Source organism: Camellia sinensis, chromosome 1 (genome assembly GCF_055761805.1).
Source record: "Camellia sinensis isolate YWXY chromosome 1, ASM5576180v1, whole genome shotgun sequence".
Taxonomy (NCBI): Eukaryota; Viridiplantae; Streptophyta; class Magnoliopsida; order Ericales; family Theaceae; genus Camellia; species Camellia sinensis.
Genome location: NC_138961.1, coordinates 24,147,357 through 24,219,445, shown reverse-complemented (window position 1 = coordinate 24,219,445; position 72,089 = coordinate 24,147,357). Strand labels below are relative to the sequence as shown.

Genomic DNA, 72,089 nt, shown 5'->3' with positions numbered 1-72,089 from the left:
TGCAAATTTCTATTTTGCACTTATTCTCAAAGGATTATGCCTGAGTTTGCCCCCTCTTGCCAAGGCTCTTGCTTTAGGGAAGAAGATAGCCTTAGCTCCATATGTTTTAGGCCATGTATATAGAGCTTGTTCTCGGTTTTGTGAGAAACCTTTGGATGCCAACCAAGGAAGGCCACTCTAGATATTGCAACTTTGGCTTTTCGCTTATTTCACTGCTTTACACTCCAGGTGTTTGAAATTTTTAATACCAGACCCTACTATTTATGGAGTAAAATATGCTAAAGTTTCACTTTACTCTTCCAGCTTTGCTTATTACTTCAATTTCTTCCACCAACTCCCAGTTTCTCCCCTTGCCTCTTTCTTCTGCCCCTTTGTGTTTGCGGCCAACATAAGGCCAGCATCGTTGAGGACCTTTTTAGCTGACAGAACCTACTTCTAACCTTAACATAGGGATATGTGGGCCTCTATCTCAACTCCAAGGGAGCTATTTGTTGGCACCTTGCACCCTTGAGCTTATAAGTGCGTAGCTGAAGCCTACTGTCCCGCTTAATTTGCTAGACAGTTTGGGCTTACTCATGGGATTCCTATCCTTCTCTGCAGCCAAACTAACCCAAATCTTGCAAGCAAAGAGTTGAAAGTTCCAAGAACTAGGTTAGAGAAGGCAACCTGCAAGTTCATACAGGACCTAATCAAATTTCAATTCACCCCATTTATTTCACAAAGTACTGCATTGAAGAGGTACTAGAACTGGTGGACAATCAATATGCAAGTACTCCTAGCCATCTCTCCCCAAGATCTATTGGTAGGGCTGGATGTACCCTCTCAAACGAAGCCCAAGGATACTGGGATTACCATCACTTCTTCCACTGCTCCTACTATCTCAACTTCTACTCATGCTGTCATAGAGAATGCTTCTGCAGCCTCAGCCCCTCCTTCTAGGGTTACTAGGGTTACTTCGAAAAAAGGTATGCATTCCTGATTTCCCTTTCTATTTCCTTCTATAATGCATTCCTAGGAGCAAGCAACAGCAACAGCAACAAAAGAAGAGAAGACTTTTGCTTGCCCTTGAAGAGGAGGAACTTGAAACTCACATTGAAGAAGAGGAAGCAAAAAAGACAAAAGAAATACCATTAAAAATGAGGAAGAAAATGACAGTCTCCCATTCCGACCTTACCGAGGACCCTGCTCATGAAGCAGCTGCTAAGGCAGTAGAGAAGGAACAATCTAAAGAACTTATTGTGTTCCAGAGGTCTGAAAAAAAGAGGCAACAACAAATATTAAGGGATGAAGCTGCTGCTACTGCTGTTGATGCATTATAGAGCAGCCTCTCCGATCTCTGGAAACGGGTTAGTGTTAATTCTCATAGCTTTCTCAAACTTGGCTGGAAACTTTAGCCTTCATTTCCGAATTTGTTCTTGGATCCTATCTTGGAAAACGATACAGTTTTTAGTTGAATATGACCAAGAATTGTGCCATTTACAATGCAGTTTTCCTTTAAGTTCTTCAAAGGTAGGGATCTTGACTCCCTTTGGTAACTTTAAGAAATTTGCTGTAAGCAAATGATCAAAAATATCATCTGCTTTTGTTAAGTTAAAAGAATACTTCCTATGCAGGTCTTTCTTTTTAAACTATTGATCTATCGTACTGTCTTTCTGAATTAATGCCTCACAGGTCATAGGTTCTTTTCCTACGATCTTTATTGCATCAATTTCATAATTAGGGTCCTTATAGTAGGTCCTATATGATGTATTATTTCGATCTTGTTCTTCCTCGAGTAAAGTTTCATATTTAGACACCTTATAGGTTAACTCTACTAAGTCTCGAAACTCAGTTGAATCAAACTTCTTTTGAAGCCTAAACTCCAAGCCATTTTGAGTCAATCTTACAAATTCAGGCTCTAGTAGTATGACCTTGCACTTGTTTCGTGCCCTTTTAAATCTGAAAATAAACTGAGCAGCCTTCTCATTAGGCCTTTGACTCAATCTTGCCAAGTCTGCCATGGAAACTTCAGGTTTTCTTTGGAAAAATCGGGCATGAAAAACTTCCTCTATTTGTTGCCTAGTTTGGATAGAGCCAGGTGTAAGATTTATGCACCATACAAAGGTTGCTCCAGTAAAAGAGTTTTGAAAGAGTCTCAATTTCATATAATCATTATTGGTGAACTCATCACACTGGCCTGTAAACCTAGCGATGTGTTCTACTGTTGACTGATTTTCATTCTCATAAAAAAGAGCAAAATCAGGTATTCTAAACCCCCCTTGGATATTTATGTACCCTATCCACCCACTCTGGGTAAGGTTTTTTGTACACTGGAGTTTGGATCCCCCGAGCCATAGGTCCACACATTTTTCTAACAATATCAGCAATTTGATCCCTTAGAATCATATTTTGTGTTGGTTGAACCACTACTGGAGGAACAAACACAGGGTTCGAAGGAACTCCATGTGCCTAAGGGCCTCTTGGTCCATATACAGGTACATTCAGGACAGACTGTCCTTGTTGTATTGGCTGTTGTTGAAGGTATGGCTGACCTCTTAGAATCTGTCATGGGAAAGGCCCTACAAAAGGTGCTACAGGAGAAGGAACAGGTGTTGTTTCTCTCCCAACCGCCAGAAATCCTTCCAACCCTTCGGGTGCAAATTCCAACATAGGATTATTGAAATCTCGTGTGCCAGGTATGGCTTCGAACATAGGATTTGGAAACATTCTCATACCATTCCCTTGTGCTGGTTCAGCTCCACCAATTTGTATGGTTTCGCTGGTGGGCAATAGTACATTTAGGTTTGCTGGTGGTCTCGAAGGAGCTTTGTACCATGACTGAGGCACAAATGATGACCTCTCATGACTCTGATTGCTAGTCTGACAATTGGTTTGTCCATTATTTTGCATAAGCTGTTTATCTCGACCCAATCTATGCTAAAGGAAATTCATGTTTTCTTCAACCTATCGTATGATCATTGGTTGATGAGAGTTTACTCGATCCAAAAAGGATGTTGTCCATCTTTCTATTGTATATATTAATTGTTGCCTCATAGCATCTACTAAACCTCCCCATGGATTTATTGGTTGGGTAGAAGGGACATTCGAAGGTCTAATTTCATGGCCCTGTCTAATGTGTTAGACATATGTTGTATATTCTGAAGCGCTGGTCTGTTCGACTATTTGTGGAGGATCTGATGGGATAGGTGCATTCATCACATTGTCCTGTAGGTTAGGTATTTCTGCCACTCTTTCCACACCCTCTTCTAAGCATTCATTTTCTCCTCTTGCTCTATGTCTAGCCATTTTTAATAATCCCACTGGGCGTGCCAAAAAATATATGTTGGCTTTTTTAACTTTTGAAGGTTAATTGTGTAATTTTAAGCATGCCAATAAAGATTAATAAGTCCTTACAGAATTTATAATTGCCAACCAATTATCAGACGATTGTGTTGAAGTTCTTTCAGCCTCAATAAAAAGAACTTTTATTGGTGGCTTGTTTTAGGAGAATATTTATAAGAAATAACAAAGTACAAAACAGTTTAGAAACCGAATTTCATTGAGTAAATAGGAACTTACAATGAAATGACACAGCCTTAAGAACGTTTACAGCAATGACTACTTGAAACTACTCATTGGAAATGAAGTGCAGTACAGGAATTAAAGTGCTGAAAATGTAAAGAACTGGAAATGTAAAAACTTGAAGGAAATACGAAGTAAATAAACTGGTTTCTAAATCTGAGTCTGGGTCCTCAATTTGGCGCATTCTATGCTATTTATACTCTCTAAGGGTAACCGTCAAAGTAGGCTTCCAACTGTCGAAATGTTCTCCCATGATTGTTAATCATGCTCTCTCACAGTCAGTCACACTACGCCATTCTTGCAGTTAGGCTTCTCTCCTGATTTTGAATTCAAATTTATGAGTAACTGTTAGGCCATGTCATATTGCGCCTTCTAGCTATTCCAATACTGCGCAGATCTATTATAACCAATATAACCTGCCACGTGTCTGTCTTTGGCTAGAGACTTATATTAACTCCCCAAATTGCCCTTTATGTACCACGTTTCAAGCTGCAATTAACTTTTACAAAATATGTAGCCAACACAAATATGGTTAAATATCATAAAGTCTTAATTACACTAAGATCACATCAATTATTACTGAATATTATTTTATTTTTTTATTTATAAATTTATACATTTTGACTCAAAAACTATAAAAATGAAGGGAAAATTACTTGGACCTCCCTTGAAAATATTCAAAATATACATAGACCCAGTAATATGAAAATATAACATCGGCCTTCCTTTACACTAAGACCCACAACGTTGATTAACTGTCAAGTAATAAAAGTGGATAAAATTTGCTGAAATCATCAAATATTTTTGTAAGATCTTAAAAAAAAAAAAAAAAACTCATTCTTTCCTAATTTGTCTCCTACCAATACACTTGCTCCCCATCGCTATCGCTACTCATCTTCCATTACTCTTTCTCCCAAGAATACAATCACAACCACTACAACGACAAATACAATCAATAAAAACAATTTTAAATTCTAACAATAATTCAAAATCCTAACAAATTTACCACGGCCATTATTGTTGGAAAAATGGTTTAAATATAGGCATATTTTTTAGCCCAAAATTGAGTGGGCCCCGAACGCATTTTGGGGCGGGTCCGAAGAAGTGGAGTGTTCCTTGCCACGTGGCAAGTCACACGGTGAAGACGGAACGTCAAAACAATTTATGAGTGAATGGGAAGTTGACGTCATTTTCGAATCTAACATTATTTTTTTTTAGATAAAATTTATTTGAATTTTTTCAATAAAAAATATTGTGAGAATTTAATTTGATTCTAAATTTATTTTTTGGTTTCCTTAAGTGGTTTTCTAAAAATGATTAAACTATTTAAATAGTTTAATATATATATATATTTCAATAGTTTAAATAAATTAAAGTTCCTTCATGTTGACTTAGTCCACTACGGTTCAAAGTTTGAATAATTGGTGTTGGTTGTGCAAACGGTCCAGAATTGTTTGTATGTTAACAGGTTGTAATTTTGTTTAAAAAAAAAAATTGAACTAAACCTGTTCAATTTTGTTATGCACCTGTTCACTTCAAGGAAACACCTTTTCGGGTCTAACGTTTTGCCTATATATATACTAACTTTTCAGCAGTGGTTAAGCATCGAAAAAATCAGTCAGAAATTCTCCCATTTTGCTGTCTAATTTTTTTTTTCCTATTTGCATTATTTCTTCATATTAGTTTTAGAGATAATTTCAGAGAGTATTAGAATATAGGTTTGGTTCGCCGAACAAATTGTTTGGAGTGCTACTATAATTTGTGAAGATCATTGTATCCTGGGAGATAGACGCCACTCAACCGTAAGTACCGTAGCGGGGCGAATCTGTCTTAAGGACAGAGTGTCACACACTCGATTTGATCTTAATTATTATTCGGTTCGATAAATAAATCCGGTATGTTATTTATTTATTTTGTTTGAATTTATTTCAAGTTATTATATTTACACAGAAGATTGTTCCAACAATCTTAAGACAGATTCGAATTATTCTGTTTACAAAATTTTTCGTTTGTTTTTCTTTTTTCATTCTTCGTAAATAATTTCGGAAGAAAATTATTTTCTGTGGATTTACAAAATAATATTCTGGTTGGAAAAATAAATAGTGATTATATGCTATTTGACAGATAGTGGTAATATACTGTCTCTTTTCTTTGACAACAACTAGTAGTACGATACTGGTGTCATTAACAATTCAGAATATATTTTTGTGGAATTTTTTCAGAAATTAATTTTGGGTTTTAGAAATTATTTTCTGAGTTTTCATTAATTAAAATTCTGTTTTCAGTATTTTAATTATTGAAGTGCTATAGAAATTAATTTTCTGTGTGGAATTAATTTGGTTGAATAAAATTTTATTTTATTTCCAAATTAATTGAAAAATAAAAGTTATTTTCTTATTTCTTTTATTTTACAGAATTTAATTTCGTGTGTGGAATTATTTTGGTTAAATAAAATTTTATTTTATTTCCAAATTAATTGAAAAATAAAAGTTATAGTTTTATTTCTTTTATTTTACATAATTTAATTTTCTGTGTGGAATTAATTTGTTTAAATAAAATTTTATTTTATTTTCAAATTAATTGAAAAATAAAAGTGACATTCTTGTTTCTTTTATTTTTACAGAATTTAATTCTGTAAATTTGGTTTAATTTTCTGTGTAGTGTAAACTCTAATTATAATTTTGTTTTATATATTAGAATTGATGGCTGCTGAAACTAATGCCCAAACAAGTACTACTGTGGTGGCTGCAATGACGCCAACCCCCTCTCCTGTGGTGACAGTGCCAATAAATCATGGAGAAAAGCCAGAGAAATTCTTAGAAACTGACTTTAAAAGATAGCAATAGAAAATGTTGTTCTATCTTACAACTCTGAACCTGGCTCGTTTCCTCCGTGAAGATGCTCCTATCCTGAAAGAGGATGAAACCAACCGGCAAGTGGTTGCTGCGGTTGATGCTTGGAAACATGCCGATTTCCTTTGCCGAAATTACGTCTTGAACGGATTTGACAAAACATTATACAACGTCTACAGTCCAATCAAGACAGCAAAGGAACTTTGGGAATCGTTGGAGAAAAAGTACAAAACGGAAGATGCCGGCTCAAAGAAATTTATGGTTGGCAAATTCCTGGATTTTGTAATGGTTGATTCAAAAACTATGATCAGCCAAGCTCAAGATTTCTAACTCATTCTGCATGACATTCACGCAGAAGGTATGTCTCTCAGTGAATCCTTCCAAGTTGCAGCCTTAATTGAAAAATTACCAAAAGGTTGGAAGGAATTCAAGAACTACCTCAAACACAAGCGCAAAGAAATTTCTATGGACGAATTAATTGTGCGTTTGAGAATTGAGGAGGACAATCGCAATTCTGAAAAGCGGGCTGGTAAGCATCCTATGGAGTCTAAGGCAAATGTGGTGGAACATGTTTCAAAAACCAAGAAACGAAAGTCTTCTAGAGAAAGTTCATCACAAGGCTCTAAACGGGGGGATAATAAAAAGTACAAGTTTAATGGCAAATGTTACATCTATGACAAAGACGGACATCGGGCCAAAGATTGTCGTAGCAAAGGCAAAAGCAAAAGAAGAACAAGCAAAAAGCCTGCTCAAGCCCACATGACTGAAGTGGACAATATTTCCAATAGTATAGATGATATCAATCTTTCTGCAGTTGTTTTCGAGGCAAATCTTGTCGGAAATCCTAAAGAATGGTGGGTGCACACTGGCGCTACTCGCCATATTTGTGCTGACAAAAAGATGTTCACATCTTATTCTATAGTGGACAATGGTGAACAACTCTTTATGGGCAACTCCTCAACTTCCAAAGTTGTAGGACAAGGAAAGATTGTACTCAAGATGACATCTCGAAAGGAACTCACTCTCAACAATGTGCTGCATGTACCGGACATTCGCAAGAATTTAGTTTCCGAATCTTTATTGAGTAAGAATGGGTTTAGGCTAGTTTTTGAAAATGACAAGTTTGTACTTACCAAAAACGGGATGTATGTAGGAAAAGGTTACATGTCTGATGGCCTTTTCAAGTTAAATGTAATGACCGTTGTACCCTCAGTTATTAATAATACTACATCTTCTTCTTACTTGCTTGAGTCTTCAAATTTATGGCATGGTAAACTAGGACATGTTAATTATGGATCTTTGCGTAGATTAATTAATAAATTTAACATTGGTTCAAATCATAAATGTGAAGTTTGCGTTGAGGCAAAATTATCTAAAACTCCTTTTCATTCAATTGAAAGAAGTACGGAACCACTTGAATTAATTCATAGTGACATTTGTGATTTTAAATCGATTCAAACTAGAGGTGGGAAAAAGTATTTTATCACTTTTATAGATAACTATACTAGATATAGTTATGTTTATTTAATTCGAACCAAGGATGAAACTTTGGAAACTTTCATTCAATATAAGAATGAAGTTGAAAATCAACTTGGTAAGAAAATCAAGAAACTTAGAAGTGATAGATGTGGTGAATATGAATCACCTTTTGGTGAGTTTTGTAAAGAACATGGAATAATTCATTAAACCACCGTTCCTTACTCACCTCAGCAAAATGGAATTACTGAAAGGAAAAATAGGACTTTAAAAGAAATAATGAATGCCATGTTAATAAGTTCTGGATTACCTCAGAACTTGTGGGGGGAAGCAATACTTTCTGCTAATTATATACTTAATAAAGTATCCCGAAAGAAAGTGAATCAAACACCTTATGAATTGTGACATGGAAGAGTACCATCCTACAAATACTTAAAAGTGTGGGAGTGTTTGGCTAAAGTGGCTATTCCTAGTCCTAAAAAGACTAAGATAGGTCCTAAGACCATTGATTGTATTTTCATTGGTTATGCTAAGAATAGTAGTGCATATCGGTTTTTGATTCATAAATCAGAACATACCGAAATGTATGTAAATACTATTATTGAGTCTCAAAATGCATCATTCTTTGAACATGTATTTCCAAAGAAGACTGGACAAGAGACTAGTACTAATAAAAGATCTTTTGATGCTATTACTAGTCAGGATCAAGAACATGATCAAGAACAAGAGTTAGATCAAAATGAGGAAGAGGAACTTAGGCGTAGTAAACGTGCTAGAACCTCAAAATCTTTTGGTCCAGATTTTCTAACATATTTGTTAGAAAATGAGCCTTTAACTTTTAAGGAGGCTATGTCCAGTCCTGAAGTTCCTTTATGGAAAGAAGCTGTCAACAGTGAAGTTGAATCCATATTGCAAAATCACACTTGGGAATTAGTGGACTTGCCACCAGGTCGTAAACCTCTTGGGTACAAGTGGATTTTCAAAAGAAAATTGAAAGCGGATGGATCAATAGACAAATACAAGGCAAGACTTGTGGTCAAAGGTTTTAGACAAAAAGAAGGTCTAGATTACTTTGACACATACTCACCGGTTACTAGAACAACATCCATTAGAATGCTAATTGTCATTGCATCTCTATACAATTTAGAAATTCATCAAATGGATGTTAAAATCGTTTTCTTAAATGGTGAGTTAAATGAAGAAATTTACATGGAACAACCAGAAGGGTTTTCTGTTCCAGGGAAAGAAAAGAAAGTGCGTAAATTGGTTAAATCATTATATGGTTTAAAACAAGCGCCAAAGCAATGGCATGAGAAATTTGACAAGGCAATGATGTCAAATGGATTTAAAATTAATGAGTGTGACAAATGTGTTTATATTAAAAACATATATAAAGGTTATGTCATTATATGTCTTTATGTAGATGATATGTTCATCATAGGTAGTAATAATGACATGATTAAAACTACCAAGAAAATATTGAATAAACATTTTAACATGAAGGACATGGGCATTGCTGATGTAATTCTTGGTATGAAAATTACCAAAACATCAGAAGGATATGCTTTGTCACAATCTCATTACATTGAGAAAATACTTGACAAATTCAGCAAAGATGATGATCATCTTGCTAGAACACCTGTAGATGTTAATTTGTATCTTTCTAAGAATGTACAGGAAAGTATTTCTCAATTAGAGTATGCCCAAATTATTGGAAGTTTAATGTACTTGATGAACTGCACTCGCCCAGATATAGCTTATGCAGTAAGTAAATTAAGTAGATATACGAGTAATCCGGGAGTAGAACACTGGAAAGCAATTATAAGGGTTCTAAGGTATCTCCGATTTACTCGTAATATTGGGTTGAATTATACTAGATATCCAGCAGTACTTGAAGGATACTGTGATGCAAAATGGATATCGGATACTAGAGACTCGAAGTCCACCAATGGATATGTCTTTACTCTTGGTGGGGCGGTTGTATCTTGGAAATCTTCCAAACAGACTTGTATTGCTAGGTTTACTATGGAATCTGAATTCATAGCTTTAGACAAAGCAGGGGACGAGGCAGAATGGCTTCGCCACTTCCTTGAAGATATTTCAATTTGGCCAAAACCGGTGCCTGCTATATGCATACATTGCGATAGTCAATCAGCTATAGGTAGAGCACAGAGTCATATGTATAACGGTAAGTCACGACACATTCGTCGTTGACATAACACCGTGAGACAACTACTCTCTAATGGAATTATTTCCATAGAATATGTTAAGTCTAAAGACAACATAGCAGATCCACTAACCAAAGGGTTAGCAAGAGAGTTAGTTGAGAATTCATCGAGGGGAATGGGACTTAAGCCTATTAAATAAGAGTTACCACAACGGCAACCCAACCTAGTTGACTGGAGATCCCAAGATCTAGGTTCAAAAGGACAACCGAGTTGTGATTGACTCAGAAGGATCACTGGGGAGTCTAACTCCTACCCATTTCTTTGATGAAATAGTGATGTCTGCAGCGTTTGAGGTTAAGTAAAATTTTAATGATTCTTATATCTAGGTAAACCTAATGGAGTATGGCATGATACTCTTTATAAGAATCACCTATGCGAGTGTGAACTGGGCCGGTTCTATAAGATTTGTGAAGGGCTACAAGTCTTTAGAGCACTTATGAAAAATCAGGTTGTTCAGGGCCAAAATGAACACAATAGTGAGAACTAAACTGTGTCTGGGATATACTGTGTGAGTTCTATTGTCTTGGTTTACACAAACGGCTGAACAGTTCAAGACATCGTGTTCACTGATTAGCTAGTAAATCCGATAGTGTCTCACAAAGGAAGGTTCAAAGTCAAAAGCTACCTATCCTTTGTAGAATATTTCCAATTTCTGTACTCTCTGTAATTAGATCATGTTGTTACATTTTCTCTCCGTCAAATCCCATTCATGTGGGGGATTGTTGGAAAAATAGTTTAAATATAGGCATATTTTTTAGCCCAAAATTGAGTGGGCCCCGAACGTATTTTGGGGCAGGTCCGAAGAGGTGGAGCGTTACTTGCCACGTGGCAAGTTACACGGTGAAGACGGAACGTCAAAACTATTTATGAGTGAATGGAAAGTTAACGTCGTTTTCGAGTCTAACATTATTTTTTTTTAAATATTGTGGGAATTTAATTTGATTCTAAATTTATTTTTTGGTTTCCTTAAGTGGTTTTCTAAAAATGATTAAACTATTTAAATAGTTTAATATATATATATATATATATATATTTCAATAGTTTAAATAAATTAAAGTTCCTTCGTGTTGACTTAGTCCACTACGGTTCAAAGTTTGAATAATTGGTGTTGGTTGTGCAAACGGTCCGGAATTGTTTGTATTTTAACAGGTTGCAATTTTGTTTTAAAAAAAAAAAAAATTGAACTAAACTTGTTCAATTTTGTTATGCACCTGTTCACTTCAAGGAAGCACCTTTTCGGGTCTAACTTTTTGCCTATATATATACTAACTTTCCAGTAGTGGTTAAGCATCGAAAAAATCAGAAATTCTCCCATTTTGCTGTCTAATTTTTTTTTTCCTATTTGCATTATTTCTTCATATTAGTTTTAGAGATAATTTCAGAGAGTATTAGAACATAGGTTTGGTTCGCCGAACAAATTGTTTGGAGTACTACTACAATTTGTGAAGATCATTGTATCCTGGGAGATAGACACCACTCAACCGTAAGTACCGTAGCGGGGCGAATCTGTCTTAAGGACAGAGTGTCACATACTCGACTTGGTCTTAATTATTATTCGGTTCGATAAATAAATCCGGTATGTTATTTATTTATTTTGTTTGAATTTATTTCAAATTATTTTATTTACACAGAAAATTGTTCCAACAATTATTACAATCATACCTTACAATTCCAAAAAAAAAAAAAAAAATTAGAAGGAAAGTAGATGGGTCAGGGCACTAGCGAAGGTGACATCATGTGGTTCTAACAGTGTGTGGAGGTAACATGTGGTAGTGGCTTGCAACTTTTACTCTGTCTATTCTCCTTACTACAAATTTGGAAGCAATTTGATGGGTAAGATTTTGACAGTGCAATTTGTAATCAACTTTTGGAGCTTGCAGGATGGGTGGTGATGGGTTTGTAAGGTGTGATTATGGTAAAATAGAAAGGCAATTGTGGAGGCTATTCGCTGTAATGACATTTACAGAATAAAAAAATGTATGAAGATGGGTTTGTGGAGTTTGATGGATGGTACTAATAGTAACAAATTATTTAAATTTATTTATTCATTTCAATTAAAAAAGAGATTAATATCCTACAATTGTTTTTAGAAATAATACATTCTATTATTATTATTATTAATCTATAAAAACATATACCTCTTTTAGTGTGAATGCAATTTTTTTCTCTTTTTTTCAAAATGCCTTCGACTTTCAATAATTACTAGTAGCACGGGTTAAAATAAATAATTAAAAATTATTTTTTAAATTAAATTATAACAAAAATTTTATTTATAATATAAATTAAAATTTATTTAACATTAATTAGCTCCCATATAATAATTATATTTACGATAAAATATAAATATATTTCGTTTGGATGAATTTCGTAATTTTAGTTTTTTAATTTACCAATTATCTCATATCTATTATGTAAAATCAATTACCTTATCAATAAATCAAAATTGAAGAATAAATAAAAAAAAATTGAGTATTAGTGACCCCAATCTTCAACCCACTCCTCAAATAAGATTTCGATAATTTCGATCCTGCTAGGCTGCTAGTTATAACTTCTAAAACAGTCTCATTAAATATTAGTTAATTATATTTACTAATATTTTAGAGGTTAGACCAATTGAACATTTTGCAAAACCCATAGCTATTTTCTTATTTGAACTCCATATAGATCATTTTTAATTTTTGATTTTTTATATTTTTTAATTGTTTTATATTAAAAAAATTTAGAACTAATATACTAAACAAATAAATTAAACTGAATATTTATTTAAAACAATTTAACTCTAGTCTAAGGCCCCGTTTGTTTTGGGAGATAGAATGGAAGGGATTGATAGTGAGGGGATTAATAGTGAGGGGATTATTAGTGAGGGGATTGATAGTGAGGGGATTAGTAGTGAGGGGATTGATAGTGAGGGGATTAGTAGTGAGGAATTGTTAAATTATTTTTATATAAAATAATAAAACAAATAAAAAAATATAAAAAATTAAAAATTATATTTTAAAAAAAATTTTCCATATATAAAAAATAAAAAAAATAAAAAAATTTCTAATTCCCTCACTATTTTTCTAATACCATCTCTACCTCCTCCTTACCAATCCCCTCTCCAAGGGTATTAGTAATACCAAGGGACTAATAGTCCCAAGGCTTTCTCCCAAAACAAACAAGGCTATTACTAATACCTTGGTATTAGCAATCCCAATACCCTCTCTTTCACCCAAAACAAACGGGGCCTAAGGGTCTAAGTTTTTTTATTGTGTATTTGATTGAAGATGCGTTAGACCATTTTAATGGCTAGTACTTAAATCTCAATATTTATTCAGTAAGCAACTTGAGCTAGAATGACCACTTGGTTTATAGTTAGCATGGTTAAAATAAAAGGTAATGCATATACTATATGTGAATTTATAAAAAAAAATTCTCATGTTTTAATAAATTTATGCATAATCCACATTGCGAATAAGAATTTTATTAAATTTTAAGAGTTAATCACAAATTTTAAAAAATATATATATATAGACATGATACATTATAAATATGAATGAAATAACTTTATTAATAAATCATTTTTATTAAAAAATTCTATACTTAATCAAATATTTCTTCTAACATTTGAAAATTTAATATTTATGAATAAATTTAATATTTTCAAATACACCAAGCATTTTTCATATTTAAAATTTATGAATAAATTTATGTAATTTAAAAATTTTATACTTTGTTAAAACTTTTAGCACTACAAGATCAATAATTAAGTTTTATCAAATATGTTTTAAATCTAATCATCAACCTATTTTTTAAACAAAATTTTCTCATTCAAAATTTTAGCAAATATTTATTTAAGAAAACTATCTACATGTTAGTGCACCATGTTCATGGTCATTATTAAACTTATGTAACTTAGGCCCTAATCTAAATGCACCTTGTATATTTTAAATTTTGTTTAATGTTTGGCATGACTCATAAAAGGGTTATAAATTAAAAGTAAAATTTTAAATTATTAACTTAAAATAAGTTGTAAATTTATTTGGTGCAATGTAACTTCTGATAATCTATATAACATTTTTATTGTGTAAATATGCATAACACCTCAAAAATTATTACTAAGACGAAAGATATAAGACTCTTATATTCAAATGTATTTAAGAATTTCAAATAAGTTTAAAAAAAAAAAAGAAGTAACAAATTGTAGTTTAAAAAACCTCTATTTTTTAGCCAAATAAGCTATAAAAATATCAAATAAATTACAATTTAAAATTACAACCAAATAAACTTAGTTACAGAATAAAATGTAATATAATATAATATAAAAATATAATAAGTATAACATTATTTAAGAAAAAGTGCACCAACTATGAAATCTGAAAATTAAAAGCAAACCTTATAAAGATTTTGAAATATGAAATCATGGAAATTACAAAACATAAATGCATAAGTAATATTATAATCATATGCATCATCTAAAAGAAGAAGAAACTTATAATGAAAATTTGTTAATAGATATGCATATTTCCTTAATGGCCTCTGTTATCCATATTTATGTACTTGATAAATATAGATTTTAAATCGTTGAACCTCGACCAAAGAAATTGGAGATTTATTTTATAAAATACACTTAGATTAAATAATCATGCAATAAATTTTTAAAAATTAACATAATTGTTATATGCATAATAGAAATAAGGATGTGGGAGGCTAAAGGTTAGAAATTGATCTTTATAAAAAAAGTATAAACTTACAATGAAAAAATCTATCAATTGAATTCTTCACAATTGCTCTATCACTAATAGTTACAACACTTGATGAATACCAACTCTAATTTAACTCGAATCCAATAAATGCAAGAGAGAAGATTTATGAGAGATGTAAATTACTTTTCATAATTTGTGATACATAATTTTAAATTTTTAAAATTGATTTAGTCTTCTTTCTTTTTACAAGTCATAAATTAAGAGAAAAATAGATTTTTTTTCCCTTAAATAGTTAAATGGCACACTTTTAAATTTTAAAATAGGTTAGTATACATTCCTTTTAAATTTCATAAATCATTAGATAGTTATGTTTTTATTGTTGAGAAAGTGTTACCCAATAGATTTTTTTTTTAATAATAAGTAAAAATTAATTAAGAAACTTAGTATGTGAGTTTGAAAATAAAAATAAAAAATAAAATGTAATTTTAAAAGCTTACTATATTGAATTTTGAAAGGAGCATTATTATAAATTTTGAAAAAGATTTCTATATTAGGTATAGCATAAATAATGTGACCATTTGAAATGTTTTTATAAATTTTAGATTCTGTTGAATTGCTTATCATATTTACTGACAAATAATTTTAAATCTTGAAATAGAAAATTATATATATATATTTTTAAAAATCATAAATTATGAAATAATTAAAGTTTTTTTATGATTATAATCAGACTTTAGTGATTGTTTCTATATTAATGGCACGCAAATTTAAATTTAAAAATAATTGAGCATACTTTCTTTGTTAGAAGTCGTAATTTATGGAATAATTAGAGTTTAATTGTTATGGTTAAATTAGAGTTAACCAATAGACTTTTTTTTAAAATAAAAAATGATTAAATTTTAGTGAATTGCTTCCATATATAGTAGCACACAAATTTAAATTTTGAAATAATTTAGCATACTTATCTTTTAAAAACCGTAATATATGAAATAATTAGAGTTTTATTATTATAATTAAATAACAGTTTAACCAATATAATGTTTTTTATTATTTAAAAATCATAAAATATAATTTGAGTGTTTAGAAATCCCAGAAGCCTTCTCATGAGAAAGGTCATTTTCCTTATATATATAGATTACATTCAATAATTACTAAACAACTTGTTTCATTCATCAAATCATTCAAAACTATTAAACTATTTAAACTATTTATTTCATTCACAAATTATTAAACGATTTTTTTCATTAATCAAATTATCTAAATAAAAAATTAAATGTAAAATTACATTATATCTTTGGAGGGTTTTGGGAATATGGTTAAAAATTATTTTTTGACGTTTTTGTGAGAGAGTGAAATGGATTAAAAACTGAGAAGTGGCTTTTAACCCACTTCCCAAAACACCTTTCGTTTGGAAAGTAAGTTGGGATTAATTTAACATACTAAAAGATAAAATAGGTAAGAAAATCAATATGATAAAATATCACATCTAAATTATAATTATTTTATTTTTACTCCTACAAAATTATAAAAAAATTAAAAATTCTTTCGAAACAAATTTTTTATAATCAAATTAAAGTAGCCAAAAAAAACTAAAAAGACATGCCGAAAAAATTCCCCCCAAATGAATCCTACATGCCAAAAATAGACTAAGGTACAACATGACGAGCATGGGTACCACCCCTTAAGCACACAATATATAAGCTCCATTTGAAGTCGAACTTTACAAACAGTTGTGGATTGTCAGGTCAGGAGGACCAAATCAGATCTCTCTGTGTCTGTAGCGAATTGATCATCGAAGGTGATGTTGCGAGAGAGAGTCAGAAGAAGTTTGTTGCCTCCCGCTAAAGAGGTAAACCCATTAACGTTAATCAGTTCCGTCTTAATCTGGCATATGAATCTTTTAACTTCATTTGTTTTCAGATCAATTGATGTCAAAATTGCAAAGCTGAATTTTGTTTTTTAATCATCCATTTGTTTCAATAAATTAGACCCTTTATTTAGTTTTGTGGGTGGGTTATGAAACCCTACCTTATCATTACCTTTTTTAAGTTTTCTGAGATTGATTGGGTTGGTGTTCTATGATTTTGATGGTGGGGAGGGGGTCAGCTGGTTGAGGAGTACCCTATGGGAAGATGGCATTCATTGATATGGCTAAGGAGGGAGAGAGAGAGAAAGAGGGAGGCAAAAAGGAGGGAAAATGAATGTAACCCCTGTTGCAGACCTTGGATGTATCATATGTGGACATTGCGGAGAAATTATTCAATGCTCCTAGAGCAAGTCTAGGTGGTGCTCTAAATCAATAGTTACTGGTCTAAATCTAAGAAGCATGGGCACGGACACGTGACGTGACATGGATATGTGGGCACACAAATTTTTGAAAAAATGCAGAACACAACATGTTGGGCATATGTGCAAAACATATAATTTTATATATTTATCATATGTTATATTTTTAAATATTTTATATAAAATATTTAATTTTATCAAATTTATCAATCTTAAGTGTGTTATTTCAATAAAAAAATTAAAAATTTTAGCGTGTCCTTAATGTGTCTCCAGCATGTCCCAAATTGTCCACAATGTGTCCCAAGTGTCCTAGCGTGTCTGGAGCGTGTTCGGTGCATGTCCTTGTCCGACATGTGTAGGACAAACCGTACGTCACCTCCAGAGAGGTGGCCGTGCTTCGTAGGTCTAAACTATGAGACTTTTAACAGACGATGTACAAAGTTTCAATGAGTAAATGGAACAGAGCATTGCTTCAAGAGTACTGAATAATTTCTCTGACAAAGAGTAGGTATGATACACTCCTTCTTGGGCATGTCACAGGACTCAAAGGTAGGTATGATACGACCATCGACGTTTTGTGTCTTGGTCAAGGCCCTTCTCTCTTTAAGACTTGTCTGCTCGTGCTCCTCCCCAAAGGGTGTAGGGTGGGCTGACGAGGTGCTAGGGTGATCCCTTGCACTCTAGTCTCCAATTCACAAGCGCTCTGGTGATCCTGAACTAGGAACCTGAGCCCTGCTCTTTGCCCATATAATGTGGTCTGATGTCTTGGTCTCTAGTGATTGAGAGAGACCTTGTTTGGTGGGGCTATGCTCAAGCCAGGCAACTAAGTGAGCTAGACTTGACCGTGGTGTATTTGGTGAGGCGGAGTGCAGGTGATGGCACTGGGCTTGCTGGTTGGCCCACACCACATGTCTGCCAGCTAGAGATGATATGTGGCATGCAAACTTGCGGGGAAGCCATTGGAGGGTGACATGGCAGCAGTGTGGTGATTCCAGTCGCAGGGCCAGACCCATGTACCTACACTGATTATATTTAAGTGCATTATTGTTGAGTTGTTGATTAGAATTATGAGACTAACAATTTAGAATACATTGTTTTTGCTGTCAACTGCAGAATGTTGAGAAGTTAGCAAAAGTTGTAGAGGATGGTAACTGCTATGGAGCTCAACAGATGTATAAATCTATTAGTGCAAGGTATAATATTTTATTGTAAAGTACAGTTACACACATGCACTCTATAAATATGTGTTACATACTTAGATTTATATTATTTATTTCTTCACTGTTTTGTTTCATCTCCTCTGTGCAATATGTGTTGATTGCTATGATTGGCATGGAATTACTTTGTGCAATTTTGTGGTTAGAGCCAGTGTGTTCTTCAGCCTTCTGTTCGTAGTATTTGGAAGTATGAAAATGATGCAGGAAACATAGGTGGCCTTTGTGTTTTGTTTTGTTTTCTTGTTTATTATTTTATTTTCTTACTTTAAGAAATATTTTTTGGGTAACAGTTTGTTTCCTGGAATTGTTTAAGCTACTAGTCTTTAATTTTTTAGACATATGTTCAGTTAAAATGGCTTTTATAATCATTGATTGTTTCCATTATGAATTTATGATAATTTAAAGTTGAGAACTGGATATGAAAGCCCTCGCATGCATGTGCACAACCCACTCACCCACACCCCAAATTATATTTGCATGAGGGTGCAATGTGGTAGCTAATAATTTTAAAAACATTCCTTTATTTAAATTACTTTTTTTTTTTTTTGGATTTTGGATAGATGATCAGATGTCTGCTTTATTCTCTCTCTTGGTTAACACCTCTTTCTTATATAAAATTTATTTACAAAGTAAAAAAACATGCATGCTTAATTGTAGATACATATCTGCTGAGAGGTACTCTGAGGCCCTAGATCTTCTTCACTCAGGTGCTTGCCTTCAGTTGGAACATGGACAGGTGATACTCTCTTGTAGTCTGGTGTTCCTATATCTGTACAGTTTTATTGAAGTTAGTTAAAAAGTTGAGCTAAAACTTTATAGCAGACATGTGTCCACTTTTTGTGTATCAATGGGTGTCAAAGTAAAGATTTATAATAATACTTGGTAATGAACTTACAGGATGACTACGCATGGTTGTAATGATTATTCCTCCCAAAGTTGATTGGGTTTGTTCTCTCTAAAGTTGGAATATCAGATAGTATTTAGATATCGCATAGCAAAATAAACAACAATGTAGCCTTTTTGGATTGATTTAATGTGTTAAACCACTGACAATCCATATTTGCATCATCATTTAAAAAGTGTTCACATTAATCTTACCATCTGAATTTTCTACTTTTTAAATGATGAATTTCCCATCATTTAAGAAGTATTAAACCATTTACAATCCATATTTGCATCATCCTCGTTGAATTCTTTACATTGATTTATTCTATAACATTTTCAGGTTACTTGTGGTGCTGAGCTTTCTGTTCTGTTTGTGGAAACACTTGTTAAAGGGAAATTTCCTTATGATGACGGTACTCTTGGTCAGTTCCACGACTACACTAGTGATGTAAATTTTTATCTTCTAGATTTTATGTCTTTCTATATACATAGACATACATTTCTGTTCATGTTTGTATGCCGCGTGGATGCATATGACATAATTCATTTTGACACAACACATGCATGCGACATGACACAGATGCACTGACATGGCAATTTAAAAAAAAAAAAAATGTAAGACATGACAAGTTGGGGGACGCACACAAAGTAGATAGTTTATATAATTTTTACATGTCATATTTCATTCAAAGATAATAAAAAAATACAACATAACACTAATTTATAAAATTTAAAGGAGAATGGATTAATTTTTATTTATTTTTCATCATTGGGTCCTAAATTTTTTTGTTTGAACTTGTAATGTGTTCATATGTGTCTAAATGATGGACGTGTGTCCCCTAAGTGTTCGTACTGTGTTATTATTTTTAAATTATAATAATAATAATAACACTCGTTTCGACATGAGTCCGACATGTGTTAGGAAGTGTCGATGTCCAACACGGACACACCACCTTCTTAGAAGTGTCCGCGCTTCTTTAACAGAATCTGACGCCAACTCACTAAATTGTAGAAGGAAAAGTTCATGGACACAATGAGGATACATGAATGATAAATATGTAAATTATGCATGAATTTTACAAGCGAAGAAGAAGACCCCAAAGATTTTCTCCATGGAAGTATGGAACTGAAAATGGACATTTAACCAATATCGTTCAACTCTGTGCTTTTGTTTTTTGATATCAGCTTCTAGAATCTGGTCCTGTCTATATCTTCTAGAATCAGCATTTAACCAAATCAATGGCTGCATAGATACTCTCTCCCTTAAGTTGACTGGATTTATAGAACTTACAGTTTCTTATTAGTCATTTTTTTTGTATTTAATATTTATCCAACTTTTTCAATATTTTCTTTCTTTGTAATTGTGACAAAGATTGTTGTTAGACCGTGTCAGGAAAATCCTTAAGAAGTTTCCCCAAATTCCCGTGCCACAACACTTGGACTTGACGGATGATGATGACATGCAGAAGCTTTCGGAAGCTCTTGGGGAAGCAAAAATACGTGTGGAGGGTTGCTCATCATTTTTAAAAGCTGCTATTAAGTGAGACTTTCTGCATATCTTGTTTTTGTTGTTAAGTAAAAACATGGTTACTAATCCATAGCTGTGCTACTTGTATTGCAAGGACTTGGTGATGTTGAGAAAATCACTCATCCCAAGGATCTCTTTGGTGTTGCAATCATTTTGTGCAATTTAATAATCGCGTTCTCAATTATATTCTGTCCATTTGACTAAGTTGCTGTGCTGTATATGTCTTGGATTTTGATGTATCTGCTAGTTGCTTTTGTATCTAGGTTGTCGCATTGTCCCAATGGAGCTTATTGTGTAGTGCAAAGTTAGACAACTTTTGTTGTTGTACAATATCTAGCTGATTAAAAGGTTTTTTTGGTGCTGTAAATTGAAAATTGCTAAAATAACACTCCAAACATGCAAAAGTAGTATAAATGGGTCACAATTTGTCTGCTTATGGCAATTGCTAGATTGTAACACAATGATATTTGAGTGATTCTGGTGGCTGCCTGGGGTCAATTTAGGTATGAGATTATTGCATCTCAAAGCTTGGCGCATGTGTAATTGTAGAAGTTAAACATTCTTCGAGAAAACTAGTGCCAAGTAATGTATTCTATGGAAGTTGTTTGGGCTTCCTGGCATGGGTTATCTGACATGTGGCATTGATTGAATTTAGTAGCCAATGGAGGTTTGACTAGATCATTTTTACACAGTTGGGGTGTGCCTAGAATGTGTTGGCAAGTATTAGGAAAATGGTAATCTCAGAGTGGAGATACTGTAACAGACTAGTAGTCTTGCTGCTTCCAATAATTCACTACACTGGGTTTCTTATGTCATGAAATCCTGAAAGGAAGATACATGTATCTTGAATCTTTGTTAATTTATAATGCCTTAATAGTTGCTATTTCCTCACTGTTAGCGTGTCTCTACTGCACATAAGATTATAATCATACTTACCCAAAAACAGAAAAGAAAAGACTAACATCTTTTTCAAAAAAATCTTCTTCTATTTTTTTATGTATTAGTAATATATATTTTTTTGACATCAATTTTTTTTTTTTTTTTTTGGGTATATATGTAAATGTATATCTGCACTTTCCCTGAGCTGATATTAATAGTGTTATTTGGTACTGCAAATGCACGGTAACTGAATTCTTTTGTCTGTAGGTGGTCTGCAGAATTTGGGGCTCATAGGAATGGATCTCTTGAACTACATGATATGCTAGCTGAATACATATATTCTGAATCCCCAGAGGTGGTAGGTGTGCCAACAGAATTCTATGCTCCTTGTACTCAGTTATCTCATTTTAATTTCTCTATATTTTGTTATGTAAATGGAGAACATTAGAAATTTTCGTATTATTGCCAACTTTTCCCTGGTATTTAATATACTTGCCAAAAGTGTTATGTTTTTTCCTTTCATAGTTTTTTTAATAGTTATTATAGCTAAATTAAAGGTGATAAATTTGTGCCTTGAAAATGCTCTGGTAGATAGATTTAGCAATTTTGTCCCCAGCCTTCCAAACATTCCAAACATGAACTTGACATTATTAAATTTTACTACATTGCAATTTACTACGACTATTAAACAGATTAATGGTGAACCAAGTTTCAATGTTTTTCATGTTGCTTTTTGTTCATTCCCTTAGTTTTATGATCTGTGAACACCAATATGCTGCTGCTTTTCAGGACATGACAAGAGTATCTTATCATTTTGTTAGAGGGAAACACCCTAAAACGTTTGCATCAACTCTTGTTAATTTTATGGGCAAGGTTAGGCTTCTTATTTACAATAATATCGTCTATTTCTTAAATTCGATCATGAAGATGCTAGAGGTACATGACCTTTTATCCTCCAACCTTTCTTTGTGGAAACAAAGTGCAACTTCATCGTAAGTTTATTCAGTTTTGTTTAGATGAATTTCTAGCATACATTCAGATGTACTCTCACTTTGTGGATACTTTAGATTTGTAAAATGTATACACTTTTGTGGCGTCCTTAGACTTTAGGATTTTTGTCTGATGTGTATGGGTGGCACCCACTTGATGCTCTTTTAATGCAATTATTTTTCTTATAAAAAAATGTACTCTCCGCTGCTAATTTTGTTGGGAGGACAAATTTTGAAAATCTAAAACTATTTAGTCAGTCTACTGTTTAATTATGCAATTTTTTATTTGGCCCTGCAAATGGGTAGGAGCAGTTGGTGTGAACCCTCCTTGAGTGTGACCATAATAGCCCTTACCCGTTGGGGAGTGAGACAAGAGAGGCCTAGATGGGCCCACAAAATGACCACAGGTGAGACTCGAATCGATGTCTTCCTGCCCGCCGAACCATATGGGAGTGGGACTTTACCACCAGGCCACCACCCTTTAGTGATGATTAGGTAATGCTGCTTGGTTTCATTCTGTTTATTCTCAAAGACGATGTATGGTGTAACCCATGTTATATTCTAGATGCACATAATATACTGCAATTTTATTTACTAGTTCGGTTGTTTTACCAAGTCCATCACAATCAGTTTCAATATAATGGTTGCTTTTTATTTGATTATTGTTAAATGCATTTAACTCATACGCTTTTCAATCATGCAGTGTTATCCAGGTGAGGACGATTTAGCCATTGCGCGGGCCATTTTGATGTAAGTACAATTGGAAACTGGATCCTTGCTTCTAGGTTTGAGATTATGATAGTATTTAAACACCATATCCAGATCGTAACCCTGTGATTCTCAATGAACTGATGGAAACCAAGGATTATAAAAACATACATACCTCTCACTACCTCCCCTCCTTTTTGCGGGATGGAGACATAGGATTGTCAAAATAGTGGCAAATAATTGGCATCTGTGTGTTGCATTACTCGAAAAAATTATGAATATGTGCTTTGCGTTTCCAAGAAATTAACCCAACAAATAAAAGATGACACTTTGATTTTGGGAAGCATTGGACCATAAACATGCAGGCACTGCATTATCATATCTAACATGCTTGATATTATTATATTAGAATTACCCATTCAGCTTTTCCACTGTTTCTTGTTATTTTCGCTCTGACATTAGAAGTGAAGTAGTGATGGCATTTTTTCCCTAATAGGTATTTATCTCTTGGCAATCTGAGAGATGCTAATTATCTTATGGATGAACTAAAAAATCAAGTGAGAGACAAGGAGCTTAACCTCCCCAGATCAGATTTGATGCAGTTCATCAATTATCTTTTGCTGACGTAAGTTTTATTTACATTTCTCATTTGACATCTATTCAGTATGAATTTTATTGGCTTGTTCTTCAGATTATAAGCGATGTTGATCATAATGTTATTTCCAATGCAGGTTGCAGAGAGATGCTCTGCCTCTGTTTAATGTGTTGACACAGACTTACAAATCTGCCATTGACCGAGAACCTGTATTCTATGAGGTGTGTGGTTATAGCTCCAATGTAGATGTTTTACAATGGATTATAATTCTTTTATGTTGCATATGGTGCAATCTTTTACCCTTCTTGATATATAAACAAAGAGTTCTCCACAACAGTATTTTAATAAATAAAAAATGCTTGAACTTGTGCGGGTGATGTCTATAATTCATTTCCTTTGTTTTATCAAATCTGATTGGTTTTTTTAGTTGCTAGAGGAAATTGCGGGGATTTTTTATGGAGTACAGCGTAGAAATCCCATGCAAGGGATGTTTGGAGATTTCTTTAAGGTATTAATTATTTTGTATTCCTTCATTACTAGTGCTGATTCAATTCTTTTTGCTACCCGTTAGTATAGTCATCAAATAACATGAATAAATTTTAAAAAAAATTTCTCCCAAACAATCGGAAAAGAAATAATTATTGCTACTGAAATTCTTGAAATATCTATCCACCCTATTTTGCAGATGATGGGAGGTGATGGAATGTGACAGACCAGTTCAATCGTTTAGTACTTTGAATGATATGCAACGATGCTTCCAATGTCCTGTAAGATCAGCGCTTCCATACAAACTTCAGAAAGTGTTTTCCGAAAGCTCTAATTTGATCTGTCGACTGGGGAGAGTGGTGCAATAGTTGAAGAGAACTGTAACAGTAATAAAGCCTTCAATTTGTGCTTGTATTATAAGAAAATCTGCAGTTTATTAGTTTATTTTTGTTGCTAATGTTCCTTCGATGCGAACTGAAACCTTATCCGACAGTTTTTGTCTGAACGAAGGACCAGTGCATCAATTTTTCTTCGCTTTGAGAACATCTAATTGTTGAAAAAATTTCATTATATTTATTATGCAATTATATATAATCTCTTAAATGTGTTTGTGCCCTAGATGATGTGAATACTTGGACAAAAGACGTGAAATTGGTCATCTTATGTAATATTTTGTGCTTTAAATTTATAATTTATTATTATTATTATATTTTACTCAGATGGCATGATGGAACATGGAGCCTAAAATGAGATCCATAAAAATAATATGATAAGGAAAACTAATGCGAGTTTTTTTTTTTTTTTTTTTTTTTTTAAAAAAAAAAAAAAGCAGGTAAAATTTATTCGTTTATATAACCTTATCAAAGGTTATAGATAGGTATCTGATTTATGTACAATGTATATCTCGTGTTTTCTTGTACAATTCTAGGAATCAAGCATTTTACAACCTAATCTAACATCCCTTAAAAAAAATTAAATTCTACTTGGACCAAGTTATTTGCTGAGGTGGCTTAAATCTTTATAATTGTCGGGAAAGCTCGATCAAAGAATCATTCCAAAATATATATAATGAAAAGGAGTATAAGAATGTGGGGAACAAGGAGTCCTCCAAGAAAGGATCAAAAGAAAAGAGGAAAAGAAATAAATGAACATATCAAAGTCACCACCTACAAATCACACACCGGACTCCAATTCCTAGTGTTTAAAAGACAAGGCGTGATGTACTGGTTGCTCATTTTGGGCTCACCTTAATCCAAGTTGTTCATTTTGCAAGGTCCATCAAATACATTAGAAAAAATCTAGTTGATCGAATATCAATAACTAAATGAATGAATTATATTCGCCTTAAAAAAATAGATGGTTTGTTTTCAATATCATACCTATCATCAATTTTTTTGAAGACATGCAATCTGATTATGTGGCTGTTGATATTCAATCCACTTGAATTTTTGCATGGACAATCAGCTCGGCAAGTCTTATAAAATGAATGGGGCAGATCACTTAGGTGGGCCTGGACTAGGCCCTATCAAGAGGGGCAGCAACCCCAAGTGTATGCGTCTCCAAAAGCAACAATGAAAATTAGTTCAGCAATAATTTAACCACAGCATTGTTGAACATTGGTATTGAGATTTATACATCACAGGCTGCTCAAATCAGCAAATGATCATGAACAGTAATCGTTCACATGATGTAGTTAACAATCATTTATTGGAGGATATAACACACACACCCCCCCCCCCAAAAAAAAAAAACAAAACAAAACATAATTATAGAAAATAAACTAGTCATCGATCAGAAAGACCAACTTATCTTTCTTGACGAAATTATGCGTTGTGTGATCCACAACCTACACAAAAACGCAAGCCATATCACAAAGTATACTTGAGATAATACTAATGATAAGTACTTTCAAAATGCTACCTGTATATAAGATTAGCAGTGGAAAAAAGTTCAAGCAAATTGCACAAAGAGAACAAATTCAGAAAATTTTTACGATTAAGGCCCTCTGAATCATCACGCTTCAAGCTTTTCGTTTAGCTTGCTCTTCTATTTTTTCAATGTCATGGAGGTGCCGAAATGAATTGTGTGCGCCTCTCACAACCCAAATGGGAAATAACTATTTCCCTCAAATAATTCAAAACCAAATATCATTTTACTTGTAGCTTTGAATTATTTGAGGGAAATGACCTCCTCTCCGTATGTGTCATGGTTTCTGTGGCTAGACTGCCACTAAATCATAATTCCCTGTAGGTTAAAACAACCTAGATACTTATCCAGTGTGTTCCACATCTATATGTATTATTCTAAAAAAGGAGCACTTTTGTCCTACAGAGAGAGAGAAAGATGGATGAGTTATTTAAATCAAGAGTCTTCTTTCTTTAATAATGCCCTACTTAACAAAAAAAGAAAAAGAAAAAGAAAAAGAAAAAGAAATCACAAGAAGTAAGAACTAATAAGAGAGAAAAGGGGAAAACAACATGGTAGAACCAAGAACTAATAATCCAAGCACCATCTCCAAAACGGCAAATTTTGAAGAGTAACATAAAATACGGAAGACATTAGGTAACAACCCTAATCCATGATGGCATGTGTTGAGTCCTACATTGGAAAGGTCATATGGCTATTTGTCATTTGGGTTGCGTGAGGCATGCTCAATAATCCGCTTCCATTGCAACTAGATATATAAAGGGTGTAGAATGAACATCTTCTACCTTTAATAAAAAAAACGAAAAACCTTGAAAATCTTCAAGGTGGAGTAGAAATCCACGCATGTCAAGTCAATAGATAAAATGAACGAATATAAAAATAACACGAATGTACCAAAGGAATATAAGGTTTAAAACTTCAGTGAAGAGTTAGGGATGGAAGAGCTCACATTAGTATTGCTGAGTTCTAAATTATAGAAGTCCATCACATCTGCTTTAAACAAAGGCCCAGCATGCCACGTACCACGATTCAACTTCAAAAACTTTGGACCTGCAATTCTGAAAACACGCACATCATCAACAGCAGGTGGCACATAGAAATGACCGCAGTGTGATTGCACAATATTCAAGCCCTTATCGGCCTTAATTTCACTTGAATCAACGATGGAGGGCTTAGCAACCCCAATATACCAAACATTGCCACCAATTGAACCAAGGCACTGAGTGACACTTGCATGATGTGTAATTGTAGAAAACTTGAGTGGTCGTTCTTCGAGATGCATAATGTAGAACCTAATAATATGACGAATTCATTAACATGAGCTCCTTAAACAAATCGAACAAAAATAATTTGACTGCATTAGGTGCAACTTATAAGTGACAAGATGATGAAATTGCATCTATGATAAGAAGACCTACTAGCATGGATGCCTACACAGCATAACAACGAATGTTTATGTGGACGTTCATCATGAATCGAAACCCTAATTTTGCGAATCGTGGATCCAATCAAATCGAGAATTGTAAGATTTAGTATAACTATAACTCAGGATACCCTGCTTGAAAAATCAATGAAATAATCATTATGGGACATACCAATTAATAACACAAATTTTGCAAAAATTAGGTCATCCAGAGCAAGTGAATTCAGAAATTACCCCTAGAACCAATCCACTATGGTTATTATTACAACACGGCTATGAGAGCTTGTGATAACTTCAAATCGAACAAAAGCCCTAGGAGAGAGAAAGTTACAGAGAGAGAGAGAGAGAGAGATAACGAAGACCTTGGGATTCCTCGACTGAGGTCCAATTGAGCGTCCTGAGGACCGAACTCTTCACCGTCCGGCGACGCCTCGATCACCTGACCGAACTCTTTGAACGTCTCCGGTGTTGCTTCGATTGGTTTCAACTTCACCATCGCCGGCGGCGGCGGCGTTGATTGGCCGGGATTTTCCATCTTTGATGAGAGAGAAAATAGAATTTTTGTGAATAAAATTACTGTTCACTCCAATATGGTATAGAGATATTTGTGTGTGTATATATAATTGAAACGATTCCCTCCCGCGCAAATTGTATAAGATTGGACTGTTGGAGGATTTCTGGCCGTAGGTTTTGTGTGACTGGATAAGAAAGTGGACGGTTGTGATTTAGGAATGGTTTGGAATGTTTTAAATAAGTGTATTTTTTAATTTTTTATTAAAAAAAATATATAAAAAAGTAAAGAAGAGATGCTAATAAATATTGATTAATGTGACCCAAATAAATGTACTATTTTAATACATATCAAACACCTACTTGTTGGCTTTTTTGGCTTTCGAAGGTTATTTTTGTAATTGTGAGTGTGCCAGAAAGGATCAATCAGTCCTTACAGAATATTAATTGCCAACCAATTATCAGACTATTATGTTTTAATTCTTTTAACTTCAATGAAGAGGACTTTTACTGGTGACTTTACTTAGGAGAATTAACTGACAATGATTAAATAAAGAACAATTGCAGCATTTCATTAAGTAAAAATGAAAGACTTACAATGATCCAATTCAGCCTCGCAGAGGTTTACAGCAACAACTTGAAACTACTCCTATGAACGAAGTGCAGTGTAGGAATTTTAAAGTACAGCAATGTAAATAACAGGCAATGTAAAAACTAGAAAAGAAATAATAAAGTTGATAAAACTGGTTTTTCTAGATCTGAATCTGCGCTTTTTATGGGGCCTTCTTTGCTATTTATACTTCTCAAGGATAACCATCGAACTGCACTTCTAACCGTCGAATCGATCCTCCATGATCGCTAATTATGTTGCCTTATAGTTAGCTCCACTATGCCATTACCTGCAGTTAGGCTTCCCTCCTGATTTTGAATTTGAATGTGAGTAACCGTTGAAGTCACATCACTTTGCATCTCTTTACTGATCTAGTGCTACGCATATCTTGTAAGAATCAATACTAACTGCCACGTGTACGATGACAATCGAAGACTTGAATAGTCTTCCCATATTGCCCTTATTCTGCTACGCGTTGAATTGGAATTCGCTTATACAAAATATGTAGCCAACATTACCCTCCGCACTAATATACCCAATACTTGGTGATATTAGTGGATCAAGGTCTTTTATCCACGTCTTAGAACGTGCATGGGCTTTTCATTTTTCCATAAATACAACCGTTATTCATCATTTGCATTAAATTCTCTTTTAATCCTTTGAGCAACCCCACCATCTTAGTATTCAAACAGACTGATACATCTTTTATGGCAAAACCAATTTTCTCTTCTATTGATCGAGTATACGAAGAGTTATCTGATGATGTTGTTCTTTTTCGAAAGAAGCTTCATGCATTGATTAGCCACCTTTACCCACCTCCCTGTATTCAAGTTATGGAAGTTTTTGCAAACTATCAACCTTTGGATTACGCACTCGCTACTCATAATTCTCTAACCCAAAATTTTGCAAAAATGGACATTGGAAGCTCTTTTTCTAATTCACAATCTTCTGCATGGGAATAGGCTGTGGCTTCTTCTTTCTCTGGGGTTTCTGGTTGGAGAAGCTGGTCAGAACCTGAGGCATGAGAGTTAAAGGAGCGAGTTAATCATCACTTTGTCGAGTTCACTGATCCTCTAGAATTCCCTACTGATACTCGGAGTTCGGTGGTTTATCCTTACGTACCCATTGACTGCCGACGCAGTTTAGAGGACAATCTGCTTGGAGTATGGTACATATCCTCCATGCCTACAAAGATAGTACAAGCTACCCGACACCCAGAAGAGGCACAAGGGTATAACCCATCGTTCTTAGCCCAGAAAGCGAGGCTTTGCTCTTCTGACTGGCTTGATTGTGTTAATGCCCCTCAGTTTCCTCCTTCTTTCAAAATGGAAGCTTCTATACCTCCTCCTCCGCAAAATCCCTACTGGATAGAGAGACTGAGGCTTATCCTTTCTGCAGACAAGGTTTTTCTCCCCTATAAGCCTCCACCTTCCCCTACTCCAACTCAGCGAAAGCAAGCCCAACTTCTACTTGCGGCTTTTTCTCACTTGCCTTTCAATGTTCTTGAAGACGATGTTCCTCTTAAGACTTTCGATGGGCTTGTGATGTTATGACTCGGGGTCACGTCCTCAACCCCATCGCCCAAGCAGAACTCCAAATTTTTTTGGACCAACTCCCATTGCTTCTTCATTGGCACCGGACTTCTATGGTTACCACCCAATCTTTGAACCAACTTTCATCCCTTCAAGTTCATACCTAGTACGAAGCAGAGAACCTCATCGAAGAATATGATGACTTCAAGAATAAAGACTCTGTGTACTGGGATGACTTGGATATGGATGAGCTGGAACAAAGGTTAAAAGAAACAGCGTTTGAAATAAAGGCTGAAGAACTCTTTTATCAAGTAAGAGCCCATCAACTTCAGTAGCCAAGCTTGGAGAAAATAGAAGACAGAATAAAAAAAGAACAGAAATTTATTGACCATAACTGGACCAAATTCCATGATCTTGTTATTTATTCTATTCTTTACTTTTATGAACTCGAATTTGTACCTAAAGAGGGCCTTTTGATGTAATTGCTTTTGTTTCAATACAGCTAAGACTTTTCTCTTTGTTTGGTATGGTTTGACTTTATCTCCGTTTGTCTTTACAAGCAAATTTAGGGCTTCGAACTCAACAATCTCATCCTTCGAATTTAGATTCAATTATCTTAAATAAAACACTGAAAAACTAACATGAACTTTTCCAATTCATGGAATACAGTTGACAACTTTTAATGGTTTCCATTTAGAATCGGTGCTTCAAATTTAACAGCCTTGCCCCTTAAATCTTGTTTTAATCAAATCCAACATATGGTCATGGTTAATACGATCAATCAGTTTTAAATTGACCATTTTTGCTTCGAACTACAGTCCATACTTTAAGAAATATGGAAGCCTCCTTTCAGGATTGCATTGTTTTATTCTAAAAGAGCAATCTCTTCTATATATTATCAAACCAACTATTGGTTTGGAACTTAGAACAAACCATTCCTAACTTTGAGGGATTTCAAGTTTTGCTTCGAAGGATTTACTCTCACTAAGAAACCATAAAACAGGTTTTTAATCCTTTTGAAGTAAACAAATACTTGAGCATTCTTGCATTCTTAGGTGTGGAATGTGCTTCGAAGCCGACTTTCTAGTTTCGAAGCCGTTGTTATTTGACTTTGGCGCCAAAATCTGGTTTCGAAGCCAAATATTTTGTTTCGAAACTGACATCAGCATCTTGAGATGTGTTTCCCTCCAAAAGTATCAATATTGAAGGAAACTCTTCGTATCTGTACTTTTAATACTTCTTTATGAATTACACGATATGTTTTCCAGACACCAAGGTTTTTAAAACCCTTTTTACTTCGTGCTCTGAACTCATTCGTTTGTTCAATACACAAACCCTTCCCTTCTATTAAATCTCTCTTCCTTGCTACTCGTCACCAATGGATTCTTCTTCACTGAAAGTACCAATTAGTGAACGTATAAGTCCAACCATGGCTTTGAAAAGATGTATTGAGGAAGAGATCGCCAAATTTACAGTTGATGGGTCAAGTGCCATAAATGGACGCCTCTTTGTTCCTCACTATAGCAACAAACAAGAATATGTCCTAGGTCCCATCTTTTGAGAAGCTCCCGCTCAACTTCCAACTTTATGCCCTCGTTTGGAGGACCACTTTCTTCTCTATAAAAGGGGGCTTCACTGGGGAAATTGGAGAATGAACCGACCTCACCGTTGCTGGCCGACATTGAGGGCAGAGTGGGAGGAATGGTATGACAGAGTTATGCCTGCAAGAGAATGTGACCTGCAAGAGCTCTGTATTCTCGACGCCCTTTGTCTTTCCAGGTTTATCATTCTTGAAGACCCTTTTTTAATTCTCACTGCTCTTTGTTTTTGGAACATGGCTTTTAATTTTTTTCAGTTTCCGTGTGGCATGATGGCCCCCACCATTCTTGATATCTGCCATCTCTTAGGGCTTTCACCACTTAGTACTCCTTTTACACCCAACTACGTAGACCTTTCTGTTAAGTTTTCCCTTCCACCCTTAAATTCCTCCTATAGTGATTTTGTAAAGGCTGAAAATAAAAGGGAAGGCCCCGTGAGAGATCAAGAACTCTTTTCCTTTATTTTATACTGGTTGTATAAATTTCTCTTTTGTACATCATCTCAGCGGATCATGCCTGAGTTCACCTCACTTGCGAAGGCCCTTGTTTTGAAGAAACGAATAGCCTTGGCCCCTTACCTTTTAGGCCATGTCTCTAGAGCTTGCTTGCAATTTTGTGAAAGACCTCTTGACATCAATCAGGGAGGCCCCCTCTGGGTGCTTCAACTGTGGCTCTTTGCATACTTTACTGACCTGCATCCTAAGTGCTTAAAGTTTTTAGTTCAAGACCCTAGTACTTACGGAGAAAAGTATACTAGAGTTGCTCTTTATCCTGCTTCCTTTGCCTACTACCTCACCTTTTTTCATCAACTTCCCATTTCCCCAACTGCCACCTTTTTTTGTCCCTTTGATGCCAACAAAGGACCAACTTGGCTGCAAACATTCTTGGCTGATAAAGAGTGTTCCATCCCATCACACAAAGATATGTAGGCTTCCATTTTGTTGCCGAGGGAACTATTCATTGGTACTTTAAACCCTCGAGCCTACAAGTGCATATCTGAGGTATATTGCCCTTCTCAGTTTGCCAGACAATTTGGGCTTACTCAAGGAATTCCCATTCCACTCTGCAGTCTCTCGAATGTCCATCTCACAGCCAAAGATCTAAGAGTACCCAAAATCAAACTAGAGGAGGCAACATTTAAGATGTTAAAAGACTTGAGTGAGTTCAAATTTACACCCTTCATCCCATCTGGTTTAGCTTAAAGAGATTTCAAAATTGGTGGACAGCCAATATGGAAGTGCATCTAGCCATACATCCTCATGATTTACTGATAGGACTAGGTGTGCCTTCTAAGGCTAAACCAACAACAGTCGAGAACATTCCCTCTCTTTCCACAGCTGCCAAGACTGTTCCTACAGCCTCACCCCCTCCTGCTAGAGTTACCAGGGCTACTTCGAAAAAAGGTATGTATTTTTAGGTTTCTTTTCTTTTAGACTCTTTTGTTTGTTTCCTTTACACTTATACCTCTTGGTGTAGGGTCTCTACAAGAAGAATCTCCTAAGAGAGCTGAAGCTCTAGCTACTCTCAAAGACAAACATCAGCAGAAAAAGAAAATGAAGCTAATACTCATTCCTGAAGAGTCTGAATCTCAAATGGAAGAGAGAAAGATTGAGAAAGAGCAGGAAATACCATTACAGAGAAAAAGGAGAAAAAAAAATGACTGTCTCTCCTTATGATTTGGTCGAAGACCCCACTCATGAGGCAGCTGCCAAAGTAGTAGAGGAAGAACTCACTCTTGAAAAGTCTGAATCTCAGATTGAAGAAAGAGAAAGATTGAGAAAGAGTAGAAAATACCATCACAGAGAAAAAAGAGAAAGAAGATCTCGTCTCTCCTTCTGATTTGGTCGAAGACCCCACTCATGAGGCAGCTGCCAAAGTAGTAGAGGAGGAACATTCCAAAGAAATAATTATTTTTCAAAGAGCTGAGAAAAGGCGACAGCAACAATTATTAAGGGATGAAGTAGCTGCCACTGATGCAATCCAAAGGGAAACAATGAGAAGACAACACACTGCCGAGCATTATTCCCTCCGTAATTCTCCCGTCACTACCACCACCTCTGAAACCAGTAATTTCCTTTCATGTCTCCATTTTCTTTTCCCAAATTGTTAATATTAAGACTTAACATTGTTTTGTATTTCTTCTTTTGCAGCAACAACTACTTTGCCTATTCTACCAACAAGGACTCCATCAGTTTCAGTCGAAGTTCAACAATCTCAGGATGTGGAGCCCATTCAAATAATTCTCCTACTTTCTAGCCCTATATTTTCTATACCCTTTTTGAGGCCAAGTATTCCAGCTCCTATTTTTTCTAGCTTAACTCCATACCTCCCTCACTTGTCTTTCGATTTTACTCAATTTGATTCTCTTTCGAGCTTTACTTCTTCTCCCCCTCATAAGGAAATTCTAGCTGTTACTTCATCTTTGATGGTAGCTGATTCCTATAGAGAAGGTACTGGTAGCTCTCCAATCCATCATCCATTATCTTTGCCTAGCTCCAGTCCTTCTTCTTTTGACCAACTGGTAGCCAAAACTATAGAGACTGCTAAGGATACTCCACCTACTTCTCCTATTCCTATGCAGTCATTTCTTCCTTCTACCAGGGCTCTTCTTGCACCTTCCATGTCAATGGATGAGGTGGATATCTTTGAGGCTAGACTTGCTAGTCTTTTTGACATACCTTCCACCTCTCTAATGATTAACAATGAGACTGAGCCATTAGTTCTAGCTGATTCTCTACTAGAAATTTTTTAGAGCTCTTCCTCCAGTGGTAAGACTTCCTTGCCTTCGATAGACTTGGACAGTTGCCTGGAGCTGCTGACAACCTTTTCGAGGATTCCTTTTGAAGCTTTACAAAGACCTCCAATCAAAAACGACTTCCTACAGTGCTGCAAGATTATTGAACAATCCGACATGACTGTTTCAAGTCATTTATCTCAGGCAGCAGCCACCATAGATTTTTACATCAACATCTGTCATGCTGCTAAGGCTGCAGAGGAGAAGTTGCTGAAAGATCAGAGTTTTGTTTCTAAAGTTCATGCTGAACTGTCAGAACTGAAAGAACAACTGTCTCCCAATTTCAAGCTCAACTGTTAGAAAAGAAGGCTCAACTTGAGGAAGAATTATCAACAGCTAACCAAGCTTTGAATCGAACTACTACCAAGCTGCAAATCACTAATCAAGAGCTAGCTAATCGAAAGCAAGAAATGACTATAGCCATTCAATTGTTTCCATCCCTCAAGAATAGAGTATCTATTGTAAATGAACAATTTAAACACTGTACTGACTTTTGGGTCAATCTATGGCTACATGTATTTGACTCTTTATGAAATAAATTCTTATTTATCATTGAAGTTTTTTCATGTTCTTTTATTTAGCACTTATTCTACTCCTTGTGTTTCCCACACGGTTAGATAATAAGGCTTCAAATATCTGCCATTAATCTTTTGGGGATGTACATATCCATTCAAATTTCTCAAATGGTATGCTCCAAAAGACAGGACTCTATGAACTTGATATGGTCCTTCCCAGTTAGGTGACCATTTGCCAAACTTGTGGCTTTTAATCCCTATTAGGAGTATTGTTTTCCATACCAAATCACCTTCATCAAAGCCAATGTGTTTGACTTTCTTATTATAGTTTTTGACTGCTTTCTTCTTTTCGAAAAGAATGCTATTTAATGCCAGAATTCTAGCTTCATCTATACTTTCTAACTCCAAGCACATACTCTGATGATATTGCTCAAGATCTAACTGGTCTTGGCATCTCACCCTCAAGGACTTAACATTAATTTCCACAGGTAGCACTGCATCATGCCCATATACTAAGGCATAAGGAGTGATTCATGTGCTTGACCTTGGAGAAGTTCTATAAGCCCACAACACATCCAACAATAAGTTATGCCAATCCCTAGGATTATCTTCCACAACTTTCTGTATTCCTTTTTTCAAAGACTTATTGGATGATTCAGCTTGACCATTGGTTTGTGCATAATAGGGGGTGGAATCAACAAGGCTAATTCCAAACTCTACCACAAACGACTTTACCATTTTTCCATCAAATACAGTCCCATTATCAATAGTTATAGTCTGTAGGATACCAAATCTATGGATTAAATCGTCAATGAATCCAATGACTTCAGTCTGGTCTACAGCCTTGTATGGCTTAGCTTTCAACCCACTTAACGAAGTAATCAGTGGCCACTAAGATGAAACAATGATGCTTCGAAGAGGGTGGGTGTATTTTCTCCATCATATCCATGGCCCATCCTCTAAATAGCCAAGGCTTCACAACTGCATGCAGGTCAGTTATGGGCACATGCCTTATTGTGCCATGCTTTTGGCGTGCCTGGCAACCTTTTGCATATTCTATGCGGTCTTTAAGAATAGTTGCCCAATAGTAAGAATGCCTTCGAAGCAACCATCTCATCTTCACACCAGGCTGATGAGTACCACAGATGTCTTCATGAACCTCAGCCATAGCTGTCAATGCTTCATTTGGGCCTAAACATTCCAACAATAACCTATCTCCCCTCTTTTTATAGAGAGCATTACCATACATTATGTATTGCATAGACTGCAATTTAATTTTTCTGTTGGCTTTTGAAGATGGGCCAGCCAGATACTGCATTATTGGATGTCTCCAATCTTGTTCTTGTAAGTCATTATGATTGACTTCCAGGACCATATTCCTCTTATTCAAGGGTGGTATTACTTTCTGATATGTTGTTTAGCTTATATCCCTTCGAGTATTATCCCTTTCTCTTGAAATTCGAAACTTTCTGATCCACATCATTAACTTTATTATTCAAGAATCTTGGGACATGAGTTACATTTGCTATCTGAAATTGAGAAAGCAGATGTAATGCAACAACATAGTATGGCAACATGCTTATACTTTGACATTTGAAAACCCATTTCACCTTGTTAACTACCAATTGAGAATCTCCAAATATGTCAACTGCGTGAGCTTGTAATCCAATAAGTATTTCCAGTCCCATTATTAAGGCTTCATATTCAGCTTGATTATTGGAACAAGTAATTTCATCCACTCTGAAACCATGCGTGATTTCTACTCCTTGTGGTGACTTAATTACTATACCAATTCCAGTTAAACCATTGGCTTTTGATCCATCGAACCACATTTGGCATGGTTTAACACTAGTCATACCAAGTTCCATTATCTCTTGGCTTTCTGTTTGACATGGGTGGTCTGCCAAAAAATTAGCTAAAATTTGTCCTTTTATTGCCTTTTGGGGAACATATTCTAGATGAAATTATGATAAAGCTAGTGTCCATTTGCCAATTTTCCCCCTCAATATGGGTCTAGATAACATATATTTAACCAAATTTGTGGTTGTAATTACCAAGATAGTTGTCGGTAAAAGATAGTATCTTAATTTCATTGCAGCAAAATACAATGCAAGGCACAACTTTTTTACAGCTGAGTATTTACATTCACAAGAATTTAGAACCTACTAAGGTAATAAACAATTTGCCCCTTGCTTTCTTCATTGTCTTGGGCTAAGAAAGCTCTCAATGAATCCTCTGCTGCAGCTATGTACAACTTCAAGGGCTTATCACCCTTTGATGGCATCAGCACTAGAGGGTTGGCCAAATAGGCTTTGATTCATTCGAAAGCAGTTTGATGCTCTGCTATCCACACAAACTCCTCTTCATCTTTTAGCCTTAACAAGGAAGAAAATACTTTAGTTTTCCCTGCAGTATTAGAAATAAATCTTTGAAGAAAATTAACCTGTCCAAGGAACTTTTGTAATTCTTTCTTACTTGATAGAGGTTTGACTTCAATGATAGCTGTGGCTTTATTCTGGTGAATCTGTATTCCTTTCTTGTGTACTACATAGCCCAAGAAGTTTCCAGATGATACGCCAAAAGCACACCTAAGAGGATTGAGTTTCAACTTAAACTTTCTCATTCTTTCAAAAGCTGCTTCTAAGTGAAACAAATGTTCCTCCATGGATTGGGATTTCACTACAATGTCATCAATATGACACTCTAAATACCCTCCAATGAGGTCATGAAAAATAGTGTTCATAGCTCTCTGATATGTAGCCCCAGCATTCTTCAGGCCAAATGGCATTTAAACCCATTTGAAAGTGCCAATATTCCCAAGACATCTGAATGTTGTCTTATGGACATCCTCATCTGCAATGCAGATTTGGTTATAACCAGAGTGCCCATCTATCATTGATAAAATTTGATACCCTGCTGAACTATCTACCAACAAATCTACTATAGGCATAGGATACTCATCTTTTGGAGTTGCTAGATTCAAGTTTCTGAAATCGATGCATACCCTCATTTTACCATTCTTCTTAACCACAGACACAATATTAGATAGCCATTCAACGTACCTGGCTGTCCTAATAAAGCCTGCCTTGAGGAGTCTAAGAATTTTCTCCTTAACTTTTTGAATCACTTCTGGACTCATTCCTCTTGATTTTTGCTTGTATGGCTTGAAATTTGGCCTTATAGGGAGCCTATGTTCTACTAATGACCTATCCACTCCTGGTAGTTTATTATAAGACTATGCAAAACAATCTTTGTATCTCTTTAAGACCACCAACAACTGGTCCCTGTCAAGAGCATTCAAACAAGCACTTACATAGGTGGGTTGCTGTATGGAACATTCCCCTAAGTCCACTTCTTCCAAGGGGTCTTGTATTTGAGAACTTACTGATGCTCCTTCTTTGATTCCTTTTAACTTCGAAGCAATCTCCTTGCTTTGTTCTGCTCCTAGCTTCTTTGATTCAACATCTTTACCATCATCCTCATAGACAAAGTTTGTCCACAAGGCATCCTCTTCCTGTATCTCTTGGACTTTTATTTCAATATCCAAAGCACAGTATTTATCCAAAGCCAAACGTCTGACCTCTTGCTGCTCCTGCTTCTAATCAATTATTATGGCTTCTTTCTCTTATTCTTGCACTTTCTGGACTATTGACTGTATGTCCAATGCTGAAAACTTAATTAAAGCCAGAGATTTGGCCTCCTGGGTTCCATCTCCTTGCCTACAACCAGACATCATTGTCATCTTTAACGACAAACTCTTCATATACACTTTCCTGGACTAAGTGCTTCAGGTGTGCTAATTCCTCATCAGTCGTCACTTCGGCTGACCCATCAGGCTTTCTCAGTATACTGAGTGGTGCTACTCCTTCAGTATACAATTTGGCCTCTGTGAAATCTGCACAAGCTATGAAGGGTTGAGGATCTGCATTAATCTCCTCCATCTCTCCATTGCACAAGGCCATCATAATTTTCTGATGTAAAGAGGAAGACACACATTTGTTGGTGTGAATCTAATCTCTTCCAAGTAAAGCATTATACTTAGCATTGCTGTCGATAACGAAGAATGTTGTCATGCAGTCCCTGGTTCCCACACTCAGGTTGATGGGCAAAATACCTTGGGTCATCTATTTGTCTCCAGCGAAACCGGCAATGGCTGAACTGGTAGGGATTAGTCTAGGGTTCTTCTTTCCTAGTTTCTTCAACGAAGATTTTGGAAGCAGGTTTACTGCTGCCCCGTTATCCACCAGCACCCGATTCATCTGTATTCCATCGAAGAAGGCCTTGATATACAAGGGTTTGACATGCTGTGTCATAGACGTCGTGGGATACTCAAAAGGGTATGAGAGGTTAATACTTACCTCTTTCTCACTCTCGTCTTCAGTTTTCATTAGTGTGGCTACTTCGGATTCGTCTTGCACCATACTTACTTGTGAGTCTTCACTGGAGACTAGAATTGGGTCAATCTCCTGACCTTGGTTTTCCTCGTCATCTTGAAACTCCTGTGGTAATATGAACACCATATTCACTGACACCGGAGAAAACGAGCCAAATTGGACGACTAGCTGTACCTGTTTTCCCTCTTGATCAACTTGTTCAATTACTTCATAAGCATCCTCCATGCTGCATTCTGGCACTTTTGTGTTAGTAACTTCCTTTGAATGGTTTGTTTCTGTTGGTTTTTCAACAAAAAATGTATGTTCAGCCATGAAGGCTTCAAACATTTCTTTCTCAACCATCCTCTTCCTTTGGCCTGGAACAACTTCATCTTCTATCTCACTATCACTTTCCATCAAAGCTTTTTCCAATCCTGCCAAGCTGGATCTTTCCTTGGCCTTTAGTTCGGAATGAACTTTGGCCAACTGCTCCCTGCTACAACTCTTTTTGTCTAGAAGAGTCAAATTTGGTCTAACTTTGAATCTTCTTGTCCTGCTGCCTAGCTCTTTAGTTGAACCAATGAAGAGCTTTCTCCACATTCTTTCAGATCCTTCTGGTACTGAGTGTACCTTCGTTGGATCTTCCTTCTTTGGGATCTAGAAATCACTGGGACCATATTTGGTTATTTTGTTTTTGGATGCTAAACCAATACCCAATTGTTTGGAGCCACCAAAGGTGGTTTGACCATCCTACCTTGATTTCCAACAACATTTCTTTGGGTAGACATCTCCCTAGGTTTGTTCTGCATGACAAACCAATCTGGAACTCCAGGTACCCATGAACCTACTGACCCAACTGTTAAACTGTTTCTTTCTTCCTTCGAAGCCATCTTCGAAGCTGGCCGTAAAGGGCACTACTTGGCCTTGACTCCCTGTTTTGGGCCTAACTTAGGCCCTTGATGAAGGTGGCCACTTTCTGTCCTGCGTGAGGCTGGTCAAGGAGGCCAATCTCTGGTTTTGATCTTATAAACTAAACCCTTCTCCGATCTCCTTTCACGATGACTGCTCTCCATTCTGTAATAATTAGGTGGTCTAGACTCATATAAAGGCCTCTTGCCTTTAGAATGCATTCTAGCGACTGTTGGCTCAGCCATTAATGGTTGCTGCCTAATACTAGTTGGATATGGCCTTTTGTTATAAGCACTGGTTGGTTTAGGACACATCCTTGTAATATTGTTTCCCATCAATTGGAAGCCCTTTCAATCACTTGTAGGTCAGCCTGCATCTAGGACACATTCTTTGCATGACAGCTGCTTCTAAAGAATCGTCATCCAGTGTTTCTTCATCAGAGTCTTCCCTCTGGTCTGAGAAACCTTGTCCAATAGCTAGTAGATTTCTAGTGTCTTTCTTGACAGTTGTCTAGCTGGCAACATGCATCTGCACATTGACTTCTTTCAATTCTTTCAAGGACAAGTTCTGGAAGTCTGGCATAATAACATTGGCTGCCATCTCTCCAATTTTCGGGAATGGATTAGTATCAATCCCCATGGCCTTTTCTGCTTTAGCTAGGAATTTTAGACTCCCCTTTCGAATCTACTCTTGGATCCTGTCTCGAAAAACAATGTAGCTTTTAGTTGAGTGAGACCAAGAATTACGCCATTTACAATACACTTTTCCTTTAAGTTCCTCTGGAGACGGAATTTTGACTCCTTTGGTAACTTCAGGAAATTTACAGTAAGCAAACAGTCAAAAATATCATCTGCCTTTGTTAAGTCGAAAGAGTATTTCCTCTAAAGGCCTTTCTTTTTAAACTGCTAATCAATTGCTGTATCTTTATGAATTAATGCATCACAGATCACAGGTTCTTTCCCTACAATCTCTGCTGCATCAATCTCATAATTAGGATCTCTATAATATGTCTTGTACGATGCATTACTTCGATCTTGTTCTTCTTCAAGTAATGCTTCATACCTAGACACCTCATAGGTTAATTCCACTAAGTCTCTAAACTCAGTTGAGTCAAACTTCTTTCGAAGCCTAAACTCTAAACCATTTTGAGCAAATCTCACAAATTCAGGCTCTGGTAAGATGATCCTACATTTATTTCGTGCTCTTTTAAATCTGGCAATAAACTGAGTAGCCTTCTCATCAAGCCTTTGACTCAATCTTCCCAAGTCTGCCATGGAAACCTGTGGCTCTGTTTGGAAGAATTGGGCATGAAATGCCTCTTCCATTTGTTGCCAAGTTTGGATAGAGCCAGGTGTAAGGTTAATATACTATACAAATGCTCCCCCAGTTAGAGAATTTGGGAATAATCTTAACTTCATATAGTCATTATTGGCAAATTCACCGCTCTGAGCCGCGAACCTAGCAATATGCTCAACCGTTGACTAGTTTCTATTCCCATAAAAAAGGGCAAAATCTGGTATCCTGAAACCTCTTGCGTATTCATGTACCCTATCTACCCATTGTGGGTACGATTTCCTATACACAAGAGTCTGAACCCCCCGAGCCATTGGTCCACACATCTCTCTAACAATGTCAGCAATTTGGTCCCTAGGGACCATATTTTGTACCTGTTAAACCACTACTGGAGGAACAAACACAGGATTTGGTGGACAACGTTGTGCCTGGGGTCCTCTTGGTCCATAGGGTGGTATATTTGGGACTGGTTGTCCTTGTGGTGTTGGCTGCTGTTGAGGGTATGGATGAACTTTTTGAGCCTGTCCTGTAAAAGGACCTGCGAAAGGTGCTGGAACAGGTGTTGTGTCTCTTCCAGTTGTAGGAAAACCCTCCAACCCCCCGGGTATAAATTCGAACAAAGGATTAATGAACCCCCTCGTACCAGGTATGACTTTGAACATGGGATTTGGAACCATCCTTACACCGTTATCTTGTGTTGGGCCAAATCCACCAACTTGCATGGCTTCACTGTTAAGTAATAAGGCATTTTAATTTGCCATGGGCCTCGAAAGAGGCTCATACCAAGACTGAGGTAGTGGTCTTTCATGATTTTGGTTACTAGTTTAACCATTAGTATGCCTATGACTTTGTATATGTTGTTTGTCTCTAGCTAATCTTTGCTAAGGGACATTTGAATTTTCCTCTATATGCCTTGTGTTTGTTTGTTGGTTGGTAGGTATTCATTCGATCCAAAAAGGATGTTGCCCACCTTTCCATTGTGTTCATTAATTGCTGTCCCATGGCATCTACTAGGCCACCCCATGGATTCATTGGCAGAGTAGATGAAACAGTGGATGGTCCAATTCCTTGGCCTCGTCCAATATTATGAACATGTGGTACTTGTTCCGAAGTGCTGGTCTGTTCGACCATAGGTTCTGATAAAATAGGTGTTTCCACAAGATGTGTTATCACATTATCCTCTGTATTAGGCATTTCTACCTCTGATTCCACTCCTTCTTCCAGGCGTTCATTTTCTCTTTGTCTCCTACGTCTAGCCATTTCAATTAGTCCCATTAGGCGTGCCAAAAATATATGTTGGCTTTTTTGGCTTTCGAAGGTTATTTTTGTAATTGTGAGCGTGCCAGCAAGGATCAATCAGTCCTTACAGAATATTAATTTCCAACCAATTATCAGACGATTGCGTTTTAGTTCTTTCAGCCTCAATGAATAGGACTTTTACTGGTGGCTTTACTTAGGAGAATTAACTGACAATGATTAAATGAAGAACAATTGCAACATTTCATTAAGTAAAAATGAAAGACTTACAATGATCCAATTCAGCATCGTAGAGATTTACAGTAACAACTTGAAACTACTCCTATGAACGAAGTGCAATGCAGGAATTTTAAAGTACAACAATGTAAAGAACAAGAAATGTAAAAATTGAAAAAGAAATAATAAAGTTGATAAAACTGGTTTTCTAGATCTGAGTCTGCACTTTTTCTGGGGCCTTCTCTGTTATTTATACTTCTCAAGGATAACCATCGAATTGCACTTCTAACCGTTGAATCGCTCCTCCATGATCGCTGATCATGTTGCCTTATAGTTAGCTCCACTATGCCATTATCTGCAGTTAGGCTTCCCTCCTGATTTTGAATTTGAATGTGAGTAACCGTTGAAGCCACATCACTTTGCATCTCTTTGCTGATCCAGTGCTACGCAGATCTTGTAAGAACCAATACTAACTACCACGTGTACGATCACGATCGAAGACTTAAATAGTCTTCCCGTATTGCCTTTATTCTGCCACGCGTTGAATTGTAATTGGGTTATACAAAATATGTAGCTAACACTACTTAATCTGGATTAAATTGTTTAAATGACCACGTTCGTGTGTTTTTTCTTTATTCTCTTTCCCTCTCATAGGATTTTTTGACTTTATTTGAGAAGTGTGTTGAGTTTTTTTTTTTTTTTAATTATTTTAGTTTAGGATTCAAAAATTTGATTTTTTATTATTTTAAAAAAATTTTATGAAAGAAAAAATAAAATAATTATAATTTAAATATAATATTTCATCTTATTAATATTTTAATTTGTTTTATTTTTTTATGATTAAAAAAGCCACCAATAATGATTGGACAAATATGCTCAAGTTTTGACGGGACTGACAATATATGGTAACAATTTGAGGTAAATTATCAATAGATCTTATTTTTAAGATTTATTATAGCATCTCCAACGGTTCATTACCTTTTTCACCAAATCTGAGTAAATTTTTTTTGATTTTCTCAATCTGATATGGCTTGCTCCAACGGTGCATCAAAAGGGAAGGGTCATCCGGTGGGTCGGCCGGCCGGTCAACCGGTAAGACTAAATTTTTTTTTAAACCTGTTTGAACCTTTTGACCTGTTTGAACCTACCTATTTGAAAGGAAACTGGTCGACCGGTTGGTCAACCGGCCGGACATCCGGCTGGACATCCGGCTGGTTGATCGATTGCCTCCGTCCAACGTAATAGAACAGTGAAAAGATGAAATCTGGAGCTTGTCCTCAGTTTGATGAAACTTTTGTTCTATTCTCATTTTGATATCAATTTGGTGAAACCATTGGAGTGAGAAAAAGTGATTTTTTCATCAAATTTCAAATCTGACGCAAGGTTTGATGCACCGTTGGAGATGGTCTTATCCATTAAGTCCTATTGATAAATTTATCAGTCTTTTATTTTTATGAATAAATTTATAGTGATATATTTATCAGTCTCTTTATTTTTATACCGAAATTCATAGTAATAAATTTACCAATCTTTTATTTTTATAGTGATAAATTTATCAATTAAGACCTATAAATAAATAAGTCTAATTAATCGATTTGATTGGTAAATGTTCAAAATATTGAGTCCAATCAAGTAGGCATGATTCTAACTTGGCCCAATATCCAACATGAGGTACCTAATCTATCCATTTAATTCAAGTCTATCCACTAAACCAATAGATATTACTTAGTATTAATTTTATTTTATTTTTTTTTGTTTTGGATAACTATTAAATTATTTAATTTAAATTTAAAATATTAACCAAATTTAATAATAAAATATATATGACTTTAAAAAAAATTTAATCTCAAAAAAGTGGTTATATATGTGTATTTTTTATTTTTTATTTTGGTAAAACACCAATAAATCTTAAAATGTGATCTTATAAACTGTTTAGTTTTTTTTTTTTTTTTTTTTTTTTTTTTTTTTTTCTCTTATGAATCAAAAGGTTCCATTAAAGTGAAAATTACATAAAAGGTACTTACGCGTTTGAGTTTAATTTTTGAGAGATAAAAGTGGGGTTCTCCAAATCTAAAATTACACATTTAGGTAATCCACACTATATATGTTTTCGATTTTTCCTCTTTTTTGAACAAATCTCACATTACGAACAAGAACATAACACTCTAATATAACACTCTAATAATGTAATACTTCAATATAACACAGTAAAAACTTCTTAGTGTACTTTTCTTAAATGTAATAACGAACACTCCAAAAAAATTCGTAATGTACTTTTCCCATATATAACACTCTAATGTAATATACACACACACATAAAATTCCTTAATCTACTTATGCCAAATGTTACACTCCAATCAATGTAATTCCAAACGTAACACTCCAATGTAACATTCTCAAACGTAACATACACAAAAACATTAAAAATCTCCGTAGTGTATTTTTTTCCAAACGTAACACTCATAGTTTGAAATTATACATTTGTCCGAAACTTACTAAATAATTTTTGTACTCATTTTGGAATGGTTTAAAGAATCCTACCCCCTTTTAGAATGATTTGATGAATTCCACATCTTTTTTTTTTTTTTTTAATACTACATTGGAGTGTTACATTTGGAAAAAAAATACACTAAGGAATTTTTTTATGTGTTACATTGGAGTGTTACACTAACAATTTTTTTTAGAGTGTTACGTTTGGAAAAAATATACTAAAGATTTTTTTTAGTATTATATTGGAGTATTACGTTTGAGTGTTACATTGGAATGTTACTATGACGCCCCAAATTTTTGGAACATCATAAAATTTAAATAATAAAATAACTTGCTAAATAAAAATTTTAACATCCACTTAGGGAAATTTAAATTCTCACATAGTCAAAGTTTAACAACACAAAAAAAAAAAAAAAAAAATTACAAGTCCATATACAATATTACAACATTTTTAATTACTAATACAAGAGATAATAAAATTTTATTTTGATAAAATTTTGACAGCTTCCATTCCTTACTCGTCAAAATATGGCATAAAACGCCAGTGCAACAAAATATATTCCATGAGTTTTGTAACACAGTAAGAAAACATAACCGATCTACCATTTTTTTTAAGAGAAAATAATAAGATAATAATCATGACAATTAAGAGAAAATGACGGAATTAATAACATGATAATATTACAACAATTAAAATAATTTCATCAATTTTATTAGTTTAAGTGACACTCAAAATCTCACCAAAGAGATTTTCTTACCAACCACTAAGTTATGTCCATGGTTAATTTGAAAACCCCCCTTGCTCAAATATTCAAGAACTACCAAAGATGTCCACACCCAGAGCTTTATACCCAAGCCGTGGTATCCGTGGTCTGCCTCAAGGGAACTGTCTGTCAGGGGTATGTAACCTCTCTGTGTACCACCCACACATTTATCCTTACAAAAATGCTAGAGGCCCCAAAAATTCTACCAAAAGTTTTACCAAATGTCTCACATGAGTGTGGGACCCACATGGGACCCACATTGTGTGGGTCCCACACCCATGTGAGACATTTGGTAAAACTTTTGGTAGAATATTTGGGGTCTCTAGCATTACTCTTTATCCTTATCCTAAAACCAAATACCGATATGGGTTCAAATAAGTCCCGTGCCATCTTAGGATTTCGCGATACAATTATATAAAAATTATTAAAAACCAAGGCTCACCCTAAACAACCGGTATTAACCCTCAATTGTTAACTTCGTATAAACCATTAATCATTTCAGTTAGTTTTTATATCAATTACAAATAATTCAAATTTTTATCACCAATAATGTTATACCAACTCATTAAAATCCCCAACATAAAATATTACACGTGTCACACAATAATAAATCAATGTACAAAATTTAAGTAAACAATTAATTTAAGCCATGGTATGAAATGATAATTTAGATACAAAGAAAATAAACCATAACCACAAACATGCACGGATTTTTAATTTACAAGATTAGACTAGCATAGGGGTGTAATTTTGGCCCAGCCCGGCCCATCCGGACTTAGGTCGGGCCCATATTGGGCCTTGCGGGCTCCCGCCAAAAAATCGGACCGGGCCGGTCCACGGGCAAGAAAACTAGGCCCAGGTCCAAGGATATTCGGGTTTTGGGCAGGCCAATGGACGAGGCCCCTAAGCTTGGGCCTGGTCTTGGACTTTGGGCGGCCTAAACAAATTTTTTTAATTTTTTATATTTTTTCTACTAAAAATAACACTAAGTCTCGGGCGGGCCAGGCTTTTGGGCGGTCCTTGAGAAAGCCAAACGGGCCGGGTCGGGCTTTGAAATGATGGCCCAGGCCCAGGCCCAAGGCCTTGGGCTTGGGCTTGGGCTCGAGGCTAAACGGGCCTAAATGGATCGGGCCCACCACGGGCCGCACCGTGGGTCACGGGCCAAAATTACATCCCTAGACTAGCACAATATTAATCCAAATAAATAATTGAAGTGATAATTTTAGTTCTTTTTCAATCTGCTAGAAATTTTCAGAATGTATATTTCGTAATTAAAATTATAAATAAATTACTTAGACAACTCTAAAATTTGTAAAAATCTATGCAATACTCAATAAATATGTTATGGTCATTTTTCAAAAAGTATTTTCCAAAAATAAATTATAAATAATTCTAAAAAATCTCAAGAAAATTTATGACACAGATTTATCACATTTTCTTAGATTAATTCCATACTTAAATTTATAAATCAATTACATAATCTAAAAATTTACTATAAAATTAGACTTCTCAAATTTTATTTTTTATTTAGAAATTACCAGATTTGGTTTAATATAAAATTTTAATGATTTTTTAAACGTATAGTAAAATCTATTTATAGTTCCAAATTTGGTTAAAAATTTATATAAATTCATACAAAATTCAATAATTGTTGCAAACGTTGCTGGATGAATTACACATCATTCTCAACAATTTTGTAGAAAAAAATCATCTCAAAATTTTGAATATAAAATTGTCTAAAAATTCGTACAACTGTTTGGTAGATTTAAGGACGAAATATAATCTTCAATCATCTCTTTAATGGTATAAAATACACATGCAAGTCTAATTCCGCAATGATACCATGATTTTAAGACTACAAATATCTTCAAATATTTGATATATATAAATCACAAAATTTATATGCAACTATAAATAAAATTGGGTAAATTACATTTACCTCCCCTCAGGTTTCTGACAAATACAGGGACCTCCCTTGTGGTTTGAATAATTACAGTAACCTCCCCTACTTTACCTGACAATGTCAAAATTCCCCCAAACCGTCAATTTTGCACAAACAACATTACTTTCCTATACAAAATGACCATATTACCCTTTTATTTAAGCGCGAAAAGACAAAATACCCTTGATTGTTAACATCTCTTCACCATATTCAACTTTTTTTTTTAAATTTGTTTTTCGTTTTTGTTCTCTCTCATCAGATCAAAACGAGAGAGAGAAGCTCCTCCTCGCCGGCGCCATTGGGGCATCTTCTTTCTCTCCTCCTTGCCGTCATCTGTCATTTTCTATCCTCCACCCCCGCCTTTCCTCCTTCTCCTTCTTCTTCCTCCACTCCCTCTCTTCCGCCGTTCATCGCCCGCTTTTCTTCTCTCCCTTCTCTTCTTCTTCTTCTTCTTTCAAAACCCTAATCCTAGATCTATGGTTTTGAGAGTGGTGGTGGGCAGTGGTAGAAGCAGTGATGGAAACATTGTTGGGTCACAATCTGGGTTTGGGGCAGTTAGTTGCAATATGGATTGGGATCAAAAAAAAGAAAAAGATGAGGAGTAGGAGAAAGATGAGGAGAGAAAAGGGGTAAGTTGTTTAACAGATTTGTGTGGTGGGTTTAGTCATTTATGTGATATATATATATATGTTTGATTGAATAAAAAAAAAAACAGAGAATTAAAAAAAAAACAGAGAGTTGAATCAATATATATATATATATGTGTGTGTGTGTTTGATTGAATAATAAATAAATAAAAAACAACAACAAAGAATTGAATCAAATATATATATATATATATATCAAACATAAAATAGAGAATTGAATCAATATATATCTCTCACACACACGTGTATATATATATATATATAAATATCTTATATTTATATATATATATCTTTATGTATATATATATATATGTTTGTTTGAATGAAAAAAAAAAACAGAGAATTGAATTAATATATATCTCTCTCTCACACACATATATATATGTGTATATAAATATCTTACATATATATATATATATATATATCTTTATGTATTTATATATATATATATATATGTTAACATATATATTGATCGTAGCCAATATATGTGATTGAATGGAAAAATCTATATATATATGTTCAATTGTTTTAATATATATATATATATATATATATGTTAACATATATGTTGCCCTCAAAGTTGTTGACCTGGATTACTTTCTGATATATATATATATATAAAGATATATATATATATATATATATATCTTTATGTATTTATATATATATATATATATGTTTGTTTGAATGAAAAAAAATAGAGAATTGAATCAATATACATCACACACACATATATATATATATATACCTTTATGTATATTTCTGATTTTGTGGGAGGTGTTGCAATGGTGAATGGTGCTGCTGGAGTTGAAGGTAAATTAGAAGGCAATGAAGTTGTAGAACTTGGATGAATTAGAAGGTAGTGAGGGCATTTTTGACATTTCATAATCTATAATGAGTGACATCAGCATTATCTGTTAGATCTTTTAACGGCAGTCACGGTTTGGGGGAATCTTGACATTGTCAGGTAAAGTAGGGGAGGTTACTGTAATTATTTAAACCACAGGGGAGGTCCCTGTATTTGTCAGAAACCTGAAGGGAGGTAAATGTAATTTACCCAATAAAATGCTTTCCATAATTATTGCTATGACACAATCTGAATTTTGAACTTTTTAAAAAAATGAGTGGGTTAAGAGGGTTTTCTTATTTAATAATAGAATTGAAATAGAATGATAAAATGGTAGAAAATTTTAGCTTTCTTAATCTACTCATCTTCTTTTACTAAGCTTCGCTGCTCACAGAATTTCTCTCTGATCAGTTTTGAGTAAGAAATGTGCATTGTAAGCAGGCATATTAATAGGCTTCTCACTTGAGGCTCTCTCTCTCTCTTTTCCAATTTATGTGGAGCCTAATCCAATTTTTCAAATAGTTCCGATTTAGAGCATTCAATCAGCAGTTCTAAAAATACTATTAATGAGTTGGCAAGTGCAAGAAAAAAAAAAATTTATCACATCAATAGTGGGATTTACATGTTATCATGTCATTAGTGGTATATTAATGGTGTTGAATTAGTGGTATGAAATATTTTTCTTTTTCAAATTCAAGGAATATGATTTGAGCCTACAATCTAAAAATGCCATGCATGAGAACAAGTGGCATTTACTGTCACAGAAAATCCAAAAATTTGATTTTTATATTTGTGTGGGTTTATTAAAATTGATAAACTAAGGTTTTTAACTAAAGTATTTAGTAAGGATAATTATCATGTTGAACCCTTATTAAAATAATTTATAAATAATAAATATTGAACATCCACAAAATTATTATTCTTAATAATGTCTTTGTTAGTGATTAAATTGGATTAATTTAAAACTAACTCATGCACTAATATATATTTTAGATAGACTTTGGATAAAATTAATTAATTAATTTATTAATTTATTTTCTTTTAAGAATAATTAAATGTGGGTTCTCACAATTAGAGTTTGAAATTATACATTTGCCCAAAATATACTAAGGAGTTTTTGTACTTCTTTTGAAATGTTTGAAGAATCTCACATCCTTTTGAAATGTTAGAAGAATCTCATATTTCAATTAATTTTTGTATTCTTTTTGAAATATTTTAAGAATCTCCCATTTCAAGTCGTTTCAAATAAAAAATATTTTCATATAAAAATTTATCCCAAATTTGATTGTCATAGGTTGTTTATCTTACATTTCTAACACAAAGGAAAAAAAAAGAAAAAAAAGAAGAAGGAAATATAATGTAAATATGGGTATAACTGTAAATCTAATTTCTAAAAAATATATTAGGAGTTGTTTGGAGTGCCCTAAATAAGTGCACTTTTTGTCTTTTTAGACTAAAAAGTTGAGGAAAAAAATATGGATGCTTGGGTTAACTTTTTGAATTTTTATGAAAAAATGTGTATTAAAAAATTGTATAAATAAATGTTGAGGAGAATATAGGGTAGGAGCCATACCAAATGGCAGTGGTGACTGACTGGGTGAGTAGATGAGAAAATATCGTCTACTTCTCGGGCTTTGATTGGATGGTGTTGTTTGGTCCATGGGGGCCCACCACAGGTCTCGTTTTTCTAATCGGAACCGTTCAATGTGTAGAACTCATCGAGTACTACATGCTTGTAAAAAAATCACGTTTATTAAATATCAATAACTATATGATCGTGTTAGTTTTCTTTGGCAACTGTTAACTATAATACCATCCAATTTTTATACAAAACTGATTTGATTATATAGTTAACGATATCCGATAGACGTGATTTTTTACAGACATATAGTACTAGACGAGTTCTACATATTGAACGGTTCGGATTATCAAAACGAGACCCATGATGGGGCCCCACAGACCCAACTTTACCATGCAAATAAGTGAATGTACACATATTATTTTTTGTTTTTCCTTTCATTGCGGGTGGCTGACATGTCCGTACGTTGATGGGTTGGTCGGATTGAACTTTTATTTTAATTTACCATTTAAATTAATATTTGTATATTATTTTTTTAATATTTTTTTTGATGAATAGTGATAACTTTCTAACTTTTTAAATAATTTTTTAACTTTTTCAAGAGTTGCCAAACCGGCCATAAATCTACATTTCCAAAATCAATAAGACTAATTAATTTATGAGAAAATTCTTAGAACTAAGTGAATCATTTGTAAAAATGGGATTTATAGATAATTTTTTTAAAAAATATATATTTTATTATTAAATGATATAAAAATTAAAATTAATATTTTATAAATGAGGGGATAAGATTTTTTATTTCAGGGAGATGGACCACAACGCCACCAAGTCGCTTCTGGTCGGCTACATCTCCTCCGCCGATCGCTCAATCAAAGCGAAGACGAAGCGGCTTCCCTTTGCAATACGCTTATCAATTCATTGGTATATAAACTACTGGTCTTCACACTCGGTTTTTCAATTTGATGATGTGATTAAACTTGGTGTTGAGCCAAACACTAACATGTTTATTCTATTGATAAATGGTTATTTCTTGGAAAATAAGTGCAAGTATATGCTGTTGAATTGTTGAACCAATTGAATAAATATGATTGTTTGCCAAGAGTTTACAAAAAGGAATTATGTTTTTTGAGGAATTGGTTGAGGTTAATGAAGTATCTTTAAATCAGGCCAATTCAATCTTTTAGGGTTTGTTTGATTGGGTAGATTGGGATTATCAATCTATGAGATTCACAATCCATTGGTTGTAATTTTTGTTATTCAGATTAGATCATCATAGATATTCTATCCAACAAAATTGACGAATTTTTTTAATCTTACAAGTAATAATGCAAAACATACCTATAATTGAGATTATATTTTCATTTATGTTGCAAAACAAACATGGACAAGGGGAACTTGTTTGGGTGGACACGAGCTTGGATTGGACTAATAGTCCAATAAAATTATTAATCCGATGGTTGGTTAAATAATTGAAGTACGGACTAACAATTCATCCAGATATGGTATCTCATATATGATGGACTATTCAATCCCACAAAGGGGGATGTGATATAAATTGGAGGATTAAGCCAAAGTGTTTGGACTATTAGTCCATCCTTATAATCGTAACTCAATCCAAATATAGAATATGATACACAATCTAAAAGAATTCGTAGTCTTAGGACTATTAGTTATGAGAATACTAATCCAACCTAATCCAGTCTGCCCAGACAAATATGGCCTTAGGGCCTGTTTGATTCCAGGATAACTACATAAGATTGGACTGTTAATCCTATCAAATTAATATTCCTACATGTGGGTCACACAAATAGCATCTGACTTAGTAATACGTAAAACTCTTAGGCCTCGTTTGGGATGCTACATTTTTAGCCAATTAGCCAAAAAGTTACTAAATTAGCCAATTAGTCATACCAAAAAGTCAACAATTACGGCTTCTCTCTACTTTTTGCACAGCTTTTCGTAATTAGTCAAAAAGTCATCCCAAACATATAAGTTTTTTTTACCTACCTTTTTAGCCAATTAGCCAAAAAATTACTAGATTAGCCTGTTCCCAAACGAGGCCTTAATCCTACAAAATTATAGTATATTTAATAACAATCCTTCTCATAATTATCCCATGAGATTAATAATCTCATGGGATTGTTAATGTTAATTCTAATGTGTAAAGAGAGAAATACAGAGAATAATGTATCTATATTATTATTGATTGATTTTGTATATTACAAGATTGATGTGTATATTGATTTGTATGTTGCAAGCTATTATATAGGAGAGGTGTGAGGTAAGTGAGTGGTGGTAGTGGATGGTAGTGGAGGTGGTGGGTGGTAGTGGAGATGGTAAGTGTGTTAGGTTTAGTGGGGTGGATGTAGTGGGTTAGGTTAGTGGGTTAGGTTTAGTGTACATTAACAGCCCCCCTCAAACTCAAGGAGGATAGGAACTAACCAACTTGAGTTTGAAGAGAGTAACAAAACAGAAAAGTAAACTGATAAATAAAAAACAAAACAGGATAGGAGACACGGTATGGTCGTGTCGGACCGTTGTAGCAGACAGTTTACGGGGTCATGTCGGACCGTTGTAGCAGACAGTTTACGGGGTCATGTCGGACCGTTGTAGAAGACACTGTGTGGTCGTGTCAGACCGATGTAGAAGACAGTTTATGGGGTCATGTCGGACCGTTGGAGCAGACAGTTTACGGGGTCATGTCGGACCGTTGTAAAAGACAGTTTACGGGGTCATGTCGGACCGATGTAGCAGGACAGTTTACGGGGTCATGTCGGACCGTTGTAGAAGACAGTTTACGGGGTCATGTCGGACCGATGTAGCAGGACAGTTTACGGGGTCATGTCGGACCGATGTAGCAGCTGACCGGAATCAATGTCGGGACAGTTTATGGGGTCATGTCGGACCGTTGTAGCAGACACTGTGTGGTCGTGTCAGACCGTTGTTGAAGACAGTTTATGGGGTCATGTTGGACCGTTGTAGAAGCTTGTGGTGGTGCACCAAGGGGGCGACTTAGGGAGTGCGCCATGGGGTGACTTGAACATGATACTGTGTATAACCCCCCCTCAAACTCAAATAGGTGTGAAGATAGAAACCTATTTGAGGTTGAAACAAAGGGATTGATAAAGTGGAGCGGTGTAGAAGACACTGGATGAGTGTGTAGATAGGCTGCCCAAAAGATATACATGGATGTAGATATCGAGCCCTCAAAAGTCGTGCCCTCAAAAGGTGTGCCCGCACCCTCAAAAGGCGTGCCATCAAAAGGCGTGCCCGAATGCATCAAAAGGCGTGCCATGAAAAGGCGTGCCAGTTTGTCGGCGAGAAGAGGCGCGCGATGCGCGTGGCTGCCTCGGCTATTTAACCAAGACGGAGCTGAGGCCGAGGCAGAGGCTCAGACAAGAAACTGAGAGAAACCTCTGAAGAAGTCTGCGTTGTGCTGAGAGAGAGAGTCTGTAACACTCTGTTGCGAGAGAAAATGGCTTCGTCGTCCCGTGGTCTACTTACTCTCTTTCCCGACCTCAACGAGTCCACAAGAGAGATAGCAGGTGCGGTGTCCCGTGAACCTCAACCAAACACCACTGGGTTTGCTCCGTTGAACTTTCCGATGCAGTCGGTGGAGCAAAAAATGGTTGTGCAGTCGGATGTGGAGGCCAATCAGTATACTCTGAAGGCATGTGTGGAAAGCATGACGGCGGTCACAAACTTGTCGAACCGGCTGCAGAGTAGGACAAATGAGGTGCAGCATTTAAACTCCCAGCTGGCTCTGCTCCAACGCATGTATAAGGATGCGCGAGCAGAGATAAGCGTGCTAAGGGCAGAAAACAAGGAGCTGAAGCGGAAGGCCACCGTGATGTTCCGTTTTGGAGGTCCGTCATATTCGGCAGTGGAGGAGCAGGGAGTAGTAATCATGCCCAGTGGAGGGGGAAACACGGAGGCAGCACCGTCAAGGGCCGCGCAGGACGTAGGCAAGAAGAAGAGACCGGCGGCAGAGTAGAGAAGAAAAATCTCACTGTTCCGATTTGTGTTGTGTTGGTTTTGTTTTGTTTTGTTTTGTTTTTTTTTTTTTTTTTTTGTTTTTGTTTTTGTTTTTTTTTTTTTGTGTAAAATTGTGATCGGGGTTGATCCCTGAGATGAATAAAATATGATTTGGTGTTGTGCAAAGTTGTAAAATGTTTTTTTTGTTGTTGTTGTTTTTTTTTTTTTTTTTTTTTTTTTTTTTTAAGAGGGGGAACACGCCCATGTGATAATAATAAAAATAATAAGAATGAGAAGGAGAATTTGCTCATTGTCCAGCAAAGTGATGGGAGATAGGAGGAGAGAGAGTGTGTTGAGTAATAGATTATAATAAGAAAAAAAAAATATATATATATATATATATAGATATATGTGGGGCAGTGGAGAAGATGGTTTTGAAAATGATGATGATAAATAAGATAAAATAAGGCTTTGATGGACGGTGGGATAATGTAGTGAATGTGAATATTAAAATAATGTAGTGGATGTGAATATTAAAATAAAAAGAAAGGAAAGGAAGGGTTAAAAGTGAGAGAAAGAAAGCCACTGAGTAGTTGAATATTCAAACAATGCACACTGCACCAGGTGGGGTGGGGGAGGAATAGTAGTCTTGGGTGAAACTCTTTCAGTAGGTGTGTTCCAACAACCAATAGAATAGAAACCAGTACAATGGCCTCTGAATCCGTGTGTTCCAACATCCAATAGAATCCACATAAGTTACTGTCATAGCATTCCTTGACTTAAATCCATCCGAAGATCCAGAGACCCTCCACCGAGGACTCTCACTATATGCAACTAGATCAGACACTTCAGTAAACGGAACTGAACTCAGAGTCAGATACTTCACAAACAAATTGACAAGCTCTCCCAACCCGGAAGTGGGCGGAATCTCGCCAAGAACCGAACGAAAAGGAAATGACCTCAGATGATGGCGGGGGTGGAGGGTGTGATCGGAAAGAAGGTGAAGACAACGAAGAGGGTGGAGGCCGGGAAGGAGACCAAGCTCCGTTGGGAGGTAGCCGGCGAGGAGACATGTGTAGGCCTGACGGAGACTTCGGGTCTCAAACTGAAGAGCCTTAAAGCAGATCTGAACAATGACAAAGTAAATGAAGATGGTCAACAATTGGAGTCGGCGTCCACCTACCACCACCAGATAAACGCGGAGGAGACATGTGTTACTAGGTTTGTTGCCTTCTGTATTTTGGTTTTGGGAAGGGGTAATGGTGATGCTGTGTAGGAGATGTTGAAAAAAAACTCCAGCGGGCAGCGAAGGCATGGTTGCCGGCCGGCTGCCCGCCGGAAAGAAAGGAATATAGGCCTAAATCTTATTGCTCTGATACCATGTTAATTCTAATGTGTAAAGAGAGAAATACAGAGAATAATGTATCTATATTATTATTGATTGATTTTGTATATTACAAGATTGATGTGTATATTGATTTGTATGTTGCAAGCTATTATATAGGAGAGGTGTGAGGTAAGTGAGTGGTGGTAGTGGATGGTAGTGGAGGTGGTGGGTGGTAGTGGAGATGGTAAGTGTGTTAGGTTTAGTGGGGTGGATGTAGTGGGTTAGGTTAGTGGGTTAGGTTTAGTGTACATTAACAATCCCATCACTAACAATCCACCTAATCAAACAGGGCCTTACTAATCAAACAGGCCATTACAATATTGGTTGAGGTTATAGGTAGATGACGGACTTGGACAAAACCCTTCTTTCCATGAGATTAAAAGCATTCTTTTAAGGAAAGAACTTGCCATCACTTGAGGCGCCTAGAATGATCATGAGCAGGGATGAACGGTCTGCAGATGTCTTATCATATTAGATTGCTAACAGAACTCTGACGATTTGGAAATTTAAGTTAGTTATTTTGGGTTTACTGAAAATCTGGGACATTGTTTTTTCAGATGATGTTGTGTTTATTCTGTTTCCAAATGTTGCTGTGTTTATGCATGATAAACCACAGGAGAGTGCATTGCAAAAAGAGAAAATTACAGGTGTGAAATACTCTTTATGTGCCAGAAACTCATCAGAACAAGGAACACTTGTTTTTGAACTTCGCTTTGCAGTTTTAACGGGGCAAAGTTCAACCAGAATCTGATTTAGCATTAGTCTGTCTTGAATGAATAAATGTCAGGTAGTTGAGCTAGAACAACCTCAATTGCCAGCTTATTGAATCTGTTAATTATTTAATTCACTAAGGTATTTGATAATAGTTGGAGTTGAAAGCTGAAACAAAAATCTTGGGTTTTCAGGTCCAGATAGTGCTGGGCCAACTCAGCATGAACTCAATTTTGGGCCTGAAATCTGAGCCAAGCTTAGCCTTGCCTTACGAGTCATGGTGCAACCTGCTTTGGTTGTTGACAGAAAGGCCAAGTGCAGGGCACCCAACTCAACTTGTGGCTCTATCAGCAGCACATTTTATAAACCTAATGTTAGAGGATGCACAAACATATACCGATATTATGACCTTTTACTTTCAGAATGTGATAACTTTTTATAAATGAGTTTTCTTTGGGCTTTAAATTTGTGACAGTTAACTCATCCTATATGCATGTGTCTGCACACTGGAAAAAACAGAACTTTGTCAAGGCAGCTAAGCTACCGATACTATCCTCGTACACAATTTGATGGGCATCACAAACTTTAAAGGTTGAATGGCCCTTGTCTTATGTGCTTAAATTTGTGATGAAGATGAGACGCCTCCTGTGGGACATGAATTGATACTAAGATCTGTGGTTTATGTATCGGGGATTTATTCTCGTCTCGTGAGGCTGACTTTCACTCGCTAATTACTGAAATTATTTCTTTGTCATCAAAAACACAAGTAAGGTGAACAAAATGGGAAAAAAACAGAGTCCACAGGCTTGTGAGTGTTTGTGTCCTATTTTGTGTTTTGTTTCTGTTACGGTAAGAAACTTTTAGAAAAAGCTAAGGGAGAGGTGCTCTTTTCTTAAGCTTTCTGTTTATCAACTTTCAACTTGAGAAAAGTTACACGAAACCGTGTTATTATGGCTTTGTAATTTTGCTTTTTTGTGTTGTAAAGTACAATGTATATTCAACTAAAGCTTCCATGCAACTTTCCCAAAATTAATTTGAACTCTTTCAAACTCAGTGTAAAGACTGTTCACAGGTTTTTCCTCCCTTGCCCGGAATACTGGTTGCTTCTTCCTTGAAACACTTCATGCTGACACACAAAAAGAAGGAAATAGGGATTAAGTTTACCCAACTACTTTCGGGTTGCAGTTACAAAAAGTGTTTTTTGTCCTATAAGTCAAAAGGCAACATATATTTTGCTTAAAAAGGAAAATTAGTGCTTTTTATCACAGTGAAATTGTATCTTTTCCAGTTGTAACTTCTCCATTGTCGGACAGTTCCAGTGACTGAATCTTCTTGTTGCTGGTTTTCTTGCAGGTCCAAGTTTTTGTGATCGCGTTGGCTGCATGATTTGCTTCCCAAAAGGTGATTGTTCCTATACATGTTTGGAAGCAGTTTTTTGTTAAAATTTTAGCTTTTTGATTCCTATTACCTTGTTTTGTCTGCAGTTAATAGATTCTGTTACTTTTTAGGCTTATTTTTGTCTGGTCTTACTTTTTTCGACTTGGGTCTACCAATGTCCGATTATCTTAATTTTTATGTAAATATTCTACTCAATGAATCTCAAATGGTGAACGGTTCGAATTACTGAAATCGGTCCCAAAATGAGCTTACCAAGTCCAAACGCTTGAAATGACCAACTTGAACAGGAGTCAAACCTCTTCGACTTTAACTCAAAATTTACTGTTTACAGAGTGTTTATCCCAGGAGGAGCTGCTTAATTAGCGGGGGAGAAAATCACACGTTGATTTGTGAAGAGAACAGCTTGATCTAATGTGGCATTCTCTTCCATTCCACTTTGGAAGGGGTCTAATGTTTGGACTAGTTACTTATTGACTTCTTTTTGATGTAATAACCATTGTTTAGCAAATGATTGTCATATTAATCTTTTGGGTTAGTTAGAGTAGTTTCTAATGTATGCAATACGTTTTCTTTTTTTGGGTAATTTCAAATCAGTGTATATTTAGAAAAATATTTTTTAGATCAGTGTTAAACTTTACAAATATTAAAGAGTAAAATCATAATTTTTTTCATGTATTTGTAATTAATTTTTGCAAATACCTTTGTCATGAAAATTCTTTTTCTTTTTTTTCATTTTTCTTTTTCTTTTTCTTTTTTTCTTTTTGGTTGTTTTGGCGTCAGCATTGGCGAGAGGGGTACTCAGCAAAATTTTATACAAAACCTTAACAAAATCAGTAAGACCACAGATACATTTTGGTCTCCAATTTTTTAATTTTGTTGCTTTTTTTTTTTTTTTTGAAGTTTTTAAAATATTGTTATTCCATTTTTGATTTTAATATGCATTATATAATAAATTCTGTTGGGAACCAAAATAATTTTTTTTAAAAAAATTGGAAACTAAAATATTATTTTAAAATAGCCAATAACATAGCTATTTTAAAATGATTATACATTTTAAGCTCCATACGGAATTTGACTTTTTGACTATAAAAAAAGAGGAATTTTAGTTCGGTGTAATTATTGAAAAATAATTACAAATTGATGGTAAATTTTATCAATATTAATAATCAAAAGTATAAATTTTTTCATAAATATGTTATAATTTTCCCAACTTTCTATTGACAAGTAATTTTTTCATTAAAAAAAGTTGAAAATTTTAAAAAATACTAAAAGGTCACTAAAAAAGCAAGTCAACACTAATTATTCAAAAAATCTCATATAACTAAAATAAATATTTTTAAATATATTAAATTTTTTTATCTCATAAGAAAATTAAGAAATTAATAAAAAAAATAAAACTCCAAACGTGGTCATACTCATTAAAACCCAAATTCGCTGTAGCCATTTTAACTGGAGGAAAAAATGGAACCTCTGATAAAGATTAAAAGGCAGGGAAAGAATATGGTACATATTCTTTAAACGGTGTGTATTATATATATTTTATAATTAAAAAAATAATATAATTTTATACTTTTTGAGTTATGACTAAAAAATATAAAAATTATAACCAAACATCTTAAAATAATGTCATAATTAAAGAAAAAATTAATGATAACTAAAAAAAAACTGTAATTAAATGTGTATATAATATTGGGTGTGTATTGTAAAATTCTCCGAAAAGGAAAAAGACATGTTGATAAACTAATAAGGAATTTAATTTGGGTCCATTTTTTTGGGTAAGTATAATTTGGGTCTATTGCATGACTCTCTGGAAGTAAATGGAAGTCTGTTCCAGGCAAAAATAGCCCTCTTGAAGGTTCAGGGAAAATAAATTAGAGTCCTCAAAGTATAATTACAATAAGTTTCCCCTTATTATTACTATTATTATTTGTAATAGCATGTTAGTGGATTAGTGAGGGAGTATTTGATAATTTGATTCAGTATTTAAAATTGAACATATTAAGAGATAATAAATAAAATCTATTTGATAACAACAATGAATATAACTTAAAATTATAAATCTCTCTTAAAATATAGGCAAAAACTTAAAAAAATTGAAAAATGTTTAGTGGTCCGAATTTTTGTAGCTCAGATGGCTCGAATGTGTCAAAACAACGTCGTTTTACACTCAAAACGACATCGTTTTAGGTGTTTCAAGCCATTTGATCCATGATTTTTCGAACCGCCTAACATTGTTGAAAAAATTAAGCCACACAAAACTTATCGATATACATTGTTATAAATTCATTACCACAACCGCTACTATTACCATCACCATCATGTCATTGCCACCATTACCACCACCACCACTATTGCTACTTCTACCACCACCACCACCACCACAACTAGCACAGTTGTCGTCGTCGTTGCCACCATCACTACCACCATCTAGGGCTGTCAACGAATCAGATTTAATCCGAATCCGACTCGAATCTGATTCAAAAATCCGAATCCATTTATAAAAAATTCGATCCGATAATCTGATAATCCAAACCCATTCAATCCGTTTATTAAAGGGATCGAATATGCAAAAATCCGATCCAATAATCTTATAATCCAATCTGATTATTCTCAATTTGAATGAAGAAAACACAAAATGAAAAAAAATATATATATATATAAAATTGTAACTCAATAAATAAATAAATAGATCGGATCGGATATCCAAAATCATCGGATATGGGCTAAACAGATTCGGATCAGATTCGAGTTTGTCTTAATCAAATCGGATTTGGATTTTGACAGATCTGATCCGAATTCGATCTATTTATGGGCCTACTACCACCACAACCACCATGATCATGCCACCGCTACTGCCACCGCCGCCGCCATTATTGCTACTTCTACTACCACCATCACTATCACTACCACTATCACCACCACCACCACCACTACTAACACTAGCATTGTCGCTATTACTACCACTACTACCATAACCACAACCATCATACCACCACCACTACTACTACCACCATTGCTACCACTACCACTACCACTACCACTACCACTACCACCATCGCTGCCGCTGTTACTACCACCACTATCACTACTGCTACACCACCACCACCACCACCACCACTACTAGCACCACTTTCATCACCATTGCCATTGTTACCATAGCCACCATCATCATTTTATTACCACTACCATCGCAACTACCACCACCACCACACCACCACTACTACCAGCATTATCATATGAAAATTGAAATATACAATTTGAAAATAATAAATTTCAAATTTAATCTTATACATATTAAACAACTTATTTTTCTTAAATTTTTATCAAACAGTTTTTCAACTCAAAAAATTCGACATTCAATTTTCAATACTTAATTTCTAGTCTTTAATTTTCAGCTTTATCAAACACTACTTAAGTTAGATTACAATGAAAGAACCACAATAGCTCCATCGACTCAAATCTTAAAACTTTGACTTTCACAAGGTCTACATAAACCATTGGGTCAACTACCCTATCCTAATTTAACTCACTTAATACTTAACCTTATTTCCACCAGTAATACGTTAATTATTTGGATTAAAAATAAAAAATATTCTTATATTTTTATATTAAAATATATTTTTATTTTGTTTATTCTTATTCACACCATATTCAATAATTCTCATCACTTTACTAAAAAATTAGATATGTAAAATGATAATAAATTTGTTAGACTTTTCTAAAGCTTCTTATTAATTTTTTTTTAAAAGAAAAGAAAATGCACTTGGATGAGGCCCAGTCATGCATGAACTCATCATGTGTTCTTGAAATGGTCAAATAGTTCTTAATTTTAGATTCCTATGAATACAAAGAAGTCTTGTTATTTAATTTTGTCATCACCCTAATCTTTCTAAGTTTAGTCATATGACCAATTCAAGTGATGGCCTCGTACCCCTGGATTCCTTCCTTCCCATGACTTGCATTCCTATAATCTAATTTTCTTCCTAAGAAAATGATCCATCTCATGAATTTTATCACTCATTTCACTTTCTTTCATATTTCACTTTCTTTCGTATGAACTTAGAAAATAATGTCATGTATATATGCACGTATACGACCCGACATATTTAAAAAACAAATCAATTATTATTTGATAAGTTTTACATATATACATCTATATATATATATATATATATATTGTATGAATTTACATAAAAAATTAAAAAAATAAGTAAAATTGATTCAATGATATATAGGATTAATAACACGGATACTTAGTGAATGAGGATATCTTTGGTGGTGCCATCATGTCTCATGGCATGTGTAAATTTAATAATTTTTTTTATAATTTATCCAATAATTTCTCTTATATGTAGACCTGCTCATCAAGATGCCATATTTATTAATTTGACAAAAAGAAAATCAAATTGCACCATCCCTTTCTCTTTTGTCATCCCTCAAGTTATCGGAATTTACTGCCCCTAAAAAGGATTAAAATTTCAGATTTAAGAAATAAAATTGTTGTAATTTTTTAAGGAAATGCTATGTATTCAGAAAAGTATCCATATTTTGAATCCATTGTTTAAATTTAGGGTTCGGCTCCCAACTAAAGCGTACTATTGAGCCGTTGTGGGCCCCACTTAGCCCACATCATTGATTCGAACTGTGATTGTGTAGAACTCATTGAGTACTTGATCCCTATAAAAAATCATGTTGATTGGATATCAATAGCTACTTGATCAAATTACATTTGTGTTAATAATTTATTTTTTAAATCATAGTTATCGTTGACACAAATTTGATCTAATCAAGTGACCATCAATATCTAATCAACATGACTTTTTATAGAGATGAAGTACTCGATGATTCCTAAATATTCACGGTTCCAATTATTGATGTAGATTACGTGATGGGCTTGCGAAGCCCAACAACATGCTCCAATCTAATTTCGGACTGAAGACAAGCTGTGCCAAAATTTAAACTTTTGTACGGTGTGGATCACACCAAAAATAAATTTCCACACATTTTAAATTTTAAACATGTTTTAAGGTATTTTTGTTAGCATTATTTATTTATTCATTTTTAATTTAAAGGATGGCAGGGGGATCAAGTGGAAGTGCTTTGAAATTTTAATAAAGGTGGACTCTATATTTAAAATGAATGTCGTATTGTGCACTTTTTAAAAAAGTTTATGTATTTAATATCTGTAATTGTTTTTTGTATGCCTACTTGTGTTAGATTCTTAAGATATCAATTTAGAATTAATGAAATTTTGTCTTTCAAAGTAAATTATGTGGGTGTTTGAGAAGTTGCTATTTTAGTAAGCTATCTTAGTTTTTAGCTATTTTAGTAGGTTAAATTTTTATATTTGGAAAGATAGTTGAATTTTTTTATAATTGAATGTGATGTTTATGAGAGAAAAAATGAAATAATTATGGATTTGAGGTGATATTTTGTTTTATTAACTATTTTATTCTATTTTATCTTTTTATAAATTTTAATCCAAAAAATCAAAAAATAACTTTTGCCAAACACTCTATCATTTATATAAGTTTTTATTTTATTAATAACTCATAACAAGATATAGGGTTTGTTGTCTGTTAATTGGAATTCAGTTTCTTGTCCAAAAAGTCTTATCCAAAGACCTATCTAGCTACAAGTCATACAAAGGGATGGACCAAAAAACATTATAAATAAATAGAGCAGTGATTTAGACTCCCTCAAACTTCTACCCTCACCACTCTACACACACGTGGCGGGTGATGATTGGAGGAGAAGAAAAAAAGAAAAAAAGAAAAAAAAAGTGACTAATCAAAAAAAAAAGGGGAGGGGGTGGGAGAAAGGGGGTCTTAAACATTTTTGAAAAAAATAAAGGGAAGTGATTGAGACCCCCTTTAATTACCATCTCCCCCACCCCATACACACGTGGCAAGTGGTGATTGGAGGAGAAGAAAAAAAAGAAAAAAAAAAAAAAATAGCCAATTAAAGAGAGGCGGTCAAAGTGGTGCTTTGAGGGAGTCCAACTCATTTTCCATAAATAAATAAAGGAAGAAAAAGAAAGAGAAAAAGAAAAGTGGAAACCGAGTGAGAAGAAATGAAGTCCAACTAAGGCAATGAACATTATCAACCCATAGAAAAAAAAAATGTTTGGGAGCACTAATTAGTGCTCCCACTAATTAGGTGGCAGTGGGTTTCGCCATTAATGATGTGATGTTTTGGTCTTGGAATTGTATTTTTTTGTTTTTACTTTTTTAATACATTAGTACTATTAGTGGTGATATTTTTAGTGGGATGAATCATTATTGTAGAAAAAATTATAAATAAATAAATGAAAAATATTATACTCTATTTTAGCTATAAATGGAGGCCAGCTAACCAGTACACAACCCTTGTGAATGTCAAAGTGGGTACTTTTTCATCGGATACAATCACTTTCTTTGGTACATTTGTTAGCAATTATTCAATGTCATTTGATTAGATTTATACAAATATATTGTGTTCGGTACCGTTTATATTTTCGATTTATATTTATAAAAAATTTATAAATTGATTTTTATTTATTTTTTAAAAAATATAAATTACAACCACGTTTGGTAATTGACAAAATATTTAAAAAATTTTAAAAATATAAAAAAGAGTGAGAAATGGCAAGTGGTGGCAAGTAGCGGCAAGTGGCGGCGGAAGATGGTGATGGAAAGTGGTGACAGTGGGTGGTGGGTAGCTGGTGGTGGTAGGTGGGTGGGTGACGGTGACGGTGACGATGACGGGTGGTGGGTGGTAGCGAGTGGGTGGTGGTGGTGGTGACGGGTGGTAGATGGTAGTGGCAGGTGGGTAGCGGATGGCGAGTGGTGGTGGGTGGGTGGGTGGGTGACGGTTGTGGGTGGGGCGTGGTGGTGGATAGGTGGTGGGTGGTGATGGTGGGTGGGTGGGTGACGGTGGTGGGTGGTAGCGAGTAAGTGATGGTGGTAGTGGTGGTGGTGGTGGCAGGTGGGTGGCGGATGGCGGGTGGTGGCGAGTGGTGGTGGTGGCGGTGGTGGGTGGGTGGGTGACGATGGCGGGTGGTAGGTGGTAGGTAGTAACGAGTGGGTGGTGGTGGTAGGTTGGTGGCGGGTGGGTGGTGGGTGGGTGATGGTGGTGGTGGCAGGTGGGTGGCGGGTGGGTGGTGGTGGTGGTGGGTGGTGGTGGTGGGTGGGTGGCTGGTGGTTGGTGGTGGCAGGTGGTGGATGGTGGTGGCAGGTGGGTGGTAAGTGGTGGTGGCAAGTAGGTGGCGGGTGGTGGCGGCGGGCGGTGGATGGTAGTGGCGGGTGATGGGGATGGCAGGTGGGTGGTGGTGGTGGTGGTGTTGGCGAGGGGTGGGTGGTGAATGGTGGTGGTAGGTGGTGGTGGCGGAAGACGGTGGTGGAAAATGGTGGTGGGTGGTGGCTAGTGTTGGGTTGTAAAAAAAAAAAAAAAAACTCAAAACTCAAAACGGAAACACATTTTTGGTGTTTTCATTTTTTGGCCAAATTTATACACTGAGACCACTGATTTATAAATCAAATTTTTTACCAAATAAGTTTTTATTTGAGTTTTTTAAATTCTTATAAATATAAATAGAAAATTGAAAACATAAGTGTTACCAAACGGCACCATAGTTTTAGATATGTTTAGAATAATCCCCACTTGTCGTTGAATTATTTTTCTTTATTTCTATCTTCTTTTTCTTTTCTTTTAATTGATTTGTGTTTTTGGATATTATAGATGATTGAGGTGAGTAGGCTGATATAAAGCATTTTAAGAAATATGTTAGATACTGTGGGGATATATTTTCTAAGTACCAACACGTGGCAAGGTGATGCTGCCGTGCCAGTCGAGGTGCCACGTGCCTTGGTCATGACGCCGAGGTGATCTCGGCAAGGCCGAAGTTATCTTCGAAGATATCGGAATCTAAGATAAGTGGATAAGGGACAAGAGTCCTAGAATGAAAAGGGAACTCAACCTGGATGAGGGACAAGAGTCCTAGAATGAGAGAAGACTTCAGTTTGTATTAAGATAAGACTCTTAGAGAGTTTATCCTAATCTTATTGGGAGTCCAAGATTAGCAGTAATCCTGAGTCCATAGAAGTTAGGCTTCTATTGGGACTAGGTTTATGTTGGCTATAAAAGAGAGGCACCTCTATAGGTCTAAGGTATGCTTTTTTGGCTCAAGCTTATGAGTTAAATAATTGATTATCATTGAGAGATATACTGACTTGATCGTCGGAGTGCCCCCGGGTGGACGAACCACCGCGGGATTCTTATATTTCTATTGCAGGTCAGTCAGGTGCCATCTATTCTGCCAGTGCTCTTCAGCTGAATTACTGAGTTGGCAGTGTGGTCGAAAAATTTCCCACACAATTTGGCGCTGTCTGTGGAAAAGAAAGAAGAATAGATGGCCAATGACGGACAGAAGGATCAGACTGGAGACAACGCTCCTGCTGGGAATGGGAGATCTATCAACCTCGACGTTGAAGGGGACAACCGCAACACAGAAACTCGTGACCAGAGTCACAGAGTGAAAGACGCCAGCCAGGAAGGTGGCGCACCAAAGACCATAGATCGAAGCGAATACTACAACGAAGATGACCTCTAGGTATGGAAGGATAGATACCTGCGGAGGAACGACGACCCTTCCAGAAGGGATGCAAAGACAGGGGGCATGAGCGCTCCCAAGGAGATAACATTCAAGTATAGAAGAACTCATCCTGAGTGAGCAGATCCCGGATTCCAGATCCTGGATCCCGGATCCGAGAAGACATGATCTCAACCTAGACAAGTAGGCCCGAGAAGATGAGAGCTCAACCTAAGTGACCAGATCCCGGATTCCAGATCCCGGATCCTAGAAGACATGATCTCGGCCTAGATGAGTAGGTCCGAGAAGAGAAGAGCTTAACCTGAGTGAGCAGTTCCAAGATTCTAGCAAACAAGATCTCGGCACTTAAGTTCGAAAAGAGAAGAGCTCAGTGAGCAAATCTCAGATCCCAGAAGATAAAAAAGAAAACACACAAGGTTAGACTGCAGTTAGCCACGTTGAAGACCTTTTATAAGGTTCGCAAAGGAGTATGTAGAAGCCATGCAGGGGGCAGAGAGAAGAAGAATATGTTTACCACTTGTTAAAATTTGTAGCAATTTACAAATTGGTTAAACCGATATGATGTTTATCACTTGTTGAAATTTGTAGCAATTTACAAGTTGGTTAAACCGAGATGATGTTTACCACTTGTTGAAATTTGTAGCAATTTACAAGTTGGTTAAACCGAGATGATGTTTACCACTTGTTGAAATTTGTAACAATTTACAGGTTGGTTAAACCGATATGATGTTTACCACTTGTTGAAATTTGTAGCAATTTACAGGTTGGTTAAACCGATATGATGTTTACCACTTGTTGAAATTTGTAGCAATTTACAGGTTGGTTAAACCGATATGATGTTTACCACTTGTTGAAATTCTGTGTGAATTTACAAGTTGAAGTTAAACCGAGGTCATATTTAACACTTGTTGAAATTCTGTGTGAATTTATAAGTTGAAGTTAAACCGATGTGATATTTAACACTTGTTGAAATTCTGTGTGAATTTACAAGTTGAAGTTAAACCGAGATCATATTTAACACTTGTTGAAATTCTGTGTGAATTTACAATTTGAAGTTAAATCGATGTGATATTTAATACTTGTTGAAATTCTGTGTGAATTTACAAGTTGAAGTTAAACCGAGATAATGTTTAACACTTGTTGAAATTCTGTGTGAATTTACAAGTTGAAGTTAAACCGATGTGATATTTAAACACTTGTTGAAATTTTGTGTGAATTTACAAGTTGAAGTTAAACCGAGATGATGTTTAACACTTGTTGAAATTCTGTGTCAATTTACAAGTTGAAGTTAAACTGATGTGATATTTAAACACTTGTTGAAATTCTGTGTGAATTTACAAGTTGAAGTTAAACCGAGATGATGTTTAACACTTGTTGAAATTCTGTGTGAATTTATAAGTTGAAATTAAACCGAGATCATGTTTAACACTTGTTGAAATTCTGTGTGAATTTACAAGTTGAAGTTAAACCGAGGTCATATTTAACACTTGTTGAAATTCTGTGTGAATTTACAAGTTGAAGTTAAACCGATGTGATATTTAACACTTGTTGAAATTATGTGTGAATTTACAAGTTGAAATTAAACCGAGGTCATATTTAACACTTGTTGAAATTCTATGTGAATTTACAAGTTGAAGTTAAACTGAGATCGTATCGGAAGAAGATTGGTTTAAACACTTGTTGAAATTCTGTGTGAATTTACAAGTTATAGTTAAACCGAGGTTATGATAAAGGAAGATGGTTTAACATTATTGAAATTTTGAAAAAAATTTACAAGCTGAAGTTAAGCCGAGGTTATGATAAAGGATGATGATTAAACACTTGTTGAAATTTTTTAGAAAAATTTACAAGTTAAAGTCAAGTTCAAGCAATATCTGCGTATTTGCCGAGACTACCAGGTTGTCAAAACTTGAAATATGGAAAACTGAAGTCTTGATAGAAGACATTGAGAAAGTGACAAGTCCTAAGCAACACTTGTGAAAATATTTGTTACAATATTTTCAAGTGTTAGGACAAGGCCAAGATGAGCAAGATTAGAAGTTGTGGCAGAGGTATTTTGCCCGAAAAGATTGCACAGTCAATGTGTACTTTGAAGACATGCAAATTATTCTAAGTATAGAATCATACAAGAGTAGAAAAAAGAAGACATACATTCAAAGAAAAAAATCAGAGAAATGCATTTAAAGAAGAAATAAGGCACTTCGGCCTGAATATTGAAAAATAAATTATTCAGACTACAAAAATGGCACGCCGGCCAGATTAAAAGCATACAAAGACGGACAAAGTACAAGGTACAAGGTACAAGGAGTAAAAGAAGGAAACAAAACTACTCGGCATCAATGGCAGGATATAGAAGACAGTTGGGAAGACTTCTCAACAGCCTTCTCTGCCTTGAGCTCAGCATCAATCTCCCGAAGAGTTCGATCAAGGCTTTTCTCGGCGATTGGCACCTCGGAGTTTGAAGGCAAGGATTGAAAACAAGATCTGGAAAAAGACATAAAAAACAGAAACAAGAATGTAATTCGTAATCAAGAATAGTGATGAAGCTATCAGGAAATCAAGACAAAAAGATTGCACAAGTGTGTCAAGCCAAGAACAGTGGCAGAAATCAACAGATGTGTGAACAGTGTGTATTCAAGAAGATGATTTGGAAACAACGGGTAAAACAGCAATGGTGATTAACAATGAAACAGAGCTTCTTGGAAAGCAACAAGAAATAAAACCAAGAGGAACAGTGGCTTACCAGAAAGAGGGAAGCCGGAATGAGAATTGCCGAAGTTTGACGACAATGACAGAATGACGTAAGCTTCACTGGAGGAGAGGAACGAAGACAGTTGTAGAAGCTTGAAAGCTTGGAACAATGACGGATTTAAGCAAAAGAGTTAGAAAGAGAAAAAGCTAGAGGATTGAATGAAAAAAGAGAAAAATAGTCAAGAAGACGACAAAGTTCAAGAATAAAGCTAAGTGCACAGGCACTAAGTAAGTATGTGAAGAACAAGAAGGTAATGACCCAGACACGATACTAGCAACAGAAAGCGGATATGACAAGAACAGTGCTAGGCATTCAAACAATTCAAAACTCGAAGACTGACGAAAATAGAAGGCAACAAATGGCAAGTAAACAGATTCAGAAGAGTTATGAAAGGTTGAGCTTAATAGCAAGTAAAGAGTTTATGAATCTACCAAGTGAAATGAACGCCGATATGAAAATCGCCGGAGTCAAATAGATGACTGGAAATCGGGAACTCACCAGAGAGTGTGAGTGGAGCAGTTGCAAAGCTCTTGGAGTTTACGAATTAATGGAACAAGAACCTTGGCTAGGAGGTGCGATTTCAAGCAGCTTGGAAAGCATGAAACTTGATTCTTGACACTAGTGGACAGTAAAATCTAGGGAACTTTGAGGTCGGCGAATTTGATCTCGGACAGAGGGGCACAGATGAACGAACAGTGTAGGTTTCATCACCTCAGAATGCCGAGGTAATAGAACCTAGGGGGCAGTTGTGGGGATATATTTTCTAAGTACCAACACGTAGTAAGGTGACGCCGACGTGTCAGCCGAGGTGCCACGTGTCTTGGTCATGATTCCGAGATGATCTCGGCAAGGCTGAGGTTATCTTCGAAGATATCGGAATCCAAGATAAGTGGATAAAGGACAGGAGTCCTAGAATGAAAAGGAAACTCAACCTGGATGAGGGACAAGAGTCCTAGAATGAGAGAAGACTTCAGTTTGTATTAAGATAAGACTCTTAGAGAGTTTATCCTAATCGTATTGGGAGTCCAAGATTAGCAATAATCCTGAGTCCATAGAAGTTAGGCTTCTATTGGGACTAGGTTTATGTTAGCTATAAAAGAGAGGCACCCCCATGGCTCTAAGGTATGCTTTTTTGGCTCAAGCTTGTGAGTTGAATAATTGATTATCTTTAAGAGATATACTGACTTGATCGTTGGAGTGCCCCTGGGTGGACGAACCACCGCGGGATTCTTATATTTCTGTTACAGGTCAGTCAGGTGCCATCTATTATGCCAGTGCTCTCCAGTTGAATTACTGAGTTGACAGTGTAATCGGAAAATTTCCTACACAGATACTTTGATAATTTGAGATTTACGAGAACCTTGTAATTGTATGCTATTGAATAACATGATATGAATAAACACAAGTCTCCATAAATTTCTAATACATTTTGCATCTATAGATGCGAATCCCTTGAAGCCTACTTGGATCATTTTAGTCACACGTGTGGCCAACTCAGCCGAAAGAGGAAACATGCGGATGTTCATAAATATAAATGCAAACCAAAATAAATAAGGCGAGAATTGAAGCGGAGAGAAAGATAGAAAGCGGCAATGGAGGAGAACAAAAATCTCTAAGCAATTATAGAAAGGATGTTGCTTATTTGCATGGCCTTAGAGGCCAACTCACCGAATGCA

At 35.3% G+C, this 72,089-nt stretch overlaps 2 protein-coding genes and 1 long non-coding RNA gene across 8 annotated transcripts; 2 read left to right on the top strand and 1 right to left on the bottom strand.

Annotated features, from left to right (window-relative positions):
• The first annotated feature begins 16,408 nt into the window (after positions 1-16,408).
• On the top strand, positions 16,409-24,978 carry LOC114299636 (protein GET4). Of its 5 annotated transcripts, none has more exons than XM_028244422.2 (12): positions 16,409-16,651; positions 18,202-18,281; positions 18,963-19,041; positions 19,531-19,612; positions 20,574-20,730; positions 21,865-21,955; positions 22,387-22,470; positions 23,290-23,336; positions 23,791-23,919; positions 24,026-24,110; positions 24,324-24,397; positions 24,575-24,978. In XM_028244422.2, exons 1-12 carry the CDS (start codon positions 16,604-16,606, stop codon positions 24,576-24,578), a joined length of 960 nt encoding a protein of 319 aa, XP_028100223.2. In that variant the 5' UTR covers positions 16,409-16,603; the 3' UTR covers positions 24,579-24,978. The 5 variants fall into 5 exon arrangements, with proteins under 5 accessions (XP_028100223.2, XP_028100222.2, XP_082730263.1 ...); XM_028244421.2 differs by having other exon boundaries at positions 24,317-24,397; XM_028244424.2 differs by having other exon boundaries at positions 16,422-16,651; positions 19,531-19,638; positions 20,584-20,730; positions 24,317-24,397.
• Positions 24,979-25,981: 1,003 nt separating this feature from the next.
• Positions 25,982-28,344, bottom strand: LOC114299637 (uncharacterized). 2 transcript variants are annotated; one of them, XM_028244425.2, is made up of 3 exons: positions 28,087-28,344; positions 27,251-27,593; positions 25,982-26,221 (listed from the first exon to the last, which is right to left on the bottom strand). In XM_028244425.2, the coding sequence occupies exons 1-3, from the start codon at positions 28,257-28,259 to the stop codon at positions 26,156-26,158; spliced, it is 582 nt and encodes a 193-aa protein (XP_028100226.2). In that variant the 5' UTR covers positions 28,260-28,344; the 3' UTR covers positions 25,982-26,155. The 2 variants fall into 2 exon arrangements, with proteins under 2 accessions (XP_028100226.2, XP_028100227.2); XM_028244426.2 differs by lacking the exon at positions 25,982-26,221 and adding an exon at positions 26,538-26,700 and having other exon boundaries at positions 28,087-28,331.
• A 24,045-nt stretch (positions 28,345-52,389) lies between these two features.
• LOC114299614 (uncharacterized) lies at positions 52,390-59,784 on the top strand. Its single transcript, XR_003642394.2, has 3 exons — positions 52,390-52,521; positions 59,027-59,074; positions 59,403-59,784. It is a non-coding gene; the product is annotated as an uncharacterized LOC114299614 (long non-coding RNA).
• Positions 59,785-72,089: the final 12,305 nt, after the last annotated feature.

Coding starts and splice junctions, on each gene's coding strand:
- LOC114299637 (XM_028244425.2), bottom strand. CDS start 28,259: ATGGAAAATCCCGGCCAATCAACGCCGCCGCCGCCGGCGATGGTGAAG. Junction 27,594..28,086: donor CTCAGTCGAGGAATCCCAAG/GTCTTCGTTATC, acceptor TCATATTATTAG/GTTCTACATTATGCATCTCG. Junction 26,222..27,250: donor TAGAACTCAGCAATACTAAT/GTGAGCTCTTCC, acceptor GTTTTTGTGTAG/GTTGTGGATCACACAACGCA.
- LOC114299636 (XM_028244421.2), top strand. CDS start 16,604: ATGTTGCGAGAGAGAGTCAGAAGAAGTTTGTTGCCTCCCGCTAAAGAG. Junction 19,613..20,573: donor TTATGATGACGGTACTCTTG/GTCAGTTCCACG, acceptor GATTGTTGTTAG/ACCGTGTCAGGAAAATCCTT. Junction 23,337..23,790: donor ATTGCGCGGGCCATTTTGAT/GTAAGTACAATT, acceptor TTTCCCTAATAG/GTATTTATCTCTTGGCAATC.